General features: G+C 39.9%; 13 protein-coding genes and 12 long non-coding RNA genes across 41 annotated transcripts; 8 read left to right on the top strand and 17 right to left on the bottom strand.

Moving 5' to 3' along the window:
- Window positions 1-2,887: 2,887 nt before the first annotated feature.
- Window positions 2,888-3,934, bottom strand: LOC26527597. The gene is made up of 3 exons (XM_032733463.2): window positions 3,689-3,934; window positions 3,399-3,550; window positions 2,888-3,337 (listed from the first exon to the last, which is right to left on the bottom strand). The coding sequence occupies exons 2-3, from the start codon at window positions 3,533-3,535 to the stop codon at window positions 3,160-3,162; spliced, it is 315 nt and encodes a 104-aa protein (XP_032589354.1). The 5' UTR covers window positions 3,536-3,550; window positions 3,689-3,934; the 3' UTR covers window positions 2,888-3,159.
- A 5,350-nt stretch (window positions 3,935-9,284) lies between these two features.
- LOC122757076 lies at window positions 9,285-10,211 on the bottom strand. Of its 2 annotated transcripts, none has more exons than XR_006356986.1 (3): window positions 10,024-10,133; window positions 9,483-9,961; window positions 9,285-9,333 (listed from the first exon to the last, which is right to left on the bottom strand). XR_006356986.1 is itself a non-coding variant. In XM_044008445.1 (3 exons), the coding sequence occupies exons 2-3, from the start codon at window positions 10,045-10,047 to the stop codon at window positions 9,572-9,574; spliced, it is 414 nt and encodes a 137-aa protein (XP_043864380.1). In that variant the 5' UTR covers window positions 10,048-10,060; window positions 10,128-10,211; the 3' UTR covers window positions 9,291-9,571. The 2 variants fall into 2 exon arrangements, 1 of the variants encoding a protein (XP_043864380.1); XM_044008445.1 differs by having other exon boundaries at window positions 9,291-9,961; window positions 10,024-10,060; window positions 10,128-10,211.
- On the top strand, window positions 9,968-11,234 carry LOC122757089. The gene is made up of 2 exons (XR_006356998.1): window positions 9,968-10,059; window positions 10,127-11,234. It is a non-coding gene; the product is annotated as an uncharacterized LOC122757089 (long non-coding RNA).
- LOC122757077 lies at window positions 11,163-12,059 on the bottom strand. 2 transcript variants are annotated; one of them, XR_006356987.1, is made up of 3 exons: window positions 11,840-12,059; window positions 11,533-11,773; window positions 11,376-11,468 (listed from the first exon to the last, which is right to left on the bottom strand). XR_006356987.1 is itself a non-coding variant. In XM_044008446.1 (2 exons), exons 1-2 carry the CDS (start codon window positions 11,554-11,556, stop codon window positions 11,178-11,180), a joined length of 315 nt encoding a protein of 104 aa, XP_043864381.1. In that variant the 5' UTR covers window positions 11,557-11,642; the 3' UTR covers window positions 11,163-11,177. The 2 variants fall into 2 exon arrangements, 1 of the variants encoding a protein (XP_043864381.1); XM_044008446.1 differs by lacking the exon at window positions 11,840-12,059 and having other exon boundaries at window positions 11,163-11,468; window positions 11,533-11,642.
- Window positions 11,464-11,766, top strand: LOC116804725. The gene is made up of 2 exons (XR_004364730.2): window positions 11,464-11,568; window positions 11,636-11,766. It is a non-coding gene; the product is annotated as an uncharacterized LOC116804725 (long non-coding RNA).
- Window positions 12,060-12,661: 602 nt separating the features above from the next.
- LOC122757078 lies at window positions 12,662-13,074 on the bottom strand. Its single transcript, XM_044008447.1, has 2 exons — window positions 13,041-13,074; window positions 12,662-12,977 (listed from the first exon to the last, which is right to left on the bottom strand). Exons 1-2 carry the CDS (start codon window positions 13,062-13,064, stop codon window positions 12,687-12,689), a joined length of 315 nt encoding a protein of 104 aa, XP_043864382.1. The 5' UTR covers window positions 13,065-13,074; the 3' UTR covers window positions 12,662-12,686.
- A 35-nt stretch (window positions 13,075-13,109) lies between these two features.
- Window positions 13,110-13,623, bottom strand: LOC116804839. Its single transcript, XR_004364856.2, has 2 exons — window positions 13,351-13,623; window positions 13,110-13,283 (listed from the first exon to the last, which is right to left on the bottom strand). It is a non-coding gene; the product is annotated as an uncharacterized LOC116804839 (long non-coding RNA).
- Window positions 13,624-14,911: 1,288 nt separating this feature from the next.
- On the bottom strand, window positions 14,912-15,791 carry LOC116804730. The gene is made up of 3 exons (XM_044008444.1): window positions 15,708-15,791; window positions 15,604-15,640; window positions 14,912-15,541 (listed from the first exon to the last, which is right to left on the bottom strand). The coding sequence occupies exons 2-3, from the start codon at window positions 15,625-15,627 to the stop codon at window positions 15,152-15,154; spliced, it is 414 nt and encodes a 137-aa protein (XP_043864379.1). The 5' UTR covers window positions 15,628-15,640; window positions 15,708-15,791; the 3' UTR covers window positions 14,912-15,151.
- Window positions 15,548-15,904, top strand: LOC122757087. The gene is made up of 2 exons (XR_006356996.1): window positions 15,548-15,639; window positions 15,707-15,904. It is a non-coding gene; the product is annotated as an uncharacterized LOC122757087 (long non-coding RNA).
- Window positions 15,905-16,188: 284 nt separating this feature from the next.
- LOC26528104 lies at window positions 16,189-17,304 on the bottom strand. Its single transcript, XM_032733503.2, has 2 exons — window positions 17,195-17,304; window positions 16,189-17,130 (listed from the first exon to the last, which is right to left on the bottom strand). Exons 1-2 carry the CDS (start codon window positions 17,216-17,218, stop codon window positions 16,705-16,707), a joined length of 450 nt encoding a protein of 149 aa, XP_032589394.2. The 5' UTR covers window positions 17,219-17,304; the 3' UTR covers window positions 16,189-16,704.
- LOC122757088 lies at window positions 17,139-17,495 on the top strand. The gene is made up of 2 exons (XR_006356997.1): window positions 17,139-17,230; window positions 17,298-17,495. It is a non-coding gene; the product is annotated as an uncharacterized LOC122757088 (long non-coding RNA).
- Window positions 17,496-17,779: 284 nt separating this feature from the next.
- LOC122757075 lies at window positions 17,780-18,818 on the bottom strand. The gene is made up of 2 exons (XM_044008433.1): window positions 18,785-18,818; window positions 17,780-18,721 (listed from the first exon to the last, which is right to left on the bottom strand). The coding sequence occupies exons 1-2, from the start codon at window positions 18,806-18,808 to the stop codon at window positions 18,296-18,298; spliced, it is 450 nt and encodes a 149-aa protein (XP_043864368.1). The 5' UTR covers window positions 18,809-18,818; the 3' UTR covers window positions 17,780-18,295.
- Window positions 18,819-18,853: 35 nt separating this feature from the next.
- On the bottom strand, window positions 18,854-19,346 carry LOC122757080. Its single transcript, XR_006356989.1, has 2 exons — window positions 19,094-19,346; window positions 18,854-19,027 (listed from the first exon to the last, which is right to left on the bottom strand). It is a non-coding gene; the product is annotated as an uncharacterized LOC122757080 (long non-coding RNA).
- Window positions 19,347-23,202: 3,856 nt separating this feature from the next.
- Window positions 23,203-24,422, bottom strand: LOC116804612. 2 transcript variants are annotated; one of them, XM_044008442.1, is made up of 3 exons: window positions 24,202-24,422; window positions 23,895-24,135; window positions 23,203-23,832 (listed from the first exon to the last, which is right to left on the bottom strand). In XM_044008442.1, the coding sequence occupies exons 2-3, from the start codon at window positions 23,916-23,918 to the stop codon at window positions 23,443-23,445; spliced, it is 414 nt and encodes a 137-aa protein (XP_043864377.1). In that variant the 5' UTR covers window positions 23,919-24,135; window positions 24,202-24,422; the 3' UTR covers window positions 23,203-23,442. The 2 variants fall into 2 exon arrangements, with proteins under 2 accessions (XP_043864377.1, XP_043864376.1); XM_044008441.1 differs by having other exon boundaries at window positions 23,895-23,931; window positions 23,999-24,419.
- Window positions 24,423-24,473: 51 nt separating this feature from the next.
- LOC122757074 lies at window positions 24,474-25,518 on the bottom strand. Its single transcript, XM_044008432.1, has 2 exons — window positions 25,485-25,518; window positions 24,474-25,421 (listed from the first exon to the last, which is right to left on the bottom strand). The coding sequence occupies exons 1-2, from the start codon at window positions 25,506-25,508 to the stop codon at window positions 24,996-24,998; spliced, it is 450 nt and encodes a 149-aa protein (XP_043864367.1). The 5' UTR covers window positions 25,509-25,518; the 3' UTR covers window positions 24,474-24,995.
- Window positions 25,519-25,552: 34 nt separating this feature from the next.
- LOC122757082 lies at window positions 25,553-26,046 on the bottom strand. Its single transcript, XR_006356991.1, has 2 exons — window positions 25,794-26,046; window positions 25,553-25,726 (listed from the first exon to the last, which is right to left on the bottom strand). It is a non-coding gene; the product is annotated as an uncharacterized LOC122757082 (long non-coding RNA).
- Window positions 26,047-26,065: 19 nt separating this feature from the next.
- Window positions 26,066-27,185, bottom strand: LOC122757072. The gene is made up of 2 exons (XM_044008429.1): window positions 27,076-27,185; window positions 26,066-27,013 (listed from the first exon to the last, which is right to left on the bottom strand). Exons 1-2 carry the CDS (start codon window positions 27,097-27,099, stop codon window positions 26,588-26,590), a joined length of 450 nt encoding a protein of 149 aa, XP_043864364.1. The 5' UTR covers window positions 27,100-27,185; the 3' UTR covers window positions 26,066-26,587.
- On the top strand, window positions 27,020-27,376 carry LOC122757086. The gene is made up of 2 exons (XR_006356995.1): window positions 27,020-27,111; window positions 27,179-27,376. It is a non-coding gene; the product is annotated as an uncharacterized LOC122757086 (long non-coding RNA).
- Window positions 27,377-31,730: 4,354 nt separating this feature from the next.
- On the bottom strand, window positions 31,731-32,371 carry LOC116804837. The gene is made up of 3 exons (XM_044008443.1): window positions 32,288-32,371; window positions 32,184-32,220; window positions 31,731-32,120 (listed from the first exon to the last, which is right to left on the bottom strand). Exons 2-3 carry the CDS (start codon window positions 32,205-32,207, stop codon window positions 31,731-31,733), a joined length of 414 nt encoding a protein of 137 aa, XP_043864378.1. The 5' UTR covers window positions 32,208-32,220; window positions 32,288-32,371.
- On the top strand, window positions 32,114-32,484 carry LOC122757085. Its single transcript, XR_006356994.1, has 2 exons — window positions 32,114-32,219; window positions 32,287-32,484. It is a non-coding gene; the product is annotated as an uncharacterized LOC122757085 (long non-coding RNA).
- Window positions 32,485-32,722: 238 nt separating this feature from the next.
- Window positions 32,723-33,883, bottom strand: LOC122757073. Its single transcript, XM_044008431.1, has 2 exons — window positions 33,774-33,883; window positions 32,723-33,711 (listed from the first exon to the last, which is right to left on the bottom strand). The coding sequence occupies exons 1-2, from the start codon at window positions 33,795-33,797 to the stop codon at window positions 33,286-33,288; spliced, it is 450 nt and encodes a 149-aa protein (XP_043864366.1). The 5' UTR covers window positions 33,798-33,883; the 3' UTR covers window positions 32,723-33,285.
- LOC122757081 lies at window positions 33,718-35,434 on the top strand. Its single transcript, XR_006356990.1, has 2 exons — window positions 33,718-33,809; window positions 33,877-35,434. It is a non-coding gene; the product is annotated as an uncharacterized LOC122757081 (long non-coding RNA).
- Window positions 35,435-36,642: 1,208 nt separating this feature from the next.
- On the top strand, window positions 36,643-38,347 carry LOC122757084. Its single transcript, XR_006356993.1, has 2 exons — window positions 36,643-37,376; window positions 37,504-38,347. It is a non-coding gene; the product is annotated as an uncharacterized LOC122757084 (long non-coding RNA).
- Window positions 38,348-38,372: 25 nt separating this feature from the next.
- On the bottom strand, window positions 38,373-52,423 carry LOC116804613. Of its 14 annotated transcripts, none has more exons than XR_006356981.1 (6): window positions 52,166-52,423; window positions 51,317-52,099; window positions 51,033-51,167; window positions 50,780-50,926; window positions 38,859-39,239; window positions 38,373-38,796 (listed from the first exon to the last, which is right to left on the bottom strand). XR_006356981.1 is itself a non-coding variant. In XM_044008434.1 (4 exons), exons 3-4 carry the CDS (start codon window positions 38,880-38,882, stop codon window positions 38,407-38,409), a joined length of 414 nt encoding a protein of 137 aa, XP_043864369.1. In that variant the 5' UTR covers window positions 38,883-39,239; window positions 50,780-50,926; window positions 51,033-51,160. The 14 variants fall into 14 exon arrangements, 7 of the variants coding, with proteins under 7 accessions (XP_043864369.1, XP_043864373.1, XP_043864372.1 ...); XR_006356979.1 differs by having other exon boundaries at window positions 38,374-38,796; window positions 51,317-51,795; window positions 51,859-52,423; XR_006356984.1 differs by having other exon boundaries at window positions 38,704-38,796; window positions 38,859-39,099; window positions 39,166-39,239; window positions 51,317-52,423.
- LOC122757083 lies at window positions 49,683-50,318 on the bottom strand. Its single transcript, XR_006356992.1, has 2 exons — window positions 50,027-50,318; window positions 49,683-49,945 (listed from the first exon to the last, which is right to left on the bottom strand). It is a non-coding gene; the product is annotated as an uncharacterized LOC122757083 (long non-coding RNA).
- Window positions 52,424-67,336: the final 14,913 nt, after the last annotated feature.

Consider the following 67,336-nt stretch of genomic DNA (forward strand, 5'->3'; position numbering starts at 1 on the left):
GCCAACTTCGGCAATAGCTTTCAGCTACTATCGGAAGCTGATTGCTCCAACAAGCTCCACAACAACAGCAACAACAGCGTCAATAGCAACGACATCACCACCATCGATGATGACGAGCTGCTGAAAGTTCTGCAGAGATGCGAACAATTGTCGAGTGATGGCGTTGGTGGCAATCCAACGTCATCTACTCGAGCAACTTTGTCAACTGCAAAAGCCACTTCAAATTCTGCTACAATTTCCACTGCAATTGTAGCCGATTCTTCAACCAAAAGCAAATCTAATTCCAAGTCTCAATCCAAGTCTCAATCCAAATCCAAGTTCAATTTGAAATTGAATATGGATTGCAATTCAGCTTCACAACAATCAGCAGCAGCAGCAGCTGCAGCTGATCATGATGAGATAGTCAGTCACTTATTCGCTGATGGATCCGATGAGTTTCCCTCTGCTGATGTAAATGAAATGCTGAATCATTTATTTAGCGGCAGCGAGGCTAATAAATGTATCAAGCCGCCACCTCCACTGTCTGCCTCGGCAGTGGCAACGTGCCGTAAAATGGCTGCCAGCAATGCACCAGCTAACCGAAAGCTGTCTGCAATGATTTTCAAAAAGCAACTGATTGTTGCATCCGATATTGTTGATGAAGATGCCCCGACCACATCTAAGAAAGCTGCCGCCATGGCAGCTGCGCGCAAATTGGTTGCTGCAAATCCTAACAAAGCTGCAACTGATCAGCGGCCAACAGATGGAGCCAATAATACAAACATCAACAGCAAGAGCAACAACAAGTGTCAATTGTCAATTGATGATGATGATGTTGATGCAAATGCTGTTAATGATATTGAAATGGATGAAGATCTCAATGACGATGACGATGACGATGAGGTGGATGAGGATGAGGTCATCGATGACAATGACAATGCCAATACGAATGCCAATGGCAATGTGAATGTGAATGGTGGTCGCAAGAATCGGCCAACACCATTGTACTTGCCGTTTGTGCCAGACATAATGCCAGTACTGGAGGGGGATTAAGAAGGCGATCGGTACGGCAAATTTCTACACCAAACCGACAGCTGGGCAAGGTCTGCGCATTCAATGCGCCAATATTGCGGCATATCGCAAACTTGTGCATCACTTCGCTCAGGAGAGAATTGTATCGCACACCTATCAATTGGCAGCGGATCGAGGATTTAGATTTTGCATACGCTATCTGCATCGCTCGACGCCAACAGATTGGATTCGTCAACAACTGACAGATCTGGGCCATACGGTCAGATTTGTCAGTGTAATCAAGAAGCGATTCACTCGCCAGCCTCTTGACCTGTTCGAGGTTGAAGTGGTGGCCGCTCCAAACAGCACAAATGTTCTGAACATTGAGTGCTTGGGTGGCCAGAGAGTCAAAATCGAGAGGATATTGCGCAACGCCGATGCGGTGCAATGCCATCGATGTCAAAAATTCGGCCACACGAAGAACTATTGCCGCCGGCCATTCGTGTGCGTCAAGTGCAGCGGCAGCCATGCATCCACTGATTGCGGACGAGCAAAGGGCGATGTTAGCCAGCCGGCTAAATGCGCCAATTGTTTGGGAGAGCATGCGGCAAGCTATCGCGGCTGCATTGCTTTCAAAGAGGCCTGCAAGCAAAAGATGGCCAATCAACAAGGCTTCCAGCAAGCCTCAAAACTAGTCGCCGAATTGGCGCGTCAAACAAAAGCGACAGCGAATCCTCAGTCGTCAAATCGCAATAATAATAATGCTGCAACAGCGGCTATTATTAAAAGACACCTGAACAAGGCCGCAAATGCTAGCAAACAGCAACAACAGCTGCATATACTACAGCAGCAGCAGCAGCAGCAGCAACTACTACAGCAGCAGCAGCAGCAGCAGCAGCAACTACAGCAGCAGCAGCAGCAGCAGCAGCAGCAGCAGCAGCAGCAGCAGCAGCAGCAGCAGCAGCAGCAGCAGCAGCAGCAGCAGCAGCAGCAGCAGCAGCCAATCAAGACAAAGAAGAGGGCGAAGAAGAAGACTACACAACAACAGGTCAATCAGCTACAGTTCAATCAGCAGCCCAAGCAGCCACTAAATCTGAGCAACGCTATGGTTGGCAGCTATGCCGACGCACTTAAACTTGGACTAAATGTGAAACAGCCAAGTGTTTGGCCGCAGCAGCGAATGCAGCAAAAGCAGCAAAAGCAGCAGCATCAGCAAATTCAACGCATTCAGCCTCAAAATATGCAGCAACTACAGCTGCAACTACTACTTCAACAGCAGCAAGTGCAGCAGCAACAAGTGCAGCAACAAGTGCAGCAGCAACAAGTGCAGCAGCAGCAGCAGCAGCAGCAGCAGCAGCAGCAGCAGCAGCAGCAGCAGGTGCAGCAGCAGAGGCAGCAAGTGCAGCAACTCCTCCCGACTCATCAATATCTAGGTGCCAGGGATAATACGAGCAGTATTGAAAAGAAGCTAGATCAATTGATTGGCCTAATGCTGCTCGAACGCAAGCATCCAAATGCAAATGCAAATTCAAATTCAATTGAGAATGCTAATTCAGCCATCAACAAGGCTATCGTCAACAAGCTGGATCGTCTAATAGATATGATGTCCGCGCTAACAACCTGCTTGTCTGCCAGCATTAGCAGTAGCAGGCAACAAATCGCAAATAAGACCCCAAATATATAATGACTACCTGTTCTTATAGCCTATACAAACCTAATTCAACTACTATAATTTTCTACACTCACCCACTTCACTTAACAATAATAATAATAATATCAATACTCACCCAGTAGCAATCCACTCCTCCTTATTATCTAACGCACTCTTGTCGCAATTGCGCATGGTGAAAATGAGAAGAAGAAGACAGTACAAACACAATTGTTCATTAGCTTTAAATCGACGTGATTACTCGATACTTGTCGTCTTATTGTGGGCGACAATTGGCCATTCAATGTGTATGGGCTTGCAGCTAGATGACAGGCTGCATGCATTTGCCCATGACACGACATTTTGCATTCGCTCGCACCAGAGCTAATGATGCTGAAGCCACTTGATGTCTGCGCCATTTCCACTGATGTTGATGACGCCGATGATCCTGTTGCCGATGCTGGTGTTGGTGGTGCATATTGCACTGCTGGCGCCTCATACCAGTCTCCGGGCTGGCAACTTCACTCTGGACGCCGCCTCCGCCTCCGCTGATGAAGATGTCGATGTCCATATCCATTGCAGTTGTGGATGCAACTGCAGTCAATGCAGCAGCTGGTGCTGGCCACCCAAGTGCCAGTTCTGTTGCTGATTACATGGCTGGTTCCACTGCCAGTCTCACTTGTAAAATTCCAGTTGATGCTGCAAGTAAACAACAGAATTAGAGTTGTACACACAATTGCTACTCTAAATATATACTCACCTGATGAATCCACTCCTACTACTTACCTGTACTCCTTGGATGTCCCGCTGGATGTCGCCACTGATCTGCTGCATCACTCCTTGATTGCCAGCCTCTGATGTTCGTGTTCGTCCCCCCTCCACCGGTCGAGCAGCCATCACATGAAAAACAACCTGTAAATATAGTACAACACACACACACACACTCAATATTAGTAGTATTATAAGTCAGTTTCTTTTCATTAGTAGTATTTTAGTATAGTTAGTATTTAGTTTAATTTAATTAATCACTATTAATGTTAATTCGCTCACTTTTTGATTGTAGCTATTAGTTTTTGATTTTTCGCGCAACGCAATTTCTTGTAGATTTACATATTCATTCACTCACTCATACACACACACACACACACTTGTACATACACACTTTACATTCGCATTTATGTTAAGTAGTTTAATAAGATATGGCAGCCCTGCGCGGCTGTTAATATCATTGTTTAGCCAGTTGAGCCCTGTTAGATAACATTCCCTTAATTTAATTTGGGCGCCAATTCATTCCAGTTTAAACATACTAGGTATAATAATGGGATAGATATGGATTCTAGCGACTGTCTAGCGCCTACCCATTCGGCCATCTACCGGCCATCACAGTCGGTGGACAATCGATTTGCTCAGGGCTTTTCCCGTCTCCGGTTCCATTTCCATTTCCATTTCCAATTGGAATTGGAATTGGGATCGGGGATTGGAACTGCTTTGAGTAAATCGGCCGAATCGGTACTCAAAAATCTGGTGGAGGCGCTGGGCAGTCCAGTTTCCCTGGAGTCGTCCGAGTGAGCGGCAGCGAGTGCGCACCGAGCCGAGTGTCGAGTGTCGATCCGACTTAGAGTTTCGTGCGTGTGCGGCAGTGGAGCCCCCGGCAGACGCCGCCATCCGGGCCGTCTAGAGATCAATCTAGACATACGGAGCCAGCCGTGCGCAACCGAGTGCAAAGCCAGCGCCGCTATTTATCGCCAACGTGACGGATATTATGCCTCTGCTAATACGCCTGGATGACGCTATTGGCCAGGACAATTACTCCACCAAGCCTGCTGCTAACCACGGCATTCGTGTCCAGTGCAAGGACGTCGCCACGCACCGCAAGCTGGTAAGATATCTCGACGCAAATTCAATTGAAAATTACACATTTCAATTGAAATGCGAGCGCGGCTATAGAGCTGTTATTCGGCATCTGCACTTCTCCACTCCGGATCACTATATCCGTGAGCAATTGGCCAAATTAGGGCACGAAGTCCGCTTCTTAAGAGGCATTAAGTCTCGCTTTTCTAAAGAGCCCCTCGATCTCTTTGAGGTTGAGCTGGCCGTCAGCGATAATAACGCAGAATTGCTGCAAATTACGGCCATTGGCAACCAGCGTGTCAAGATTGAGCGGCCGTATAAAACGAATGAAATTGCTCAATGCCATAGGTGCCAAAAGTTTGGGCATACAAAAAATTACTGCCGTCGCCCCTTTGCCTGCGTCAAGTGCGGCGCCAATCATGCTTCCACGGACTGTGGCAAGCAAAAAGACGACCAAACTCCAGCGAAGTGTGCCAATTGCTCCGGCCCGCATGCCGCGAGCTACAAAGGCTGCCCTGCGTATAAAGAAGCGTGCAAGAAGCGTGAAAATGAGAGTGCTACGCAGCTAGCAAAGATAATTAACACTCTAGCTAAGGCTGCTCCGACTGTAACTGCTCAGAGCAGTCGAGTAAACATGCCAAATATGTCTAATATGCCAAATCTTTTGCAGCAAGCCCCCCCTCAGTCACGACCGCAAACTGTTAGTGCAGGGCCCAGTTATTCGGCTGCCCTTCGGGCGGGCCTACAATTTGCTCAGCCTGTCGGACCGGCAGCTATTAGCAGCAAACAGCGTCAGTCGAGGCAAAAAGCCACCAAAGTTAGCCAGCAACAACAACAGCAGCAGCAACAAGTCCGTTTGCCTAGGCAGGCAAGCGCACAGCGGCCGCCGCAGCCAAAACGTAGCCGTAGTCTGAGTACGCGCCGTAGGCATCCGCAACCAATAGATGGGGGTGCGCATCCTGTTAGTGGGGGTGTTCATTTTCAACGTTTCGAGCAGCCAATGAATGCGAATGTGCCAAGTATGCCAGTGCAAGTTAGCTTTAGATTAGAGGCTAAAATAGACAAACTCATTGAGATGATGACCACCCTCACGGCCTGCCTGTTGGCTGGATTTGGTCCCAATGAGCGCTCAAATGTCTAACAATGTATCCACTTCCCCAAATGCCAGTAGACGCAGCGCTGCACTGCAACCTGCTGTATCTCAACGTGTCAACAACATGAACATATCTTTCTGGAATGCCGCCGGTGTCAAGAACAAACTGAATGAGCTCAACCTGTATCTCGTTAAACATGATATAGACATAATGCTAGTGTCCGAAACGCATCTGACTGATAGCGATAGTATTGCTATCAATGGTTACATTGTTTATTTAGCAAATCACCCCTCAAACAGGCGCAGAGGAGGTGCAGCCTTTATAATTAAACAACAGATATGCCATTATGCTATGCGCTTTACATCTAACGACTCGCATCAATCTGTCGAAGTCTCAGTCAGCCTGCAAAATGGCCGTCACATTAATATTGCCTCAATCTACTGCCCGCCGCAAGTTATCTGGTCTGGGCAAGATTTCAACAACCTGCTATCTTCTCTGGGTGACACTTTTATAGTCGGTGGTGACTGGAATGCGAAAAGTCAGTGGTGGGGCAACGCCAGATCTTGTCTCCGTGGCCGAACGCTAGTCAATAGTATTCTACAAGTGAATTGCAACATTCTGGCAACTGGGTCGCCCACCCATTTTCCGTTTAATTCACGCCAAACTCCGTCTGCCATTGACTTTGCGCTTTTTAAAGGCATCAGGCGAGATTTGCTGGCCATCACTGACTCTTTCGAGCTTAGCTCTGATCATCTCCCGTTGCAAGTCCAGCTGGTTGAGAAGCCTGTCACCAGCAGAGCAAAAGGCCACTTGCTAGATTTGAATGCTAACATCAACAAATTTCAGAGCTATCTAAATGACAAAATTTTGCTCAACACTGAGATCAACAGTTTAGACGATATTGATGATGCGGTCAATATTTTTGTCCGAAACATTGAAGATGCTGCAAACTATGCGAATGCACAGCACCCACGCAAGATTATGAGGACTAGATATCGCGTAAATAGACAGACTCTGCATCTCATCGAGGCCCATAAGCAAGTCAAGCGCTATCTGACTCGAAGTCGCAATCCGATGCTTAAGATGCTCTGCAACAGGCTATCGAATCGCATACGCAAAGAGCTCATATATGCTAGGCAGAAGTATGAGGAAGAGCTATTCAGATCTATCGATCCAACCGATAGATATAGTATGCAAAAACTCTGGCGCCTGACCAACGAAATCAAGCGACAGCCTGCTCCAAATCTACCCCTGTTGAAGTCCTCTAGTGACAATGGCTCCAATGCGCAAAATGTCTGGTGCAAGACAACTGCCGAGAAGGCCGAAACATTTGCTGCAAGTCTCGAGCAGCGTTTTCAACCAATCGTGACTACGCCACCCAGTGTTCTGGCTGAAATCGAGGCTCAAGTTAGCCAGCCATCTTTGACTGCTTCAGTCTCATTTCGGCCAGTCACTGCGGCTGAAGTCATCAGTCACATCAGCACACTAGAGAGCAAGAAAGCGGCTGGAATGGACCAAATCGATAATCACACCATCAAAGCGCTGCCATTGAAGGCTGTTTTGTATCTTGTTATGATATGCAATAACTCTCTTAGATTGAGTCATTTCCCCTCGAGCTGGAAGTTAGCAGTGGTGAAGATGGTGCATAAGCCTGGCAAGCCTACGCACCATGTTGCATCATACAGGCCCATAAGTCTGCTATCTGGCCTCTCAAAGATACTCGAGTATCTGATTTTGAGCCGTATGCTGGATGAAGACACTCTTGTAAATGCGATTCCAAACCATCAGTTTGGTTTCCGCAAGGCGCATTCAGCTGAACAGCAATTGGGTCGAGTCACCCAATACATTATTAAAGCGTTTGATGACCACAAATACTGCTCTGCTGTGTATATGGACATCAAAGAAGCCTTTGATCGAGTGTGGCATACAGGCTTGAAGTATAAGCTTAAGAAGTTACTGCCAGATGCTCTCTATCGCATCCTCTGCTGCTATCTAGCAGATCGCACTTTTATTGTTGAGTGTCACGGTGGCTGTCGCTCAGGAATCAAGCAAATTCACGCCGGTGTGCCACAAGGTAGCTTGCTCGGGCCAATCTTGTATAATATATACACCAGCGACATACCAAGGCCAACTCGTCTACGTGGGATTTTGATTGCTACTTATGCTGATGACGTCATTGTTCTATCGGCAGACTCTCGCCAAGCAGATGCGCTCAGTCAGCAGCAAGCTTATATGGATAGTTTGGCCGAATGGGCGAGCAAGTGGTGCATTACAATTAATGCAAATAAAACTATGCATGTCATGCATGCATACAGAGTTATAGCGCCATATCAGGCTATTCGCATTGGCAACGAAACTATTGAAAATGGCACTTCACATCCGTATTTGGGCGTTACTCTAGATTCTAAACTGCGCTTCTCACAACATGTCACTACGGTCGTTACTAGGGTCAGGGCTAGACTTAAAAAGATAGATTGGCTCATCAACAAGGACAGTAAATTGTCGCTTAGAACTAAAGTCATCATATACAAGCAGCTAGTTGCCCCATTATGGCAATACTCGCTACCTGTATGGGGTGCTCTACTATCTGAGACCCAATTCAGCCGCATTAGAGTGGTTCACAATAAAGCTCTGAGAGCCATTTCTGGTGCTCAGTACTTTATCTCGAACACTCGCATCAGAACTGAACTGGACGTCTTGTCTGCAGATGAGATACTCAATAATCTCTGCGCAAAATACTACGACAGACTTCGCGCTCATAGCAACAATCTGGCCAAAAACATTGCCTATGACCCGTTCATCCCACAGCGGATAACATTGGCAAGATACACGAGTCTCGTAAACACGCATTTGGCCAATGACATTGCTCTACGCACCCAGCGACTACTACAACGGGAGGCCGATGAAATAGCTGAAAGTAGGGAGCGATTCCTTCGCCGACGGGAGGCTCAGCAACACAACGAAGCTGCACAAGCAGCAGCCCAACAGCCGCAACGACTACCTGTCTTCGAGGGTATTGCGCCAATGCCGCTGCCACTACCACCACCATCACCACTTGCTGCCTATAGGGTCCTATTTAGATCACATATGGATCAGTCATAAAATTTGCATTTAATGCAATCTCCAATCAGCTGTTTTAACTTTTTGTAATTTAAGCTAATTTTAGCTCAAGCCCATACTTGAGAAAATGACCAGACTTTGTCTCGACTTTTCTCTTTTATTCCAATTGGCCACTTTGGGCTACTTTTCTCTGTGCATCTTGTAGATGCTTATTAATGAAATAATTGAATTATATTAATTAATGCCATCTATTACTATTGTTAAACTTAAATCTTACTTATCTATTTAGTCGTTAATCAGTTACTCAAGCACCTTATTGTTAATTTCTATTATCTTTAAATTGCTCTATTATAAGTATTTTGTAAAATTAAGCTGCACTGTTATTTTTGTGCACTTATGGCCATTTAAATTTAATCATTTAATGATAAGTTTCGACAAATATAGTCCTTTTTTAGATTTTAATTATCTCATAGGCGCTATTTATATTCATAAGAAATGCTATTGTGAAGTATTAATTGAATAAAAAGTATCTCCGTACTATCTTCCCCTCGCCATGCAGCTGCTGGTCAGCTGATCATGTATGAGATGCGAAGAAGCGGAGATCATCAATGTGTGTTCTCTTGTAACATACGAACAGAAAACAATATTTTGTTTCAAATGCTCGCATCAGATCTGAACTTGGTGTCTTATCTGTGGATGAGCAATTTAATAATATCTGCTCAAAGTACTACGAGCGACTACGAGTACATAGCAACAATGAGGCTAGAAGCATAGCCCATGATCCGTTTGTCCCACAGCGACTAACAATGCCCAGATACTCTAGCCTCGTAAATACTCACCTGGCTAACGAAATTGAAATGCGCTCTCAGCGACAACAGCGAAGACAAGCTGAAGAAGATGCGGAATTCCGTGCTAGTTATCTTCGCCGTCATCCTCCGGTGTATGGCCCGATTACTTTCCGTGAGCACAGTCGCAATATTGTGAGTGCAAGGCTCACTAGATCGTATCCAGCTTCAACACGCAACACAAGCGAAAACCTTCGCAGAATAGCAGCCCGACGCAGATAAGAGGCTCTTCGCAACGATGCAGCTCGTCGCAACGACGCTCCACCAAATGACGCTGCCACACACTCATCCTCTTCAGAGGTGGCCCTCAACATAGGCAACGCAGCTGCCTCACAGTCGCGCCTGCCAATCTTCCAGCAACTGGCGCCGTTGCCACCCACTACAGGCACTTTGCGCACACACAACACAAATCCAGACAACCCTCCGGCTGAGCAAAGCGGGTCGTCTCCAAGCAACTGATTGCAGCATATACACTAAAAAGAATATGCAATTCAATTAGAATTCCAATTGGCCATCAGTATATGCAACAACTCACCTGTAAATTGGATCGACTGCACATATCCTATAAAGGGTATTCTAGCAAATAAAACTCAAATTGGATATTTATATTCAATTAAAGTTTTATTTTGCATGTATAGGCATACATGCAGTAAACAAATACTACAGTGCACTGACTAATATCAACACAAACGCACTTAACTAAACTAGCGGCACTACTCGATGTTTGGGACGCGGAGTCTTCTCAGCTACTTCTTCTTGTACCACTGGATGATATACTGCAAAGAAAAACAAAAAATATTAAGTATCAACACTCTTATTTACATTTGCATAATTAACATAACCTTGCAGTTAGCTTGCTTTCACACACATCTCTGCCTTGTAGTGCACATACTCTCTAGTACTTGGTAGTAAGCTGCTGCAATTTGTAAAAACAATGAATTAATTAATATTCAATTATTAATGCTTTTATTAGTATTCTTATTAGAAACTATACTTTCCAGTTGCAATTTTGCAATTAATGCACTTCACTTTTCGCACCATATGCTTATACAACATATGTTTTGTCTTTGCATATCGATAGACATATAAACGCAGTGATGCACTATCACTTTCACGATCGCACTTGCGATGTATCTAATAAATTTTAACTAAATTAAATATGCTAAAATGAAAAGAAAAACCCATTGAAAATCAAATATTGAAAGGAAAACAACTATTACTATTAATTATATTACTCTTATACTACTAATACTATATTTAGCTTAAACAACCTATGGGGAAAATGACTAGACTTTGTCTTGAATTTTCTCTTTGAATTGAATGGCGGCATTATGGCAGCTAATTGATCTGCGCATCTCATAGATGCAGCTGAAAATGAATTTAATTATATTAACTCATTAGTTTACAACTAGCAATTTAAGCATATCAATGTCATCTACTTCTGATCTGCTCTTTTATACGTACACATATATCACAATGGTGCACTGCTATCTTTTGTTGCGCTTGTGGCCATTTAAACTAATCATAGTTTCGCAAAATATCGACCGAATGTATATTCTTTAAAGATATCTTTTAGGCGCAATTTTAATTCTAAGAAAATACTATTGTCAAAGTATTGTATGAATAAAGAGCATCTCTATTTTCTCTCTTCCTCTTCATCTAGCTGATTGACAGCTAATATGAATGAGACTAAAGGGAATATGAGATCATTAATGTGTGTTCTGTCAAGGCATACAAACAGAAAAATGCAGCTCGTCGCAACGACGCTCCACCAAATGACGCTGCCACACACTCATCCTCTTCAGAGGTGGCCCTCAACATAGGCAACGCAGCTGCCTCACAGTCGCGCCTGCCAATCTTCCAGCAACTGGCGCCGTTGCCACCCACTACAGGCACTTTGCGCACACACAACACAAATCCAGACAACCCTCCGGCTGAGCAAAGCGGGTCGTCTCCAAGCAACTGATTGCAGCATATACACTAAAAAAAGAATATGCAATTCAATTAGAATTCCAATTGGCCATCAGTATATGCAACAACTCACCTGTAAATTGGATCGACTGCACATATCCTATAAAGGGTATTCTAGCAAATAAAACTCAAATTGGATATTTATATTCAATTAAAGTTTTATTTTGCATGTATAGGCATACATGCAGTAAACAAATACTACAGTGCACTGACTAATATCAACACAAACGCACTTAACTAAACTAGCGGCACTACTCGATGTTTGGGACGCGGAGTCTTCTCAGCTACTTCTTCTTGTACCACTGGATGATATACTGCAAAGAAAAACAAAAAATATTAAGTATCAACACTCTTATTTACATTTGCATAATTAACATAACCTTGCAGTTAGCTTGCTTTCACACACATCTCTGCCTTGTAGTGCACATACTCTCTAGTACTTGGTAGTAAGCTGCTGCAATTTGTAAAAACAATGAATTAATTAATATTCAATTATTAATGCTTTTATTAGTATTCTTATTAGAAACTATACTTTCCAGTTGCAATTTTGCAATTAATGCACTTCACTTTTCGCACCATATGCTTATACAACATATGTTTTGTCTTTGCATATCGATAGACATATAAACGCAGTGATGCACTATCACTTTCACGATCGCACTTGCGATGTATCTAATAAATTTTAACTAAATTAAATATGCTAAAATGAAAAGAAAAACCCATTGAAAATCAAATATTGAAAGGAAAACAACTATTACTATTAATTATATTACTCTTATACTACTAATACTATATTTAGCTTAAACAACCTATGGGGAAAATGACTAGACTTTGTCTTGAATTTTCTCTTTGAATTGAATGGCGGCATTATGGCAGCTAATTGATCTGCGCATCTCATAGATGCAGCTGAAAATGAATTTAATTATATTAACTCATTAGTTTACAACTAGCAATTTAAGCATATCAATGTCATCTACTTCTGATCTGCTCTTTTATACGTACACATATATCACAATGGTGCACTGCTATCTTTTGTTGCGCTTGTGGCCATTTAAACTAATCATAGTTTCGCAAAATATCGACCGAATGTATATTCTTTAAAGATATCTTTTAGGCGCAATTTTAATTCTAAGAAAATACTATTGTCAAAGTATTGTATGAATAAAGAGCATCTCTATTTTCTCTCTTCATCTTCATCTAGCTGATTGACAGCTAATATGAATGAGACTAAAGGGAATATGAGATCATTAATGTGTGTTCTGTCAAGGCATACAAACAGAAAAATGCAGCTCGTCGCAACGACGCTCCACCAAATGACGCTGCCACACACTCATCCTCTTCAGAGGTGGCCCTCAACATAGGCAACGCAGCTGCCTCACAGTCGCGCCTGCCAATCTTCCAGCAACTGGCGCCGTTGCCACCCACTACAGGCACTTTGCGCACACACAACACAAATCCAGACAACCCTCCGGCTGAGCAAAGCGGGTCGTCTCCAAGCAACTGATTGCAGCATATACACTAAAAAAGAATATGCAATTCAATTAGAATTCCAATTGGCCATCAGTATATGCAACAACTCACCTGTAAATTGGATCGACTGCACATATCCTATAAAAGGGTATTCCTAGCAAATAAAACTCAAATTGGATATTTATATTCAATTAAAGTTTTATTTTGCATGTATAGGCATACATGCAGTAAACAAATACTACAGTGCACTGACTAATATCAACACAAACGCACTTAACTAAACTAGCGGCACTACTCGATGTTTGGGACGCGGAGTCTTCTCAGCTACTTCTTCTTGTACCACTGGATGATATACTGCAAAGAAAAACAAAAAAATATTAAGTATCAACACTTTTATTTACATTTGCATAATTAACATAACCTTGCAGTTAGCTTGCTTTCACACACATCTCTGCCTTGTAGTGCACATACTCTCTAGTACTTGGTAGTAAGCTGCTGCAATTTGTAAAAACAATGAATTAATTAATATTCAATTATTAATGCTTTTATTAGTATTCTTATTAGAAACTATACTTTCCAGTTGCAATTTTGCAATTAATGCACTTCACTTTTCGCACCATATGCTTTTACAACATATGTTTTGTCTTTGCATATCGATAGACATATAAACGCAGTGATGCACTATCACTTTCACGATCGCACCTGCGATGTATCTAATAAATTTTAACTAAATTAAATATGCTAAAATGAAAAGAAAAACCCATTGAAAATCAAATATTGAAAGGAAAACAACTATTACTATTAATTATATTACTCTTATACTACTAATACTATATTTAGCTTAAACAACCTATGGGGAAAATGACTAGACTTTGTCTTGAATTTTCTCCTTGAATTGAATGGCGGCATTATGGCAGCTAATTAATCTGCGCATCTCATAGATGCAGCTGTAAATGAATTTAATTATATTAACTCATTAGTTTACAACTAGCAATTTAAGCATATCAATGTCATCTACTTCTGATCTGCTCTTTTATACGTACACATATATCACAATGGTGCACTGCTATCTTTTGTTGCGCTTGTGGCCATTTAAACTAATCATAGTTTCGCAAAATATCGACCGAATGTATATTTTTTAAAGATATCTTTTAGGCGCAATTTTAATTCTAAGAAAATACTATTGTCAAAGTATTGTATGAATAAAGAGCATCTCTATTTTCTCTCTTCCTCTTCATCTAGCTGATTGACAGCTAATATGAATGAGACGAAAGGGAATATGAGATCATTAATGTGTGTTCTGTCAAGGCATACAAACAGAAAGGTTAAACACAGAATGGAGAAAATGACCAGACTTTGTCTCGATTTTTCTTTATAATTCAAATTGGCCACATTACTTTGGGCAAATTTTTCTGCGCATCTTGTGGATGCATAATAATGAAAAAATTGAATTAAATTAAATAATGCCACCTCTTACTTTGTAAATCATATATCTTATCTAACTAATTTAGTCTATAATCAGCCATTTAAGCACTTTATTGTTATCTATTACTATCTTTAAATTGCTCTTATATATATATATTGTAACACTACGCTGCTCTATTATTGTTAGATGCACCAGTGGCCATTTAAAATGAATCATATTATGAAAGTTTCGCCAATTATCGTCCTAATGTATATTTCTAAGTATCAAATAGGCGCCACTTATATTCATAAGAAATGCTAATGTAAAGTATTATTTGAATAAAAAGTATCTCCACCCCTTTCTTCCCCTCGTCATGCAGCTGCTAGACAGCTGATCATGAATGAGATGTGAAGAGTGGAGATCATTATTGTGTGTTCTCTGCAACATACCAACAGAAAAAAATGTCTGAAACTCAGTTTGATCGCATCAGAGTCATACAAAACAAAGCACTGAGAACTGTATCTGGCGCTCAATATTTTGTTTCAAATGCTCGCATCAGATCTGAATTTGGTGTCTTATCTGTGGATGAGCAATTTAATAATATCTGCTCAAAGTACTACGAGCGACTACGAGTACATAGCAACAATGAGGCTAGAAGCATAGCCCATGATCCGTTTGTCCCACAGCGACTAACAATGCCCAGATACTCTAGCCTCGTAAATACTCACCTGGCTAACGAAATTGAAATGCGCTCCCAGCGACAACAGCGAAGACAAGCTGAAGAAGATGCGGAATTCCGTGCTAGTTATCTTCGCCGTCATCCTCCGGTGTATGGCCCGATTACTTTCCGTGAGCACAGTCGCAATATTGTGAGTGCAAGGCTCACTAGATCGTATCCAGCTTCAACACGCAACACAAGCGAAAACCTTCGCAGAATAGCAGCCCGACGCAGATAAGAGGCTCTTCGCAACGATGCAGCTCGTCGCAACGACGCTCCACCAAATGACGCTGCCACACACTCATCCTCTTCAGAGGTGGCCCTCAACATAGGCAACGCAGCTGCCTCACAGTCGCGCCTGCCAATCTTCCAGCAACTGGCGCCGTTGCCACCCACTACAGGCACTTTGCGCACACACAACACAAATCCAGACAACCCTCCGGCTGAGCAAAGCGGGTCGTCTCCAAGCAACTGATTGCAGCATATACACTAAAAAGAATATGCAATTCAATTAGAATTCCAATTGGCCATCAGTATATGCAACAACTCACCTGTAAATTGGATCGACTGCACATATCCTATAAAGGGTATTCTAGCAAATAAAACTCAAATTGGATATTTATATTCAATTAAAGTTTTATTTTGCATGTATAGGCATACATGCAGTAAACAAATACTACAGTGCACTGACTAATATCAACACAAACGCACTTAACTAAACTAGCGGCACTACTCGATGTTTGGGACGCGGAGTCTTCTCAGCTACTTCTTCTTGTACCACTGGATGATATACTGCAAAGAAAAACAAAAAATATTAAGTATCAACACTTTTATTTACATTTGCATAATTAACATAACCTTGCAGTTAGCTTGCTTTCACACACATCTCTGCCTTGTAGTGCACATACTCTCTAGTACTTGGTAGTAAGCTGCTGCAATTTGTAAAAACAATGAATTAATTAATATTCAATTATTAATGCTTTTATTAGTATTCTTATTAGAAACTATACTTTCCAGTTGCAATTTTGCAATTAATGCACTTCACTTTTCGCACCATATGCTTATACAACATATGTTTTGTCTTTGCATATCGATAGACATATAAACGCAGTGATGCACTATCACTTTCACGATCGCACTTGCGATGTATCTAATAAATTTGAACTAAATTAAATATGCTAAAATGAAAAGAAAAACCCATTGAAAATCAAATATTGAAAGGAAAACAACTATTACTATTAATTATATTACTCTTATACTACTAATACTATATTTAGCTTAAACAACCTATGGGGAAAATGACTAGACTTTGTCTTGAATTTTCTCTTTGAATTGAATGGCGGCATTATGGCAGCTAATTGATCTGCGCATCTCATAGATGCAGCTGAAAATGAATTTAATTATATTAACTCATTAGTTTACAACTAGCAATTTAAGCATATCAATGTCATCTACTTCTGATCTGCTCTTTTATACGTACACATATATCACAATGGTGCACTGCTATCTTTTGTTGCGCTTGTGGCCATTTAAACTAATCATAGTTTCGCAAAATATCGACCGAATGTATATTCTTTAAAGATATCTTTTAGGCGCAATTTTAATTCTAAGAAAATACTATTGTCAAAGTATTGTATGAATAAAGAGCATCTCTATTTTCTCTCTTCCTCTTCATCTAGCTGATTGACAGCTAATATGAATGAGACTAAAGGGAATATGAGATCATTAATGTGTGTTCTGTCAAGGCATACAAACAGAAAAAAATATCCAGCTTCAACACGCAACACAAGCGAAAACCTTCGCAGAATAGCAGCCCGACGCAGATACGAGGCTCTTCGCAACGATGCAGCTCGTCGCAACGACGCTCCACCAAATGACGCTGCCACACACTCATCCTCTTCAGAGGTGGCCCTCAACATAGGCAACGCAGCTGCCTCACAGTCGCGCCTGCCAATCTTCCAGCAACTGGCGCCGTTGCCACCCACTACAGGCACTTTGCGCACACACAACACAAATCCAGACAACCCTCCGGCTGAGCAAAGCGGGTCGTCTCCAAGCAACTGATTGCAGCATATACACTACTAAAAGAATATGCAATTCAATTAGAATTCCAATTGGCCATCAGTATATGCAACAACTCACCTGTAAATTGGATCGACTGCACATATCCTATAAAGGGTATTCTAGCAAATAAAACTCAAATTGGATATTTATATTCAATTAAAGTTTTATTTTGCATGTATAGGCATACATGCAGTAAACAAATACTACAGTGCACTGACTAATATCAACACAAACGCACTTAACTAAACTAGCGGCACTACTCGATGTTTGGGACGCGGAGTCTTCTCAGCTACTTCTTCTTGTACCACTGGATGATATACTGCAAAGAAAAACAAAAAATATTAAGTATCAACACTTTTATTTACATTTGCATAATTAACATAACCTTGCAGTTAGCTTGCTTTCACACACATCTCTGCCTTGTAGTGCACATACTCTCTAGTACTTGGTAGTAAGCTGCTGCAATTTGTAAAAACAATGAATTAATTAATATTCAATTATTAATGCTTTTATTAGTATTCTTATTAGAAACTATACTTTCCAGTTGCAATTTTGCAATTAATGCACTTCACTTTTCGCACCATATGCTTATACAACATATGTTTTGTCTTTGCATATCGATAGACATATAAACGCAGTGATGCACTATCACTTTCACGATCGCACTTGCGATGTATCTAATAAATTTGAACTAAATTAAATATGCTAAAATGAAAAGAAAAACCCATTGAAAATCAAATATTGAAAGGAAAACAACTATTACTATTAATTATATTACTCTTATACTACTAATACTATATTTAGCTTAAACAACCTATGGGGAAAATGACTAGACTTTGTCTTGAATTTTCTCTTTGAATTGAATGGCGGCATTATGGCAGCTAATTGATCTGCGCATCTCATAGATGCAGCTGAAAATGAATTTAATTATATTAACTCATTAGTTTACAACTAGCAATTTAAGCATATCAATGTCATCTACTTCTGATCTGCTCTTTTATACGTACACATATATCACAATGGTGCACTGCTATCTTTTGTTGCGCTTGTGGCCATTTAAACTAATCATAGTTTCGCAAAATATCGACCGAATGTATATTCTTTAAAGATATCTTTTAGGCGCAATTTTAATTCTAAGAAAATACTATTGTCAAAGTATTGTATGAATAAAGAGCATCTCTATTTTCTCTCTTCCTCTTCATCTAGCTGATTGACAGCTAATATGAATGAGACTAAAGGGAATATGAGATCATTAATGTGTGTTCTGTCAAGGCATACAAACAGAAAAAAATATCCAGCTTCAACACGCAACACAAGCGAAAACCTTCGCAGAATAGCAGCCCGACGCAGATACGAGGCTCTTCGCAACGATGCAGCTCGTCGCAACGACGCTCCACCAAATGACGCTGCCACACACTCATCCTCTTCAGAGGTGGCCCTCAACATAGGCAACGCAGCTGCCTCACAGTCGCGCCTGCCAATCTTCCAGCAACTGGCGCCGTTGCCACCCACTACAGGCACTTTGCGCACACACAACACAAATCCAGACAACCCTCCGGCTGAGCAAAGCGGGTCGTCTCCAAGCAACTGATTGCAGCATATACACTAAAAAAGAATATGCAATTCAATTAGAATTCCAATTGGCCATCAGTATATGCAACAACTCACCTGTAAATTGGATCGACTGCACATATCCTATAAAAAGGGTATTCTAGCAAATAAAACTCAAATTGGATATTTATATTCAATTAAAGTTTTATTTTGCATGTATAGGCATACATGCAGTAAACAAATACTACAGTGCACTGACTAATATCAACACAAACGCACTTAACTAAACTAGCGGCACTACTCGATGTTTGGGACGCGGAGTCTTCTCAGCTACTTCTTCTTGTACCACTGGATGATATACTGCAAAGAAAAACAAAAAATATTAAGTATCAACACTTTTATTTACATTTGCATAATTAACATAACCTTGCAGTTAGCTTGCTTTCACACACATCTCTGCCTTGTAGTGCACATACTCTCTAGTACTTGGTAGTAAGCTGCTGCAATTTGTAAAAACAATGAATTAATTAATATTCAATTATTAATGCTTTTATTAGTATTCTTATTAGAAACTATACTTTCCAGTTGCAATTTTGCAATTAATGCACTTCACTTTTCGCACCATATGCTTATACAACATATGTTTTGTCTTTGCATATCGATAGACATATAAACGCAGTGATGCACTATCACTTTCACGATCGCACTTGCGATGTATCTAATAAATTTTAACTAAATTAAATATGCTAAAATGAAAAGAAAAACCCATTGAAAATCAAATATTGAAAGGAAAACAACTATTACTATTAATTATATTACTCTTATACTACTAATACTATATTTAGCTTAAACAACCTATGGGGAAAATGACTAGACTTTGTCTTGAATTTTCTCTTTGAATTGAATGGCGGCATTATGGCAGCTAATTGATCTGCGCATCTCATAGATGCAGCTGAAAATGAATTTAATTATATTAACTCATTAGTTTACAACTAGCAATTTAAGCATATCAATGTCATCTACTTCTGATCTGCTCTTTTATACGTACACATATATCACAATGGTGCACTGCTATCTTTTGTTGCGCTTGTGGCCATTTAAACTAATCATAGTTTCGCAAAATATCGACCGAATGTATATTCTTTAAAGATATCTTTTAGGCGCAATTTTAATTCTAAGAAAATACTATTGTCAAAGTATTGTATGAATAAAGAGCATCTCTATTTTCTCTCTTCCTCTTCATCTAGCTGATTGACAGCTAATATGAATGAGACTAAAGGGAATATGAGATCATTAATGTGTGTCAAGGCATACAAACAGAAAGGTTAAGCACAGAATGGAGAAAATGACCAGACTTTGTCTCGATTTTTCTTTATAATTCAAATTGGCCACATTACTTTGGGCAAATTTTTCTGCGCATCTTGTGGATGCATAATAATGAAAAAATTGAATTAAATTAAATAATGCCACCTCTTACTTTGTAAATCATATATCTTATCTAACTAATTTAGTCTATAATCAGCCATTTAAGCACTTTATTGTTATCTATTACTATCTTTAAATTGCTCTTATATATATATATTGTAACACTACGCTGCTCTATTATTGTTAGATGCACCAGTGGCCATTTAAAATGAATCATATTATGAAAGTTTCGCCAATTATCGTCCTAATGTATATTTCTAAGTATCAAATAGGCGCCACTTATATTCTTAAGAAATGCTAATGTAAAGTATTATTTGAATAAAAAGTATCTCCACCCTTTCTTCCCCTCGTCATGCAGCTGCTAGACAGCTGATCATGAATGAGATGTGAAGAGTGGAGATCATTATTGTGTGTTCTTTGCAACATACCAACAGAAAAAATGTCTGAAACTCAGTTTGATCGCATCAGAGTCATACAAAACAAAGCACTGAGAACTGTATCTGGCGCTCAATATTTTGTTTCAAATGCTCGCATCAGATCTGAATTTGGTGTCTTATCTGTGGATGAGCAATTTAATAATATCTGCTCAAAGTACTACGAGCGACTACGAGTACATAGCAACAATGAGGCTAGAAGCATAGCCCATGATCCGTTTGTCCCACAGCGACTAACAATGCCCAGATACTCTAGCCTCGTAAATACTCACCTGGCTAACGAAATTGAAATGCGCTCTCAGCGACAACAGCGAAGACAAGCTGAAGAAGATGCGGAATTCCGTGCTAGTTATCTTCGCCGTCATCCTCCGGTGTATGGCCCGATTACTTTCCGTGAGCACAGTCGCAATATTGTGAGTGCAAGGCTCACTAGATCGTATCCAGCTTCAACACGCAACACAAGCGAAAACCTTCGCAGAATAGCAGCCCGACGCAGATACGAGGCTCTTCGCAACGATGCAGCTCGTCGCAACGACGCTCCACCAAATGACGCTGCCACACACTCATCCTCTTCAGAGGTGGCCCTCAACATAGGCAACGCAGCTGTCTCACAGTCGCGCCTGCCAATCTTCCAGCAACTGGCGCCGTTGCCACCCACTACAGGCACTTTGCGCACACACAACACAAATCCAGACAACCCTCCGGCTGAGCAAAGCGGGTCGTCTCCAAGCAACTGATTGCAGCATATACACTAAAAAAGAATATGCAATTCAATTAGAATTCCAATTGGCCATCAGTATATGCAACAACTCACCTGTAAATTGGATCGACTGCACATATCCTATAAAGGGTATTCTAGCAAATAAAACTCAAATTGGATATTTATATTCAATTAAAGTTTTATTTTGCATGTATAGGCATACATGCAGTAAACAAATACTACAGTGCACTGACTAATATCAACACAAACGCACTTAACTAAACTAGCGGCACTACTCGATGTTTGGGACGCGGAGTCTTCTCAGCTACTTCTTCTTGTACCACTGGATGATATACTGCAAAGAAAAACAAAAAATATTAAGTATCAACACTTTTATTTACATTTGCATAATTAACATAACCTTGCAGTTAGCTTGCTTTCACACACATCTCTGCCTTGTAGTGCACATACTCTCTAGTACTTGGTAGTAAGCTGCTGCAATTTGTAAAAACAATGAATTAATTAATATTCAATTATTAATGCTTTTATTAGTATTCTTATTAGAAACTATACTTTCCAGTTGCAATTTTGCAATTAATGCACTTCACTTTTCGCACCATATGCTTATACAACATATGTTTTGTCTTTGCATATCGATAGACATATAAACGCAGTGATGCACTATCACTTTCACGATCGCACTTGCGATGTATCTAATAAATTTTAACTAAATTAAATATGCTAAAATGAAAAGAAAAACCCATTGAAAATCAAATATTGAAAGGAAAACAACTATTACTATTAATTATATTACTCTTATACTACTAATACTATATTTAGCTTAAACAACCTATGGGGAAAATGACTAGACTTTGTCTTGAATTTTCTCTTTGAATTGAATGGCGGCATTATGGCAGCTAATTGATCTGCGCATCTCATAGATGCAGCTGAAAATGAATTTAATTATATTAACTCATTAGTTTACAACTAGCAATTTAAGCATATCAATGTCATCTACTTCTGATCTGCTCTTTTATACGTACACATATATCACAATGGTGCACTGCTATCTTTTGTTGCGCTTGTGGCCATTTAAACTAATCATAGTTTCGCAAAATATCGACCGAATGTATATTCTTTAAAGATATCTTTTAGGCGCAATTTTAATTCTAAGAAAATACTATTGTCAAAGTATTGTATGAATAAAGAGCATCTCTATTTTCTCTCTTCCTCTTCATCTAGCTGATTGACAGCTAATATGAATGAGACTAAAGGGAATATGAGATCATTAATGTGTGTCAAGGCATACAAACAGAAAGGTTAAGCACAGAATGGAGAAAATGACCAGACTTTGTCTCGATTTTTCTTTATAATTCAAATTGGCCACATTACTTTGGGCAAATTTTTCTGCGCATCTTGTGGATGCATAATAATGAAAAATTGAATTAAATTAAATAATGCCACCTCTTACTTTGTAAATCATATATCTTATCTAACTAATTTAGTCTATAATCAGCCATTTAAGCACTTTATTGTTATCTATTACTATCTTTAAATTGCTCTTATATATATATATTGTAACACTACGCTGCTCTATTATTGTTAGATGCACCAGTGGCCATTTAAAATGAATCATATTATGAAAGTTTTCGCCAATTATCGTCCTAATGTATATTTCTAAGTATCAAATAGGCGCCACTTATATTCTTAAGAAATGCTAATGTAAAGTATTATTTGAATAAAAAGTATCTCCACCCTTTCTTCCCCTCGTCATGCAGCTGCTAGACAGCTGATCATGAATGAGATGTGAAGAGTGGAGATCATTATTGTGTGTTCTTTGCAACATACCAACAGAAAAAAATGTCTGAAACTCAGTTTGATCGCATCAGAGTCATACAAAACAAAGCACTGAGAACTGTATCTGGCGCTCAATATTTTGTTTCAAATGCTCGCATCAGATCTGAATTTGGTGTCTTATCTGTGGATGAGCAATTTAATAATATCTGCTCAAAGTACTACGAGCGACTACGAGTACATAGCAACAATGAGGCTAGAAGCATAGCCCATGATCCGTTTGTCCCACAGCGACTAACAATGCCCAGATACTCTAGCCTCGTAAATACTCACCTGGCTAACGAAATTGAAATGCGCTCTCAGCGACAACAGCGAAGACAAGCTGAAGAAGATGCGGAATTCCGTGCTAGTTATCTTCGCCGTCATCCTCCGGTGTATGGCCCGATTACTTTCCGTGAGCACAGTCGCAATATTGTGAGTGCAAGGCTCACTAGATCGTATCCAGCTTCAACACGCAACACAAGCGAAAACCTTCGCAGAATAGCAGCCCGACGCAGATACGAGGCTCTTCGCAACGATGCAGCTCGTCGCAACGACGCTCCACCAAATGACGCTGCCACACACTCATCCTCTTCAGAGGTGGCCCTCAACATAGGCAACGCAGCTGCCTCACAGTCGCGCCTGCCAATCTTCCAGCAACTGGCGCCGTTGCCACCCACTACAGGCACTTTGCGCACACACAACACAAATCCAGACAACCCTCCGGCTGAGCAAAGCGGGTCGTCTCCAAGCAACTGATTGCAGCATATACACTAAAAAGAATATGCAATTCAATTAGAATTCCAATTGGCCATCAGTATATGCAACAACTCACCTGTAAATTGGATCGACTGCACATATCCTATAAAGGGTATTCTAGCAAATAAAACTCAAATTGGATATTTATATTCAATTAAAGTTTTATTTTGCATGTATAGGCATACATGCAGTAAACAAATACTACAGTGCACTGACTAATATCAACACAAACGCACTTAACTAAACTAGCGGCACTACTCGATGTTTGGGACGCGGAGTCTTCTCAGCTACTTCTTCTTGTACCACTGGATGATATACTGCAAAGAAAAACAAAAAATATTAAGTATCAACACTTTTATTTACATTTGCATAATTAACATAACCTTGCAGTTAGCTTGCTTTCACACACATCTCTGCCTTGTAGTGCACATACTCTCTAGTACTTGGTAGTAAGCTGCTGCAATTTGTAAAAACAATGAATTAATTAATATTCAATTATTAATGCTTTTATTAGTATTCTTATTAGAAACTATACTTTCCAGTTGCAATTTTGCAATTAATGCACTTCACTTTTCGCACCATATGCTTATACAACATATGTTTTGTCTTTGCATATCGATAGACATATAAACGCAGTGATGCACTATCACTTTCACGATCGCACTTGCGATGTATCTAATAAATTTTAACTAAATTAAATATGCTAAAATGAAAAGAAAAACCCATTGAAAATCAAATATTGAAAGGAAAACAACTATTACTATTAATTATATTACTCTTATACTACTAATACTATATTTAGCTTAAACAACCTATGGGGAAAATGACTAGACTTTGTCTTGAATTTTCTCTTTGAATTGAATGGCGGCATTATGGCAGCTAATTGATCTGCGCATCTCATAGATGCAGCTGAAAATGAATTTAATTATATTAACTCATTAGTTTACAACTAGCAATTTAAGCATATCAATGTCATCTACTTCTGATCTGCTCTTTTATACGTACACATATATCACAATGGTGCACTGCTATCTTTTGTTGCGCTTGTGGCCATTTAAACTAATCATAGTTTCGCAAAATATCGACCGAATGTATATTCTTTAAAGATATCTTTTAGGCGCAATTTTAATTCTAAGAAAATACTATTGTCAAAGTATTGTATGAATAAAGAGCATCTCTATTTTCTCTCTTCCTCTTCATCTAGCTGATTGACAGCTAATATGAATGAGACTAAAGGGAATATGAGATCATTAATGTGTGTTCTGTCAAGGCATACAAACAGAAAAAAATATCCAGCTTCAACACGCAACACAAGCGAAAACCTTCGCAGAATAGCAGCCCGACGCAGATACGAGGCTCTTCGCAACGATGCAGCTCGTCGCAACGACGCTCCACCAAATGACGCTGCCACACACTCATCCTCTTCAGAGGTGGCCCTCAACATAGGCAACGCAGCTGCCTCACAGTCGCGCCTGCCAATCTTCCAGCAACTGGCGCCGTTGCCACCCACTACAGGCACTTTGCGCACACACAACACAAATCCAGACAACCCTCCGGCTGAGCAAAGCGGGTCGTCTCCAAGCAACTGATTGCAGCATATACACTAAAAAAGAATATGCAATTCAATTAGAATTCCAATTGGCCATCAGTATATGCAACAACTCACCTGTAAATTGGATCGACTGCACATATCCTATAAAAGGGTATTCTAGCAAATAAAACTCAAATTGGATATTTATATTCAATTAAAGTTTTATTTTGCATGTATAGGCATACATGCAGTAAACAAATACTACAGTGCACTGACTAATATCAACACAAACGCACTTAACTAAACTAGCGGCACTACTCGATGTTTGGGACGCGGAGTCTTCTCAGCTACTTCTTCTTGTACCACTGGATGATATACTGCAAAGAAAAACAAAAAAATATTAAGTATCAACACTTTTATTTACATTTGCATAATTAACATAACCTTGCAGTTAGCTTGCTTTCACACACATCTCTGCCTTGTAGTGCACATACTCTCTAGTACTTGGTAGTAAGCTGCTGCAATTTGTAAAAACAATGAATTAATTAATATTCAATTTTTAATGCTTTTATTAGTATTCTTATTAGAAACTATACTTTCCAGTTGCAATTTTGCAATTAATGCACTTCACTTTTCGCACCATATGCTTATACAACATATGTTTTGTCTTTGCATATCGATAGACATATAAACGCAGTGATGCACTATCACTTTCACGATCGCACTTGCGATGTATCTAATAAATTTTAACTAAATTAAATATGCTAAAATGAAAAGAAAAACCCATTGAAAATCAAATATTGAAAGGAAAACAACTATTACTATTAATTATATTACTCTTATACTACTAATACTATATTTAGCTTAAACAACCTATGGGGAAAATGACTAGACTTTGTCTTGAATTTTCTCTTTGAATTGAATGGCGGCATTATGGCAGCTAATTGATCTGCGCATCTCATAGATGCAGCTGAAAATGAATTTAATTATATTAACTCATTAGTTTACAACTAGCAATTTAAGCATATCAATGTCATCTACTTCTGATCTGCTCTTTTATACGTACACATATATCACAATGGTGCACTGCTATCTTTTGTTGCGCTTGTGGCCATTTAAACTAATCATAGTTTCGCAAAATATCGACCGAATGTATATTCTTTAAAGATATCTTTTAGGCGCAATTTTAATTCTAAGAAAATACTATTGTCAAAGTATTGTATGAATAAAGAGCATCTCTATTTTCTCTCTTCCTCTTCATCTAGCTGATTGACAGCTAATATGAATGAGACTAAAGGGAATATGAGATCATTAATGTGTGTTCTGTCAAGGCATACAAACAGAAAAAAATATCCAGCTTCAACACGCAACACAAGCGAAAACCTTCGCAGAATAGCAGCCCGACGCAGATACGAGGCTCTTCGCAACGATGCAGCTCGTCGCAACGACGCTCCACCAAATGACGCTGCCACACACTCATCCTCTTCAGAGGTGGCCCTCAACATAGGCAACGCAGCTGCCTCACAGTCGCGCCTGCCAATCTTCCAGCAACTGGCGCCGTTGCCACCCACTACAGGCACTTTGCGCACACACAACACAAATCCAGACAACCCTCCGGCTGAGCAAAGCGGGTCGTCTCCAAGCAACTGATTGCAGCATATACACTAAAAAGAATATGCAATTCAATTAGAATTCCAATTGGCCATCAGTATATGCAACAACTCACCTGTAAATTGGATCGACTGCACATATCCTATAAAGGGTATTCTAGCAAATAAAACTCAAATTGGATATTTATATTCAATTAAAGTTTTATTTTGCATGTATAGGCATACATGCAGTAAACAAATACTACAGTGCACTGACTAATATCAACACAAACGCACTTAACTAAACTAGCGGCACTACTCGATGTTTGGGACGCGGAGTCTTCTCAGCTACTTCTTCTTGTACCACTGGATGATATACTGCAAAGAAAAACAAAAAATATTAAGTATCAACACTTTTATTTACATTTGCATAATTAACATAACCTTGCAGTTAGCTTGCTTTCACACACATCTCTGCCTTGTAGTGCACATACTCTCTAGTACTTGGTAGTAAGCTGCTGCAATTTGTAAAAACAATGAATTAATTAATATTCAATTATTAATGCTTTTATTAGTATTCTTATTAGAAACTATACTTTCCAGTTGCAATTTTGCAATTAATGCACTTCACTTTTCGCACCATATGCTTATACAACATATGTTTTGTCTTTGCATATCGATAGACATATAAACGCAGTGATGCACTATCACTTTCACGATCGCACTTGCGATGTATCTAATAAATTTTAACTAAATTAAATATGCTAAAATGAAAAGAAAAACCCATTGAAAATCAAATATTGAAAGGAAAACAACTATTACTATTAATTATATTACTCTTATACTACTAATACTATATTTAGCTTAAACAACCTATGGGGAAAATGACTAGACTTTGTCTTGAATTTTCTCTTTGAATTGAATGGCGGCATTATGGCAGCTAATTGATCTGCGCATCTCATAGATGCAGCTGAAAATGAATTTAATTATATTAACTCATTAGTTTACAACTAGCAATTTAAGCATATCAATGTCATCTACTTCTGATCTGCTCTTTTATACGTACACATATATCACAATGGTGCACTGCTATCTTTTGTTGCGCTTGTGGCCATTTAAACTAATCATAGTTTCGCAAAATATCGACCGAATGTATATTCTTTAAAGATATCTTTTAGGCGCAATTTTAATTCTAAGAAAATACTATTGTCAAAGTATTGTATGAATAAAGAGCATCTCTATTTTCTCTCTTCCTCTTCATCTAGCTGATTGACAGCTAATATGAATGAGACTAAAGGGAATATGAGATCATTAATGTGTGTCAAGGCATACAAACAGAAAGGTTAAGCACAGAATGGAGAAAATGACCAGACTTTGTCTCGATTTTTCTTTATAATTCAAATTGGCCACATTACTTTGGGCAAATTTTTCTGCGCATCTTGTGGATGCATAATAATGAAAAAATTGAATTAAATTAAATAATGCCACCTCTTACTTTGTAAATCATATATCTTATCTAACTAATTTAGTCTATAATCAGCCATTTAAGCACTTTATTGTTATCTATTACTATCTTTAAATTGCTCTTATATATATATATTGTAACACTACGCTGCTCTATTATTGTTAGATGCACCAGTGGCCATTTAAAATGAATCATATTATGAAAGTTTCGCCAATTATCGTCCTAATGTATATTTCTAAGTATCAAATAGGCGCCACTTATATTCATAAGAAATGCTAATGTAAAGTATTATTTGAATAAAAGTATCTCCACCCTTTCTTCCCCTCGTCATGCAGCTGCTAGACAGCTGATCATGAATGAGATGTGAAGAGTGGAGATCATTATTGTGTGTTCTTTGCAACATACCAACAGAAAAAATGTCTGAAACTCAGTTTGATCGCATCAGAGTCATACAAAACAAAGCACTGAGAACTGTATCTGGCGCTCAATATTTTGTTTCAAATGCTCGCATCAGATCTGAATTTGGTGTCTTATCTGTGGATGAGCAATTTAATAATATCTGCTCAAAGTACTACGAGCGACTACGAGTACATAGCAACAATGAGGCTAGAAGCATAGCCCATGATCCGTTTGTCCCACAGCGACTAACAATGCCCAGATACTCTAGCCTCGTAAATACTCACCTGGCTAACGAAATTGAAATGCGCTCTCAGCGACAACAGCGAAGACAAGCTGAAGAAGATGCGGAATTCCGTGCTAGTTATCTTCGCCGTCATCCTCCGGTGTATGGCCCGATTACTTTCCGTGAGCACAGTCGCAATATTGTGAGTGCAAGGCTCACTAGATCGTATCCAGCTTCAACACGCAACACAAGCGAAAACCTTCGCAGAATAGCAGCCCGACGCAGATACGAGGCTCTTCGCAACGATGCAGCTCGTCGCAACGACGCTCCACCAAATGACGCTGCCACACACTCATCCTCTTCAGAGGTGGCCCCTCAACATAGGCAACGCAGCTGCCTCACAGTCGCGCCTGCCAATCTTCCAGCAACTGGCGCCGTTGCCACCCACTACAGGCACTTTGCGCACACACAACACAAATCCAGACAACCCTCCGGCTGAGCAAAGCGGGTCGTCTCCAAGCAACTGATTGCAGCATATACACTAAAAAAGAATATGCAATTCAATTAGAATTCCAATTGGCCATCAGTATATGCAACAACTCACCTGTAAATTGGATCGACTGCACATATCCTATAAAGGGTATTCTAGCAAATAAAACTCAAATTGGATATTTATATTCAATTAAAGTTTTATTTTGCATGTATAGGCATACATGCAGTAAACAAATACTACAGTGCACTGACTAATATCAACACAAACGCACTTAACTAAACTAGCGGCACTACTCGATGTTTGGGACGCGGAGTCTTCTCAGCTACTTCTTCTTGTACCACTGGATGATATACTGCAAAGAAAAACAAAAAATATTAAGTATCAACACTTTTATTTACATTTGCATAATTAACATAACCTTGCAGTTAGCTTGCTTTCACACACATCTCTGCCTTGTAGTGCACATACTCTCTAGTACTTGGTAGTAAGCTGCTGCAATTTGTAAAAACAATGAATTAATTAATATTCAATTATTAATGCTTTTATTAGTATTCTTATTAGAAACTATACTTTCCAGTTGCAATTTTGCAATTAATGCACTTCACTTTTCGCACCATATGCTTATACAACATATGTTTTGTCTTTGCATATCGATAGACATATAAACGCAGTGATGCACTATCACTTTCACGATCGCACTTGCGATGTATCTAATAAATTTTAACTAAATTAAATATGCTAAAATGAAAAGAAAAACCCATTGAAAATCAAATATTGAAAGGAAAACAACTATTACTATTAATTATATTACTCTTATACTACTAATACTATATTTAGCTTAAACAACCTATGGGGAAAATGACTAGACTTTGTCTTGAATTTTCTCTTTGAATTGAATGGCGGCATTATGGCAGCTAATTGATCTGCGCATCTCATAGATGCAGCTGAAAATGAATTTAATTATATTAACTCATTAGTTTACAACTAGCAATTTAAGCATATCAATGTCATCTACTTCTGATCTGCTCTTTTATACGTACACATATATCACAATGGTGCACTGCTATCTTTTGTTGCGCTTGTGGCCATTTAAACTAATCATAGTTTCGCAAAATATCGACCGAATGTATATTCTTTAAAGATATCTTTTAGGCGCAATTTTAATTCTAAGAAAATACTATTGTCAAAGTATTGTATGAATAAAGAGCATCTCTATTTTCTCTCTTCCTCTTCATCTAGCTGATTGACAGCTAATATGAATGAGACTAAAGGGAATATGAGATCATTAATGTGTGTCAAGGCATACAAACAGAAAGGTTAAGCACAGAATGGAGAAAATGACCAGACTTTGTCTCGATTTTTCTTTATAATTCAAATTGGCCACATTACTTTGGGCAAATTTTTCTGCGCATCTTGTGGATGCATAATAATGAAAAAATTGAATTAAATTAAATAATGCCACCTCTTACTTTGTAAATCATATATCTTATCTAACTAATTTAGTCTATAATCAGCCATTTAAGCACTTTATTGTTATCTATTACTATCTTTAAATTGCTCTTATATATATATATTGTAACACTACGCTGCTCTATTATTGTTAGATGCACCAGTGGCCATTTAAAATGAATCATATTATGAAAGTTTCGCCAATTATCGTCCTAATGTATATTTCTAAGTATCAAATAGGCGCCACTTATATTCTTAAGAAATGCTAATGTAAAGTATTATTTGAATAAAAAGTATCTCCACCCTTTCTTCCCCTCGTCCATGCAGCTGCTAGACAGCTGATCATGAATGAGATGTGAAGAGTGGAGATCATTATTGTGTGTTCTTTGCAACATACCAACAGAAAAATGTCTGAAACTCAGTTTGATCGCATCAGAGTCATACAAAACAAAGCACTGAGAACTGTATCTGGCGCTCAATATTTTGTTTCAAATGCTCGCATCAGATCTGAATTTGGTGTCTTATCTGTGGATGAGCAATTTAATAATATCTGCTCAAAGTACTACGAGCGACTACGAGTACATAGCAACAATGAGGCTAGAAGCATAGCCCATGATCCGTTTGTCCCACAGCGACTAACAATGCCCAGATACTCTAGCCTCGTAAATACTCACCTGGCTAACGAAATTGAAATGCGCTCTCAGCGACAACAGCGAAGACAAGCTGAAGAAGATGCGGAATTCCGTGCTAGTTATCTTCGCCGTCATCCTCCGGTGTATGGCCCGATTACTTTCCGTGAGCACAGTCGCAATATTGTGAGTGCAAGGCTCACTAGATCGTATCCAGCTTCAACACGCAACACAAGCGAAAACCTTCGCAGAATAGCAGCCCGACGCAGATACGAGGCTCTTCGCAACGATGCAGCTCGTCGCAACGACGCTCCACCAAATGACGCTGCCACACACTCATCCTCTTCAGAGGTGGCCCTCAACATAGGCAACGCAGCTGCCTCACAGTCGCGCCTGCCAATCTTCCAGCAACTGGCGCCGTTGCCACCCACTACAGGCACTTTGCGCACACACAACACAAATCCAGACAACCCTCCGGCTGAGCAAAGCGGGTCGTCTCCAAGCAACTGATTGCAGCATATACACTAAAAAAGAATATGCAATTCAATTAGAATTCCAATTGGCCATCAGTATATGCAACAACTCACCTGTAAATTGGATCGACTGCACATATCCTATAAAGGGTATTCTAGCAAATAAAACTCAAATTGGATATTTATATTCAATTAAAGTTTTATTTTGCATGTATAGGCATACATGCAGTAAACAAATACTACAGTGCACTGACTAATATCAACACAAACGCACTTAACTAAACTAGCGGCACTACTCGATGTTTGGGACGCGGAGTCTTCTCAGCTACTTCTTCTTGTACCACTGGATGATATACTGCAAAGAAAAACAAAAAATATTAAGTATCAACACTTTTATTTACATTTGCATAATTAACATAACCTTGCAGTTAGCTTGCTTTCACACACATCTCTGCCTTGTAGTGCACATACTCTCTAGTACTTGGTAGTAAGCTGCTGCAATTTGTAAAAACAATGAATTAATTAATATTCAATTATTAATGCTTTTATTAGTATTCTTATTAGAAACTATACTTTCCAGTTGCAATTTTGCAATTAATGCACTTCACTTTTCGCACCATATGCTTATACAACATATGTTTTGTCTTTTGCATATCGATAGACATATAAACGCAGTGATGCACTATCACTTTCACGATCGCACTTGCGATGTATCTAATAAATTTTAACTAAATTAAATATGCTAAAATGAAAAGAAAAACCCATTGAAAATCAAATATTGAAAGGAAAACAACTATTACTATTAATTATATTACTCTTATACTACTAATACTATATTTAGCTTAAACAACCTATGGGGAAAATGACTAGACTTTGTCTTGAATTTTCTCTTTGAATTGAATGGCGGCATTATGGCAGCTAATTGATCTGCGCATCTCATAGATGCAGCTGAAAATGAATTTAATTATATTAACTCATTAGTTTACAACTAGCAATTTAAGCATATCAATGTCATCTACTTCTGATCTGCTCTTTTATACGTACACATATATCACAATGGTGCACTGCTATCTTTTGTTGCGCTTGTGGCCATTTAAACTAATCATAGTTTCGCAAAATATCGACCGAATGTATATTCTTTAAAGATATCTTTTAGGCGCAATTTTAATTCTAAGAAAATACTATTGTCAAAGTATTGTATGAATAAAGAGCATCTCTATTTTCTCTCTTCCTCTTCATCTAGCTGATTGACAGCTAATATGAATGAGACTAAAGGGAATATGAGATCATTAATGTGTGTTCTGTCAAGGCATACAAACAGAAAAAAATATCCAGCTTCAACACGCAACACAAGCGAAAACCTTCGCAGAATAGCAGCCCGACGCAGATACGAGGCTCTTCGCAACGATGCAGCTCGTCGCAACGACGCTCCACCAAATGACGCTGCCACACACTCATCCTCTTCAGAGGTGGCCCTCAACATAGGCAACGCAGCTGCCTCACAGTCGCGCCTGCCAATCTTCCAGCAACGGGCGCCGTTGCCACCCACTACAGGCACTTTGCGCACACACAACACAAATCCAGACAACCCTCCGGCTGAGCAAAGCGGGTCGTCTCCAAGCAACTGATTGCAGCATATACACTAAAAAGAATATGCAATTCAATTAGAATTCCAATTGGCCATCAGTATATGCAACAACTCACCTGTAAATTGGATCGACTGCACATATCCTATAAAGGGTATTCTAGCAAATAAAACTCAAATTGGATATTTATATTCAATTAAAGTTTTATTTTGCATGTATAGGCATACATGCAGTAAACAAATACTACAGTGCACTGACTAATATCAACACAAACGCACTTAACTAAACTAGCGGCACTACTCGATGTTTGGGACGCGGAGTCTTCTCAGCTACTTCTTCTTGTACCACTGGATGATATACTGCAAAGAAAAACAAAAAATATTAAGTATCAACACTTTTATTTACATTTGCATAATTAACATAACCTTGCAGTTAGCTTGCTTTCACACACATCTCTGCCTTGTAGTGCACATACTCTCTAGTACTTGGTAGTAAGCTGCTGCAATTTGTAAAAACAATGAATTAATTAATATTCAATTTTTAATGCTTTTATTAGTATTCTTATTTGAAACTATACTTTCCAGTTGCAATTTTGCAATTAATGCACTTCACTTTTCGCACCATATGCTTATACAACATATGTTTTGTCTTTGCATATCGATAGACATATAAACGCAGTGATGCACTATCACTTTCACGATCGCACTTGCGATGTATCTAATAAATTTTAACTAAATTAAATATGCTAAAATGAAAAGAAAAACCCATTGAAAATCAAATATTGAAAGGAAAACAACTATTACTATTAATTATATTACTCTTATACTACTAATACTATATTTAGCTTAAACAACCTATGGGGAAAATGACTAGACTTTGTCTTGAATTTTCTCTTTGAATTGAATGGCGGCATTATGGCAGCTAATTGATCTGCGCATCTCATAGATGCAGCTGAAAATGAATTTAATTATATTAACTCATTAGTTTACAACTAGCAATTTAAGCATATCAATGTCATCTACTTCTGATCTGCTCTTTTATACGTACACATATATCACAATGGTGCACTGCTATCTTTTGTTGCGCTTGTGGCCATTTAAACTAATCATAGTTTCGCAAAATATCGACCGAATGTATATTCTTTAAAGATATCTTTTAGGCGCAATTTTAATTCTAAGAAAATACTATTGTCAAAGTATTGTATGAATAAAGAGCATCTCTATTTTCTCTCTTCCTCTTCATCTAGCTGATTGACAGCTAATATGAATGAGACTAAAGGGAATATGAGATCATTAATGTGTGTTCTGTCAAGGCATACAAACAGAAAAAAATATCCAGCTTCAACACGCAACACAAGCGAAAACCTTCGCAGAATAGCAGCCCGACGCAGATACGAGGCTCTTCGCAACGATGCAGCTCGTCGCAACGACGCTCCACCAAATGACGCTGCCACACACTCATCCTCTTCAGAGGTGGCCCTCAACATAGGCAACGCAGCTGCCTCACAGTCGCGCCTGCCAATCTTCCAGCAACTGGCGCCGTTGCCACCCACTACAGGCACTTTGCGCACACACAACACAAATCCAGACAACCCTCCGGCTGAGCAAAGCGGGTCGTCTCCAAGCAACTGATTGCAGCATATACACTAAAAAAGAATATGCAATTCAATTAGAATTCCAATTGGCCATCAGTATATGCAACAACTCACCTGTAAATTGGATCGACTGCACATATCCTATAAAGGGTATTCTAGCAAATAAAACTCAAATTGGATATTTATATTCAATTAAAGTTTTATTTTGCATGTATAGGCATACATGCAGTAAACAAATACTACAGTGCACTGACTAATATCAACACAAACGCACTTAACTAAACTAGCGGCACTACTCGATGTTTGGGACGCGGAGTCTTCTCAGCTACTTCTTCTTGTACCACTGGATGATATACTGCAAAGAAAAACAAAAAATATTAAGTATCAACACTTTTATTTACATTTGCATAATTAACATAACCTTGCAGTTAGCTTGCTTTCACACACATCTCTGCCTTGTAGTGCACATACTCTCTAGTACTTGGTAGTAAGCTGCTGCAATTTGTAAAAACAATGAATTAATTAATATTCAATTATTAATGCTTTTATTAGTATTCTTATTAGAAACTATACTTTCCAGTTGCAATTTTGCAATTAATGCACATCACTTTTCGCACCATATGCTTTTGCAACATATGTTTTGTCTTTGCATATCGATAGACATATAAACGCAGTGATGCACTATCACTTTCACGATCGCCCTTGCGATGTATCTAATAAATTTTAACTAAATTAAATATGCTAAAATGAAAAGAAAAACCCATTGAAAATCAAATATTGAAAGGAAAACAACTATTACTCTTATACTACTAATACTATATTTAGCTTAAACAACCTATGGGGAAAATGACTAGACTTTGTCTTGAATTTTCTCTTTGAATTGAATGGCGGCATTATGGCAGCTAATTGATCTGCGCATCTCATAGATGCAGCTGAAAATGAATTTAATTATATTAACTCATTAGTTTACAACTAGCAATTTAAGCATATCAATGTCATCTACTTCTGATCTGCTCTTTTATACGTACACATATATCACAATGGTGCACTGCTATCTTTTGTTGCGCTTGTGGCCATTTAAACTAATCATAGTTTCGCAAAATATCGACCGAATGTATATTATTTAAAGATATCTTTTACGCGCAATTTTAATTCTAAGAAAATACTATTGTCAAAGTATTGTATGAATAAAGAGCATCTCTATTTTCTCTCTTCCTCTTCATCTAGCTGATTGACAGCTAATATGAATGAGACTAAAGGGAATATGAGATCATTAATGTGTGTTCTGTCAAGGCATACAAACAGAAAAAAAAAGCTAAAATGAATTGAAAAACTATTTTAAATACAAATTATTAAATTTTTTATGAATTTTAAACTATATTAAATTAATTCAAAAATAATTATTATATAGTTGCAATCAAAATCAAACATATGTTTACACATACGATATATTGCAGCAAATATCGCTATGCATAAACATTGTAAATATGTAAACTTAACTTAATAATAATTAATACTAGTATATAATTAATTAATAACATGAACTTTAGAACTTTAATATCAATAATTTTTATCAATTGTTAATTCTTATTGTTCATAGTCTTTGACTTGCCATATATGTAGTTACTCTCGATAACTCACCGATAACTATGTAACAACTTACTACTGCACAAACGTTGTATGGTGACAGTTGTTCATATTCTTTTAGCTATTGCAACTCAAATGTAAAATGAAAAAAAAAATAATTATCTATATTAATTATCATTAATTTTCTGTAATTTAAACTATTTTTAGCTTATGCCCATATTGGAGAAAATGACCAGACTTTGTCTCGATTTTTCTCCATAATTCCAATTAGCTACTCTGGGCTAATTTCTCAGTGCATCTTGCAGATGCTTATTAATGGAAAAAGAAAATTGAATTATATTAATTAATGCTATCTATTACTATTGTAAAACTTATATCTTAGTTATCATATTAGTCTATTATCAGCTACTCAAGCACTTTATTGTCATTTTGTATTATCTTTAAATTGCTCTTTTTATCTGTATTTTGTAACATTAAGCTGCACTGTTATTCTTGTGCACTTATGGCCATTTAAATTGAATCATTTTATGAAAAGTTTTGGTAAATATAGACCTTCTGTATATTTCTAAGTATCTTATAGGCGCTACTCATATTCTTAAGAAATGCTATTGTAAAGTATTGTTTGAATAAAAATGTATCTCCGTACTATCTTCCCCTCGTCATGCAGCTGCTGGTCAGCTGATCATGTATGAGTAGGGAAGAAGCGGAGATCACTAATGTGTGTTCTGCCTAGACATACAAACAGAAAAACGAACAGAAATTGCTGAATCTGTAATTGAACAGAGTTCAGTAAATTGCCAATAATGATGACCACTTACCTGCTCTCCCGATGGATGCAGTTGATTTACTGAATCTGTAATTGAACAGATCTCAGTAAACTGTCAATAATGATGTCCACATACCTGCTTTCTGCCATTTGAGGATCTGATGGTGCTGGTGCTAGCTACCAGCCAGTTCGAGATGCCTAATATTTACCATGTGTCGCTGGTCCAAATTGCGGTGCCAGCAGCCATTCATCTTGTCCTGCATAATTTCCACCGATTGTGCTGCCACTGACGGAGGCCGTCTGTCCCTGATGGTCCTGATGGTTTCCTCGCCTAGATGTCTCCTCACCTGTAAATAAATAGAAAATAATTAGTATTATTAGCTAAGTTAATTTAAGTTTTCCTATTGTTATTTGTAAATATAGTTCTAAGTCACAATAGCTCCAAGTTGCCATTCAAAATGATCGCATATCGATAACATTTATTAACTACGATAGTAATGCCAATAATCTACTCAGCCCTGGCTGAGCAGTTCCCCAGCAACTCGAGCCCTGACTGCTCTGCGTAGCATGTTTTCAGGCGCCACTTAATTTCTAAACAAATGATACTAGGTATCGATTGAGATATTTACAGCCCACGCCCTGCCATGCCTGGTGGAGGTGAATGGCAGGAGTGGGCAGCCCAGCCAATTGCTCGTTGGATGGCAGCGAGATCGGTCGATCGGTCGAGAGCGCAGCCGCCAGCAGGCACCTCACCTAGAAACAAGCTGAAGAAGATGCGGAATTCCGTGCTAGTTATCTTCGCCGTCATCCTCCGGTGTATGGCCCGATTACTTTCCGTGAGCACAGTCGCAATATTGTGAGTGCAAGGCTCACTAGATCGTATCCAGCTTCAACACGCAACACAAGCGAAAACCTTCGCAGAATAGCAGCCCGACGCAGATACGAGGCTCTTCGCAACGATGCAGCTCGTCGCAACGACGCTCCACCAAATGACGCTGCCACACACTCATCCTCTTCAGAGGTGGCCCTCAACATAGGCAACGCAGCTGCCTCACAGTCGCGCCTGCCAATCTTCCAGCAACTGGCGCCGTTGCCACCCACTACAGGCACTTTGCGCACACACAACACAAATCCAGACAACCCTCCGGCTGAGCAAAGCGGGTCGTCTCCAAGCAACTGATTGCAGCATATACACTAAAAAGAATATGCAATTCAATTAGAATTCCAATTGGCCATCAGTATATGCAACAACTCACCTGTAAATTGGATCGACTGCACATATCCTATAAAGGGTATTCTAGCAAATAAAACTCAAATTGGATATTTATATTCAATTAAAGTTTTATTTTGCATGTATAGGCATACATGCAGTAAACAAATACTACAGTGCACTGACTAATATCAACACAAACGCACTTAACTAAACTAGCGGCACTACTCGATGTTTGGGACGCGGAGTCTTCTCAGCTACTTCTTCTTGTACCACTGGATGATATACTGCAAAGAAAAACAAAAAATATTAAGTATCAACACTTTTATTTACATTTGCATAATTAACATAACCTTGCAGTTAGCTTGCTTTCACACACATCTCTGCCTTGTAGTGCACATACTCTCTTGTACTTGGTAGTAAGCTGCTGCAATTTGTAAAAACAATGAATTAATTAATATTCAATTATTAATGCTTTTATTAGTATTCTTATTAGAAACTATACTTTCCAGTTGCAATTTTGCAATTAATGCACTTCACTTTTCGCACCATATGCTTTTACAACATATGTTTTGTCTTTGCATATCGATAGACATATAAACGCAGTGATGCACTATCACTTTCACGATCGCACTTGCGATGTATCTAATAAATTTTAACTAAATTAAATATGCTAAAATGAAAAGAAAAACCCATTGAAAATCAAATATTGAAAGGAAAACAACTATTACTATTAATTATATTACTCTTATACTACTAATACTATATTTAGCTTAAACAACCTATGGGGAAAATGACTAGACTTTGTCTTGAATTTTCTCTTTGAATTGAATGGCGGCATTATGGCAGCTAATTGATCTGCGCATCTCATAGATGCAGCTGAAAATGAATTTAATTATATTAACTCATTAGTTTACAACTAGCAATTTAAGCATATCAATGTCATCTACTTCTGATCTGCTCTTTTATATGTACACATATATCACAATGGTGCACTGCTATCTTTTGTTGCGCTTGTGGCCATTTAAACTAATCATAGTTTCGCAAAATATCGACCGAATGTATATTTTTTAAAGATATCTTTTAGGCGCAATTTTAATTCTAAGAAAATACTATTGTCAAAGTATTGTATGAATAAAGAGTATCTCTATTTTCTCTCTTCCTCTTCATCTAGCTGATTGACAGCTAATATGAATGAGACTAAAGGGAATATGAGATCATTAATGTGTGTTCTGTCAAGGCATACAAACAGAAAAAAATTAATCTCATTTAATCGGTGCAAAAACGAATAAATTTTGCAAATTAAATTGCAACAATGCCTAGGGGCTATGTTGCAGCTGACGGCGAAGAGGACATGGACGTGGAAGTCGAATCTCTTCTCGGCTCGCCGACACTCTTGTCTGCGCCCACGCCATCGAGCGCGCCAGTAAAGAAAAGTGAGGTTTCGGCGAAACCATCAACTTCTCGAGCTGTGGCTCAGCTACTTAAAGTGAATGCGGCTGGTGTTAGCGGCAGCAGCAAGGCTGATAAAGTAATTGCCAACTATCAAATAGCCAAGGCGGCTTACAAAAGTGGCCAGATTACAATTGAGGAGGCGCTTAAATTGAGTGTGCAACCAATTGCAACTGCAGTTAAACGCACTGCTGAAAAGGGCAACAGCCCAAAGAAGAAGAGTGCTCAACTGGATTCTATTGATCTGGGTGACAGTGATGTAGAGATCCCGCCATCTGACGACCACGAACCAACTGCAAGGACTGAGGACACACAGAAGGAGCCAGCCAGCCTCGCCAATAAGGTTTGCATTACCAGCGATGTGCAAATTGCTCCACCTTCCACTTCTACTAGCGTACGCGACGCTCCCCTCAACGTGAAGCCTGCGCCACTATTCCTGGCAAATGTCACTGACATCTTGTCGCTACTAATCCGCCTGGATGAAGCCATCGGTCAGGACAATTATGGCACCACGCGCACGGCCAACCATGGTATTAGAGTGCAGTGCAAGGATGTCGCTACTTATCGCAAGCTGGTAAAGTACCTTGAAGTAAATAAAGTGGAAAACTATACCTTCCAGTTGAAAAGCGAGCGCGGCTTTAGAGCCATTATTAGAAATTTGCACTACTCCACTCCGGACCACTGGATCCGTGAGAAATTAGCCAAGTTAGGGTATCAAGTCCGCTTTTTGAGAGGTATGAAATCTCGCTTCTCTAAGGAGCCGCTTGATCTCTTCGAAGTTGAGTTAGTTCCCAGTGCCAATAACGCTGAGTTCTTAAAAGTCACTGCTATTGGCAATCAACGGGTGAAAGTTGAGAGGCCGTACAAAACGAGCGAAATAGCTCAGTGCCATAGGTGCCAAAAATTTGGGCACACAAAAAATTATTGCCGTCGCCCCTTTGTCTGCGTTAAGTGCGGCGAAAATCACGCCTCCACTGACTGCGGCAAACAGAAAGGTGACCAGACTCCGGCTAAATGCGCTAACTGCTCGGGCCCCCATGCTGCGAGCTACAAAGGCTGCCCTTCTTTTAAAGAGGCAAGCAAGAAAAGAGTTAATGAAAGCGCTATGCAGATTACAAAGATCGTTAGCAATTTAACTAAGCCTGCTCCCACTTCATCTGCTCAGAGCAGTAGAATGAATTTGCCAAATCTTTTCCAGCAAGTCCCTCCTCAGCCTCGACCTCAGACTGCTAGTGCTGGGCCCAGCTATTCAGCTGCCCTCCGGGCGGGTCTTCAATTTGATCAGCCTGTTACTTTTGCTCCTAATAATGGCCAACAGCGCCAGTCTAGGCAAAAAGCTAAAAATCTCGCCCAACAACGACTTCAACAACAGCAGCAGCAACAACAACAACAACAGCAACTGCTTCAACTAGACCATGTGCGTTCTCAGGCTAGTGCCCAACGGCCTCCGCAGCCAAAAAGAAGCCGTAGCCTAAGCGCGCGCCGTAAGCACCCTCAACAAGCAGCTGAGGTGACTTACCTTAATAATGGGGTTGGCTATCCTCAAAATCCTGAGCAGCAAGCAAACTCTAATATGCTGTCTAATCTGATTGTGCAAGGCTTCTCAAGATTAGAGGCTAAAATTGATAAGCTCATTGAGTCGGTGACCTCCCTCACGGCCTGCCTGATGGCCCAATTTGGTCCTAATGAGCGCTTCAATGTCTAATAATACACCTATCGCACATATCGCTAGTAGTATTAACAACATTAATATTGGTATTTGGGATGCTGCTGGTATTACAAATAAGCTCTCTGAACTAAAACAGTATCTAATTAAGCATCAGATAGATATAATGCTTGTATCTGAAACTCATCTTACTGACAACGACAGCACTGCAATTGACGGATACATAATGTACTTAGCAAACCACCCTACAAATAGGCGCAGAGGTGGCGCGGCAATTATAATCAAGCAAAATATTTGCCATTATGCTATGTGCTGCTCATCCTTGGACACGTACCAAAGCGTTGAGGTATCAGTCAGCTTACAAAACGGCAAGCACGTAAATATTGTGGCCATTTACTGCCCTCCGCAAGTTAGCTGGTCGGATCAAGACTTTAAAAATCTGCTTAAATCCCTGGGCGACATCTTTATAATAGGCGGGGACTGGAATGCGAAGAGCCAATGGTGGGGCAACGCCAGATCCTGTAATAGAGGCAGAACATTAGTCAATTGTATATTACAAGAAAATTGCAATATCTTGGCAACTGGGTCACCAACACATTTCCCATTCAACTCGCGTCAAACTCCATCGGCCATCGACTTTGCGCTCTTCAAAGGCATCAGACGGGATTTGCTAGCCATCTCTGATTCGTTTGAGCTCAACTCCGATCATCTACCTTTGCTAGTTCAGCTGGTCGAGAAGCCAATCATCAGTAAAGCAAAAGGCCACCTACTGAATATGAATGCAAATGTTAGTAAATTTCAAAACTACTTGAATGACAGAATCCTGCTAAACACTGATATCAACAATGCTGATGATGTTGACGATGCCGTTGATATATTTGTCAATAATATCAAAGATGCTGCAAACTTTGCTAATGCTCAATGTCCACGCAAGATATCTATGTCTAGATTCCGAGTAAGAAAGCAGACTCTCCAACTGATTGAGGCCAAGAAGCATATCAAACGCTTTCTTCTTCAAAGCCGAAGTCCGCTCGCGAAGCAGCTCTGCAACAGACTTTCAAATCGCATCCACAAAGATATTGTTGGGCTCAGCAATCATCGCTTCATTGTAATTAAGAGCGGCAGTTCATAGAATATGTTATCATGTAAGAGAATTTGTAACGGAGATCACGCTCTCCCTTTTGCGTTGTCTCTTTCACCCACGCACCGGCTCAGCTTAATCCGCCGGCTCGCGTACATTGTAGTTAGTATGCAATTAACTCTTGTTTAGAGCAGATGCAGTGTTAGATTGACTATTACAAACATAGTAGCGGACAGCACGACAGACTAGTCGCTTGCTCGCGTCTATCACATAAACTCTGTAAACTCTAATAATCGCTAATAAACTAATCACTAAGTAAATTCAATCGTTTAATAATTTAAAGCTATTCGAAAAATCTCGATAGCTCAACATTTGGTGACCCCGACGTGATTCTCTTTTCGTTTCTTTACATATTTGCATATATATATTGACAGCATCACATACATACATACACCCGTGAACATAAGCAGTGTATATAGCGATTAGTTGCGTGCCGTTACTTTGCCAATTCGCCAGACACTCTTTCGTTCGGTCTGCAATACACTGGCGCCCGTAAAAGTAGTACACATGCGAAAACTTCTGCAATTGACAATCTAATAAAGAATCAACTAATTTCTGAACTATGTCTATGGTTAGTGACTGCGTGTTCTATAGCTTCAATCTATAAGTGATTAAGTTTACATAAGCACAGTGTAATTACATGCTTGCCGTTATTCTTCGTTGACATTGCACTCTTTCACCACGGCTGCGATACGAGCGCGTCCATAATAATCGTACCGGTGTGCAACAATTCATACGTGTATATTATTTGAGTACCATAATATAATTCTTTGCCAGTTTATTAAAGTTGCAAGTACTCTGCTCGACAAATACGACTTATTCCAAGTTTGTGTCTGCGCTATATATACATTTACTTACTCTTGCAATCGCGCTCGCACCAACGACTTTGAACTCTATCGTGTTGCTCTTGCTGTACTCGTCATGGCGAATTTAGATGCTAGTGCAGTTGCTCCCGAAGATCGCGTGCGGTTTTATAAGCTCAAGGTACAGTCGGTGTTTGAACGCGTAAAAAAGCTACAATCCAAGGTCGATTCAGATGCTCTTGCCGATCACAGTGACAGCACTCTAAATGTTCTACTGGAGCATATCGACAAGCTAAGCCACTCCTTTAGCAAGGCCCATGAAAGTCTAGAGGAGCTCGACTTTACTGAGATGTCCAGCAATTTGCGCACTGACTTTGATGATTTAATAATGGTCATGCAGTCAACAATAATGTCCGAAGTGCAAAGTCGTACTGCTCAAGTGCATCATAGTTCCACGTTTAGTCGTCCAAGTGACCCTCCTCGCGCATCCGCTCCCAGATTGCAGGCTGCACCTGCGTTGCCGCCATTAAAGTTACCTACGTTCAGCGGTGGATATGCTAATTGGGCTGATTTCTACTCAATGTTTTCTACAATCATTGAAAGTCGGCCAGAAATCAGCAATATGGAAAGACTTCAGCACCTCCGGTCCTGCCTCGATGGCGCAGCGTTGGATACGGTTCGCTCTTTGGAAATTTCTAATGATAATTATACAATTGCCATAAATTTATTAAAGCAGAGATATGATAACCGACGTTTAATCTTCCAGGCCCACATCGTAAAGATCTTAGGTCTCAAAAGAGTAGAAAACGGATCCATAATCAAGCTGCGTGAGCTATCTGACAGCTTCAATGTCCATATGCGTGCGCTCAGTAGTCTGGGCACAACAGAGCAGATAGCCAGTGCCATGATTGCTCAGATACTGCTACAGAAGCTTGATGAGGCCTCACAAGCTAAATGGGAAGAGAAATTGGACAACTCAGAGACGGCTCTTCAGATACCCAGATATGAAGAAGTCTCCTCATTTCTTGAGCTTCGTTGCCGTACTTTGGAATCGATGAAATTTGCTCTTACAAACTATTCGTCAAGTAAGCCGATGAATTCTTGCAGTAAGGTTGCTACCAGTAGATCAGCATTTCTCGTAACCGGCCACAGTACTCACAGTTGCAATTTTTGTAATGATCTTGAGCACACAATCTACAAATGCCCAAGATTCGCAAACTTGTCTCCCTAGTCTTCGCCTGAATGAGGTCCGAAAGGCTGGCTTATGTTTGAATTGTCTCAAGGGAGGTCATCAGTCGCGACAATGTGGCTCGCGCAGTTGTCGGGTCTGTGGAGTCAAGCATCATACGCTTCTTCATCTCGGCCACTCCAGCACATCGCAGGCAGCAATTCCGCCCCATCAACAATCTTCAACATCAAGAGTACAGACCATCCCTCAGCCCTCAGCACCAGCCACTACTCTCTTATCCAAGGATCGGCACAGCGATGTTGTGCTCCTGGCTACCGCAGTGGTTCTGGCAAGGAATCGGTTTGGCGAGCTTGTTCCTTGTCGTGCGCTTTTAGATTCAGGCTCTCAACTACATCTCATTACAGCCAGATTTGCGAATCTCCTGCAACTTAAGAGAACAAAATCGGTGGCATCTGTATGCGGCGTAGGCGACTCCAATGTTGCCATGGATGGCAGCAGCATTTGCCTCACTCTTCAAGCTCATGCATCTGAATATACAACTAGCATAACGGCTATGGTAGCTACAAATATAACTGGCAGGCAGCCCAGTTCTAATGTGAATACGAGCAATTGGAGCATACCGCAAAATATAGTGCTGGCAGATCCAGCTTTCCATAGGCCGCAACGAGTAGATCTGCTTATCGGAGCTAGCCTGTTTTATGATTTGCTCTGTGTGGGACAAATCAAGTTGATGCCTGGACTTCCATTGTTACAGAAGACTCGTCTTGGTTGGGTTGTATCAGGTGGCGAGGCTCGCAACCACAACTCCGTGCTAATAGCTTCAAAGACGCCTTTGGATCCGATTACAGACTCCTGTGCTGATATCAAGTTGGACAGTCTCGTTCGTCGCTTTTGGGAAGTTGAGCGCTGCAGCGATTCCATTGTAAAGTTCAGCAAGGAAGACTCAGACTGCGAAGCGCATTTTGCGAGGCATTACAATCGATTGGCTAGTGGCCAATATACAGTACGCCTGCCTGTTAAGCTTAGTTGCGAGCTTCTTGGAGATTCTTATGAGCAAGCGCGACATCGGTTTCTCAATTTGGAGAAGAAATTGAGTCGTTTGCCGCATATAAAGTCTCAATACTCAGCATTTCTGAAAGAGTATTTTGAACTTGGTCACATGTCACGCGTTCCTCTAAATTCATTCCATCTATGCAGATATTTTCTTCCTCATCACTGCGTTCTGAAGGATGATAGCACAACTACCAAGCTTCGCGTCGTCTTTGATGGATCTGCATCTACAACAACTGGGCATTCGTTGAATGACATTCTAATGTCAGGTCCCGTCATTCAGCCAAAATTAGTCGACATATTATTGCGCTTCCGATCTTATCCAGTTGCACTCACCGGCGATATTTGCAAAATGTATCGTTGCGTGAAAGTACCTGAGCCGGACAGCTATCTACAATGCATTTTATGGAGGAATTCGCCAGATGATGAGTTGGAAGTTTTCAGGCTTGATACGGTAACATATGGAACAAAACCAGCGTCATTTTTGTCTGTGCGCGCCATGCATCAGCTTGCCGTAGATGAAAGGAACGCATTCCCAGTCGGGTCCGACGTACTGCTTCGCGATTTCTATGTTGATGATTTGATTAGTGGAGGAAATTCAGTCGAAGAAGCAAGACTTGTTATGCAAGAGACAGCTGGAATCTTGGCATGTGGGAAGTTTAAATTGAGGAAGTGGTGTTCAAGCCATCCCATGGTGCTGGACGGCGTAACAGACTGCGACAAGGAATCGCTCATTAGGTTCAATGATGGCAGCGACATTACAAAGACACTTGGCCTTGCATGGGATCCGGCATCTGATCAACTTCTTTTCTCATATCTAGCCCTGAATTCAGCCTCTAAGCCCTCCAGGCGCTCTGTTCTCTCGTCTATTGCTAGGTTTTATGATCCCCTCGGCCTGGTCGGCCCAGTAATAACGAAAGCTAAAATCTTCTTGCAACAACTCTGGAGGCATAAACTTGATTGGGATGAGAGTCTCCCGTCTGCATGTCACACTGCATGGCTAGACATTTGCAGCAACTTTGGCAATGGTCTTAGTAGTGCATTTCCCAGGCTATCATTAATACCAGGATCGAAGGTTGAGGTCCATGGATTCTGCGATGCCAGCATCGAGGCATACGGAGCTTGCATTTATATTGTATCCAGAGGTCAGCATACCATCAGCAGGTTGCTTTGCTCTAAGTCTCGAGTTGCGCCTCTAAAAACGCTCACGGTTCCCAAGCTGGAACTATGCGGGGCAGAGTTGCTTGCGCGTCTAATGAATGAAGTGGCTCGCTTAGGCATTTTCGCAGGCGAGTTTCATTGTTGGTCTGACTCTACTGTTGCGCTTTCTTGGATCAATGACGATCGCATCGCCACGATACAAGATCTCACATCAGCAATGGAATGGCACTATATACCTACAACACTGAATCCCGCGGATATATTATCTCGGGGTGCATTGCCCTCGGATTTAAATGCATCATTACATTGGTTCAACGGTCCAGGTTTCCTCTGTAAGCCCAGATCTCAGTGGCCAGTCTCAGCACTTCCAGAAAGAACTTCAATTGAGCGTCGAAGAACTGTGCTTCTTGTAAAGGACGCAGTCCATGATGTCTCTATGGACTGCAAGTTTGTGAATTCTTTCGGCCGCTTGCAGCGTACGTTTGCATACGTATCAAAGTTTATTAAAAAAAAGTCATGGTCCAGGAATAACCCTAGCAGACATCCGGAACGGCACTCATATACTGTTAAGAATGATTCAACGAACACATCTCTCAGACGACATAAATGCTCTTCGAAATAAAGGAATGGTTCCGTCATCCAGCAGTCTAGCCTCGCTGTCACCGTTCCTTGATGAGATTGGGCTGCTACGTGTCGATGGTCGTCTCAAAAAACTCAACTTTAAATTTCGATAGTCGCCATCCAATTATTTTGCCCAAAGTTCATCCAGTAACTAGAGCCATCATAATGCATTTCCATCAGCGAAACTTGCACGCTGGTCCCCGAGCAGTGCTAGCGTTGGTTCGTTCCCAATATTGGCCAATTGGAGGTAGAAAAACTGTAGCCAGTGTAATTCAGAGATGCGTAATTTGCTTTCGTGCAAGGCCCCGACTCGTTGAACACATAATGGCAGATCTACCCAAGGATCGAGTCGACGGCTATCGGGTCTTTGGAGTGACTGGAGTCGACTTTTGCGGACCCTTCTTTTACAAGCCTGAGTCACGAAACAAGGCGCCTGTGAAATGCTACGTTTGTGTGTTTATTTGTTTTGCTACGAAGGCTATTTGGTTGGAGTTAGTCAAGGATTTAACTACCGCGGCATTTTTGCATGCACTTCAACGTTTCATATGCACCAGAGGAAAGCCAAGTCAAATCTGGTCGGATAACGCCACAAACTTTCTTGGTGCCCGCAATCAGCTTCAGGAGTTGAAGCGTCTATTTCTGTCAGACACCCACCAGAAGGCTGTGAAGGATTTCTGTTTGGCAGACTCAATCGAATGGCATTTCATCCCTCCACGATCACCTCACTTTGGTGGCTTGTGGGAGGCTGCAGTGAAGACAGCGAAGCATCATTTTTACCGATGTGTTGGGTCCTCCGTCCTAACTTACGATGAGCTTCGCACACTGGTTTGCAACATCGCTGCTGTCGTTAATTCACGCCCTTTAGTTTCGATTTCAGAGCACCCATCAGACATAGACGTGTTGACTCCTGCGCATTTTATCAACGGTGGCCCTCCTTCGTCCTTCAGTGAGCCAAACCTGACAGGGCTCAATTTTAATCGTTTGGATGCTTGGCAGCGCGTAAGCTATCTCCAGCAGGTGTTCTGGACTCGTTGGCGGGACGAATATCTCAACTTGTTACAACAGCGAGCGAAATGGAGAACCTCTAAACCTGGCTTGGCTGTTGGCAACATAGTTCTTGTGAAGGATGAGAATCTACCTTCACTTAAGTGGCCACTAGCCAGAATAATCGAACTTATCCCTGGAAGTGATGGCGTTGCACGGGTAGCCCTACTAAAAACTGAAGTTGGCGAGATAAGAAGAGCTACAAATAAGCTGTGCTTGCTGCCCCTTAAGGATTCTGTTGAAGACTAAGTCTTCAACGGGGGGAGGATGTTGGGCTCAGCAATCATCGCTTCATTGTAATTAAGAGCGGCAGTTCATAGAATATGTTATCATGTAAGAGAATTTGTAACGGAGATCACGCTCTCCCTTTTGCGTTGTCTCTTTCACCCACGCACCGGCTCAGCTTAATCCGCCGGCTCGCGTACATTGTAGTTAGTATGCAATTAACTCTTGTTTAGAGCAGATGCAGTGTTAGATTGACTATTACAAACATAGTAGCGGACAGCACGACAGACTAGTCGCTTGCTCGCGTCTATCACATAAACTCTGTAAACTCTAATAATCGCTAATAAACTAATCACTAAGTAAATTCAATCGTTTAATAATTTAAAGCTATTCGAAAAATCTCGATAGCTCAACAGATATCCAAGCTGCAAAACGAAAGTACGAAGAGGAGTTATTCAGTTCTATCGACCCCACAGATAGATATAGCATGCAGAAACTATGGCGACTCACAAATGAGATTAAACGGCAGCCTGCTCCAAATCTGCCTCTGCTGAAGTCCTGCAGTGGCAATGGCTCAAATGCTCGCAATGTATGGTGCAAGACAACAGCAGAAAAAGCTGAATTCTTCGCTGATAGCCTTGAACGGCGATTTAAACCTCTCATCTCCACGTCGCCTAGTGACTTGGCTGAAATTGAGGCGCAAATAAGCCAATCATCCTCGTCTTCTTCGCTCTCATTTCGGCCAGTCACAGCAACAGAGGTCATCAATCATATTAGCACTCTGGAAAAGATGAAAGCAGCTGGTTTAGATAATGTCGACAACCACACTATAAAAGCGCTGCCAATGAAGGCTATACTATACCTTGTTTTGATCTGCAACAACTCGTTTAGATTTGGTCATTTCCCCTCTTGCTGGAAGCTAGCAATGGTGAAGATGGTGCATAAGCCTGGCAAGCCTACGCAACACGCCTCATCATACAGGCCAATAAGTCTATTGTCTGGCCTCTCTAAGATTCTAGAGTACCTTATTCTGAGTCGAATGCTTGAACAAGATGCCCTTATCAACGCTATTCCTAGCCATCAATTTGGATTTCGCAAGGGTCACTCAGCTGAGCAACAGCTGGGGCGTGTCTCACAGTTTATACTGAGATCGTTTGAGGATCAATCGTATTGCTCTGCTGTCTACATGGACATTAAAGAAGCATTTGATAGAGTATGGCACACAGGCCTGAAATTCAAGCTCAAGATGCTCTTGCCAGATGCCCTATATCGAATGATGTGCTGTTATTTGTCAAATCGCTCGTTTGTTGTTGAGGGTCATGGAGGATGTCGCTCAGCGATTAAGCAGATACACGCTGGAGTGCCGCAAGGCAGCCTGCTTGGGCCAGTACTGTATAATATATACACTAGCGACATCCCTAGACCTACATATGAGTCTGGAAACAAAATACTTATTGCCACTTATGCTGATGACGTCATTGTCCTCTCAGCAAACCGTGTGCAGGCAAACGCTCTAGCTCAGCAACAGGCCTACATGGACAAACTGGCTCAATGGGCAAAAAAGTGGTGCATTACAATTAATGCTAGTAAAACTAAGCATGTCTTGCACACTTACAGGAACACACTGCCGTATCAGGCTATTTGTATTGGAAATGAGGCGATTGAAAATGACACTTCTCATCCGTATTTGGGTGTCATGATGGATTCAAAGCTGAACTTCACTAGTCACGTCACTATGGTTGTCACGAGGGTTAGGGCTAGGCTGAAAAAGATAGATTGGCTTATTAACAAAGATAGTAAATTGTCTCTTAAAACTAAAACTATAATTTACAAGCAGTTAGTTGCCCCACTGTGGCAATATACTATACCTGTCTGGGGTGCACTCCTGTCTGAAACTCAGTTTGATCGCATCAGAGTCATACAAAACAAAGCACTGAGAACTGTATCTGGCGCTCAATATTTTGTTTCAAATGCTCGCATCAGATCTGAACTTGGTGTCTTATCTGTGGATGAGCAATTTAATAATATCTGCTCAAAGTACTACGAGCGACTACGAGTACATAGCAACAATGAGGCTAGAAGCATAGCCCATGATCCGTTTGTCCCACAGCGACTAACAATGCCCAGATACTCTAGCCTCGTAAATACTCACCTGGCTAACGAAATTGAAATGCGCTCTCAGCGACAACAGCGAAGACAAGCTGAAGAAGATGCGGAATTCCGTGCTAGTTATCTTCGCCGTCATCCTCCGGTGTATGGCCCGATTACTTTCCGTGAGCACAGTCGCAATATTGTGAGTGCAAGGCTCACTAGATCGTATCCAGCTTCAACACGCAACACAAGCGAAAACCTTCGCAGAATAGCAGCCCGACGCAGATACGAGGCTCTTCGCAACGATGCAGCTCGTCGCAACGACGCTCCACCAAATGACGCTGCCACACACTCATCCTCTTCAGAGGTGGCCCTCAACATAGGCAACGCAGCTGCCTCACAGTCGCGCCTGCCAATCTTCCAGCAACTGGCGCCGTTGCCACCCACTACAGGCACTTTGCGCACACACAACACAAATCCAGACAACCCTCCGGCTGAGCAAAGCGGGTCGTCTCCAAGCAACTGATTGCAGCATATACACTAAAAAAGAATATGCAATTCAATTAGAATTCCAATTGGCCATCAGTATATGCAACAACTCACCTGTAAATTGGATCGACTGCACATATCCTATAAAGGGTATTCTAGCAAATAAAACTCAAATTGGATATTTATATTCAATTAAAGTTTTATTTTGCATGTATAGGCATACATGCAGTAAACAAATACTACAGTGCACTGACTAATATCAACACAAACGCACTTAACTAAACTAGCGGCACTACTCGATGTTTGGGACGCGGAGTCTTCTCAGCTACTTCTTCTTGTACCACTGGATGATATACTGCAAAGAAAAACAAAAAATATTAAGTATCAACACTTTTATTTACATTTGCATAATTAACATAACCTTGCAGTTAGCTTGCTTTCACACACATCTCTGCCTTGTAGTGCACATACTCTCTAGTACTTGGTAGTAAGCTGCTGCAATTTGTAAAAACAATGAATTAATTAATATTCAATTATTAATGCTTTTATTAGTATTCTTATTAGAAACTATACTTTCCAGTTGCAATTTTGCAATTAATGCACTTCACTTTTCGCACCATATGCTTTTACAACATATGTTTTGTCTTTGCATATCGATAGACATATAAACGCAGTGATGCACTATCACTTTCACGATCGCACTTGCGATGTATCTAATAAATTTTAACTAAATTAAATATGCTAAAATGAAAAGAAAAACCCATTGAAAATCAAATATTGAAAGGAAAACAACTATTACTATTAATTATATTACTCTTATACTACTAATACTATATTTAGCTTAAACAACCTATGGGGAAAATGACTAGACTTTGTCTTGAATTTTCTCTTTGAATTGAATGGCGGCATTATGGCAGCTAATTGATCTGCGCATCTCATAGATGCAGCTGAAAATGAATTTAATTATATTAACTCATTAGTTTACAACTAGCAATTTAAGCATATCAATGTCATCTACTTCTGATCTGCTCTTTTATACGTACACATATATCACAATGGTGCACTGCTATCTTTTGTTGCGCTTGTGGCCATTTAAACTAATCATAGTTTCGCAAAATATCGACCGAATGTATATTTTTTAAAGATATCTTTTAGGCGCAATTTTAATTCTAAGAAAATACTATTGTCAAAGTATTGTATGAATAAAGAGTATCTCTATTTTCTCTCTTCCTCTTCATCTAGCTGATTGACAGCTAATATGAATGAGACTAAAGGGAATATGAGATCATTAATGTGTGTTCTGTCAAGGCATACAAACAGAAAAATCACACACATCTCTGCCTTGTAGTGCACATACTCTCTTGTACTTGATAGTAAGCTGCTGAAATTTGTAAAAACAATGAATTAATTAATATTCAATTATTAATGCTTTTATTAGTATTCTTATTAGAAACTATACTTTCCAGTTGCAATTTTGCAATTAATGCACTTCACTTTTCGCACCATATGCTTTTACTACATATGTTTTGTCTTTGCATATCGATAGACATATAAACGCAGTGATGCACTATCACTTTCACGATCGCACTTGCGATGTATCTAATAAATTTTAACTAAATTAAATATGCTAAAATGAAAAGAAAAACCCATTGAAAATCAAATATTGAAAGGAAAACAACTATTACTCTTATACTACTAATACTATATTTAGCTTAAACAACCTATGGGGAAAATGACTAGACTTTGTCTTGAATTTTCTCTTTGAATTGAATGGCGGCATTATGGCAGCTAATTGATCTGCGCATCTCATAGATGCAGCTGTAAATGAATTTAATTATATTAACTCATTAGTTTACAACTAGCAATTTAAGCATATCAATGTCATCTACTTCTGATCTGCTCTTTTATACGTACACATATATCACAATGGTGCACTGCTATCTTTTGTTGCGCTTGTGGCCATTTAAACTAATCATAGTTTCGCAAAATATCGACCGAATGTTTATTTTTTAAAGATATCTTTTAGGCGCAATTTTAATTCTAAGAAAATACTATTGTCAAAGTATTGTATGAATAAAGAGCATCTCTATTTTCTCTCTTCCTCTTCATCTAGCTGATTGACAGCTAATATGAATGAGACGAAAGGGAATATGAGATCATTAATGTGTGTTCTGTCAAGGCATACAAACAGAAAAAAGAAAAAGTATAGGCATACATGCAGTAAACAAATACTACAGTGCACTGACTAATATCAACACAAACGCACTTAACTAAACTAGCGGCACTACTCGATGTTTGGGACGCGGAGTCTTCTCAGCTACTTCTTCTTGTACCACTGGATGATATACTGCAAAGAAAAACAAAAAATATTAAGTATCAACACTTTTATTTACATTTGCATAATTAACATAACCTTGCAGTTAGCTTGCTTTCACACACATCTCTGCCTTGTAGTGCACATACTCTCTTGTACTTGGTAGTAAGCTGCTGCAATTTGTAAAAACAATGAATTAATTAATATTCAATTATTAATGCTTTTATTAGTATTCTTATTAGAAACTATACTTTCCAGTTGCAATTTTGCAATTAATGCACTTCACTTTTCGCACCATATGCTTTTACAACATATGTTTTGTCTTTGCATATCGATAGACATATAAACGCAGTGATGCACTATCGCTTTCACGATCGCACTTGCGATGTATCTAATAAATTTTAACTAAATTAAATATGCTAAAATGAAAAGAAAAACCCATTGAAAATCAAATATTGAAAGGAAAACAACTATTACTATTAATTATATTACTCTTATACTACTAATACTATATTTAGCTTAAACAACCTATGGGGAAAATGACTAGACTTTGTCTTGAATTTTCTCTTTGAATTGAATGGCGGCATTATGGCAGCTAATTGATCTGCGCATCTCATAGATGCAGCTGTAAATGAATTTAATTATATTAACTTAAGCAATTTAAGCATATCAATGTCATCTACTTCTGATCTGCTCTTTTATATGTACACATATATCACAATGGTGCACTGCTATCTTTTGTTGCGCTTGTGGCCATTTAAACTAATCATAGTTTCGCAAAATATCGACCGAATGTATATTTCTTAAAGATATCTTTTAGGCGCAATTTTAATTCTAAGAAAATACTATTGTCAAAGTATTGTATGAATAAAGAGTTTCTCTATTTTCTCTCTTCCTCTTCATCTAGCTGATTGACAGCTAATATGAATGAGACGAAAGGGAATATGAGATCATTAATGTGTGTTCTGTCAAGGCATACAAACAGAAAAATAGACATATAAACGCAGTGATGCACTATCGCTTTCACGATCGCACTTGCGATGTATCTAATAAATTTTAACTAAATTAAATATGCTAAAATGAAAAGAAAAACCCATTGAAAATCAAATATTGAAAGGAAAACAACTATTACTATTAATTATATTACTCTTATACTACTAATACTATATTTAGCTTAAACAACCTATGGGGAAAATGACTAGACTTTGTCTTGAATTTTCTCTTTGAATTGAATGGCGGCATTATGGCAGCTAATTGATCTGCGCATCTCATAGATGCAGCTGTAAATGAATTTAATTATATTAACTTAAGCAATTTAAGCATATCAATGTCATCTACTTCTGATCTGCTCTTTATGTTTTAAATATGCTATCTTTTGTTGCGCTTGTGGCCATTTAAACTAATCATAGTTTCGCAAAATATCGACCGAATGTATATTTCTTAAAGATATCTTTTAGGCGCAATTTTAATTCTAAGAAAATACTATTGTCAAAGTATTGTATGAATAAAGAGTTTCTCTATTTTCTCTCTTCCTCTTCATCTAGCTGATTGACAGCTAATATGAATGAGACGAAAGGGAATATGAGATCATTAATGTGTGTTCTGTCAAGGCATACAAACAGAAAAAAAAAAAACTGTGAAATTAATCTCATTTAATCGGTGCAAAAACGATTAAATTTTGCAAATTAAATTGCAACAATGCCTAGGGGCTATGTTGCAGCTGACGGCGAAGAGGATATGGACGTGGAAGTCGAATCTCTTCTCGGCTCGCCGACACTCTTGTCTGCGCCCACGCCATCGAGCGCGCCAGTAAAGAAAAGTGAGGTTTCGGCGAAACCATCAACTTCTCGAGCTGTGGCTCAGCTACTTAAAGTGAATGCGGCTGGTGTTAGCGGCAGCAGCAAGGCTGATAAAGTAATTGCCAACTATCAAATAGCCAAGGCGGCTTACAAAAGTGGCCAGATTACAATTGAGGAGGCGCTTAAATTGAGTGTGCAACCAATTGCAACTGCAGTTAAACGCACTGCTGAAAAGGGCAACAGCCCAAAGAAGAAGAGTGCTCAACTGGATTCTATTGATCTGAGTGACAGTGATGTAGAGATCCCGCCATCTGACGACCACGAACCAACTGCAAGGACTGAGGACACACAGAAGGAGGCAGCCAGCCTCGCCAATAAGGTTTGCATTACCAGCGATGTGCAAATTACTCCACCTTCCACTTCTACTGGCGTACGCGACGCTCCCCTCAACGTGAAGCCTGCGCCACTATTCCTGGCAAATGTCACTGACATCTTGTCGCTACTAATCCGCCTGGACGAAGCCATCGGTCAGGACAATTATGGCACCATGCGCACGGCCAACCATGGTATTAGAGTGCAGTGCAAGGATGTCGCTACTTATCGCAAGCTGGTAAAGTACCTTGAAGTAAATAAAGTTGAAAACTATACCTTCCAGTTGAAAAGTGAGCGCGGCTTCAGAGCCATTATTAGAAATTTGCACTACTCCACTCCGGACCACTGGATCCGTGAGAAATTAGCCAAGTTAGGGCATCAAGTCCGCTTTTTGAGAGGTATGAAATCTCGCTTCTCTAAGGAGCCGCTTGATCTCTTCGAAGTTGAGTTAGTTCCCAGTGCCAATAACGCTGAGTTCTTAAAAGTCACTGCTATTGGCAATCAACGGGTGAAAGTTGAGAGGCCGTACAAAACGAGCGAAATAGCTCAGTGCCATAGGTGCCAAAAATTTGGGCACACAAAAAATTATTGCCGTCGCCCCTTTGTCTGCGTTAAGTGCGGCGAAAATCACGCCTCCACTGACTGCGGCAAACAGAAAGGTGACCAGACTCCGGCTAAATGCGCTAACTGCTCGGGCCCCCATGCTGCGAGCTACAAAGGCTGCCCTTCTTTTAAAGAGGCAAGCAAGAAAAGAGTTAATGAAAGCGCTATGCAGATTACAAAGATCGTTAGCAATTTAACTAAGCCTGCTCCCACTTCATCTGCTCAGAGCAGTAGAATGAATTTGCCAAATCTTTTCCAGCAAGTCCCTCCTCAGCCTCGACCTCAGACTGCTAGTGCTGGGCCCAGCTATTCAGCTGCCCTCCGGGCGGGTCTTCAATTTGATCAGCCTGTTACTTTTGCTCCTAATAATGGCCAACAGCGCCAGTCTAGGCAAAAAGCTAAAAATCTCGCCCAACAACGACTTCAACAACAGCAGCAGCAACAACAACAACAACAGCAACTGCTTCAACTAGACCATGTGCGTTCTCAGGCTAGTGCCCAACGGCCTCCGCAGCCAAAAAGAAGCCGTAGCCTAAGCGCGCGCCGTAAGCACCCTCTACAAGCAGCTGAGGTGACTTACCTTAATAATGGGGTTGGCTATCCTCAAAATCCTGAGCAGCAAGCAAACTCTAATATGCTGTCTAATCTGATTGTGCAAGGCTTCTCAAGATTAGAGGCTAAAATTGATAAGCTCATTGAGTCGGTGACCTCCCTCACGGCCTGCCTGATGGCCCAATTTGGTCCTAATGAGCGCTTCAATGTCTAATAATACACCTATCGCACATATCGCTAATAGTATTAACAACATTAATATTGGTATTTGGAATGCTGCTGGTATTACAAATAAGCTCTCTGAACTAAAACAGTATCTAATTAAGCATCAGATAGATATAATGCTTGTATCTGAAACTCATCTTACTGACAACGACAGCACTGCAATTGACGGATACATAATGTACTTAGCAAACCACCCTACAAATAGGCGCAGAGGTGGCGCGGCAATTATAATCAAGCAAAATATTTGCCATTATGCTATGTGCTGCTCATCCTTGGACACGTACCAAAGCGTTGAGGTATCAGTCAGCTTACAAAACGGCAAGCACGTAAATATTGTGGCCATTTACTGCCCTCCGCAAGTTAGCTGGTCGGATCAAGACTTTAAAAATCTGCTTAAATCCCTGGGCGACATCTTTATAATAGGCGGGGACTGGAATGCGAAGAGCCAATGGTGGGGCAACGCCAGATCCTGTAATAGAGGCAGAACATTAGTCAATTGTATATTACAAGAAAATTGCAATATCTTGGCAACTGGGTCACCAACACATTTCCCATTCAACTCGCGTCAAACTCCATCGGCCATCGACTTTGCGCTCTTCAAAGGCATCAGACGAGATTTGCTAGCCATCTCTGATTCGTTTGAGCTCAACTCCGATCATCTACCTTTGCTAGTTCAGCTGGTCGAGAAGCCAATCATCAGTAAAGCAAAAGGCCACCTACTGAATATGAATGCAAATGTTAGTAAATTTCAAAACTACTTGAATGACAGAATCCTGCTAAACACTGATATCAACAATGCTGATGATGTTGACGATGCCGTTGATATATTTGTCAATAATATCAAAGATGCTGCAAACTTTGCTAATGCTCAATGTCCACGCAAGATATCTATGTCTAGATTCCGAGTAAGAAAGCAGACTCTCCAACTGATTGAGGCCAAGAAGCATATCAAACGCTTTCTTCTTCAAAGCCGAAGTCCGCTCGCGAAGCAGCTCTGCAACAGACTTTCAAATCGCATCCACAAAGATATCCAAGCTGCAAAACGAAAGTACGAAGAGGAGTTATTCAGTTCTATCGACCCCACAGATAGATATAGCATGCAGAAACTATGGCGACTCACAAATGAGATTAAACGGCAGCCTGCTCCAAATCTGCCTCTGCTGAAGTCCTGCAGTGGCAATGGCTCAAATGCTCGCAATGTATGGTGCAAGACAACAGCAGAAAAAGCTGAATTCTTCGCTGATAGCCTTGAACGGCGATTTAAACCTCTCATCTCCACGTCGCCTAGTGACTTGGCTGAAATTGAGGCGCAAATAAGCCAATCATCCTCGTCTTCTTCGCTCTCATTTCGGCCAGTCACAGCAACAGAGGTCATCAATCATATTAGCACTCTGGAAAAGATGAAAGCAGCTGGTTTAGATAATGTCGACAACCACACTATAAAAGCGCTGCCAATGAAGGCTATACTATACCTTGTTTTGATCTGCAACAACTCGTTTAGATTTGGTCATTTCCCCTCTTGCTGGAAGCTAGCAATGGTGAAGATGGTGCATAAGCCTGGCAAGCCTACGCAACACGCCTCATCATACAGGCCAATAAGTCTATTGTCTGGCCTCTCTAAGATTCTAGAGTACCTTATTCTGAATCGAATGCTTGAACAAGATGCCCTTATCAACGCTATTCCTAGCCATCAATTTGGATTTCGCAAGGGTCACTCAGCTGAGCAACAGCTGGGGCGTGTCTCACAGTTTATACTGAGATCATTTGAGGATCAATCGTATTGCTCTGCTGTCTACATGGATATTAAAGAAGCATTTGATAGAGTATGGCACACAGGCCTAAAATTCAAGCTTAAGATGCTCTTGCCTGATGCTCTATATCGAATGCTGTGCTGTTATTTGTCAAATCGCTCGTTTGTTGTTGAGTGTCATGGAGGATGTCGCTCAGCGATTAAGCAGATACACGCTGGAGTGCCGCAAGGCAGTCTGCTTGGGCCAGTACTGTATAATATATACACTAGCGACATCCCTAGACCTACATATGAGTCTGGAAACAAAATACTTATTGCCACTTATGCTGATGACGTCATTGTCCTCTCAGCAAACCGTGTGCAGGCAAACGCTCTAGCTCAGCAACAGGCCTACATGGACAAACTGGCTCAATGGGCAAAAAAGTGGTGCATTACAATTAATGCTAGTAAAACTAAGCATGTCTTGCACACTTACAGGAACACACTGCCGTATCAGGCTATTTGTATTGGAAATGAGGCGATTGAAAATGACACTTCTCATCCGTATTTGGGTGTCATGATGGATTCAAAGCTGAACTTCACTAGTCACGTCACTTTGGTTGTCACGAGGGTTAGGGCTAGGCTGAAAAAGATAGATTGGCTTATTAACAAAGATAGTAAATTGTCTCTTAAAACTAAAACTATAATTTACAAGCAGTTAGTTGCCCCACTGTGGCAATATACTATACCTGTCTGGGGTGCACTCCTGTCTGAAACTCAGTTTGATCGCATCAGAGTCATACAAAACAAAGCACTGAGAACTGTATCTGGCGCTCAATATTTTGTTTCAAATGCTCGCATCAGATCTGAACTTGGTGTCTTATCTGTGGATGAGCAATTTAATAATATCTGCTCAAAGTACTACGAGCGACTACGAGTACATAGCAACAATGAGGCTAGAAGCATAGCCCATGATCCGTTTGTCCCACAGCGACTAACAATGCCCAGATACTCTAGCCTCGTAAATACTCACCTGGCTAACGAAATTGAAATGCGCTCTCAGCGACAACAGCGAAGACAAGCTGAAGAAGATGCGGAATTCCGTGCTAGTTATCTTCGCCGTCATCCTCCGGTGTATGGCCCGATTACTTTCCGTGAGCACAGTCGCAATATTGTGAGTGCAAGGCTCACTAGATCGTATCCAGCTTCAACACGCAACACAAGCGAAAACCTTCGCAGAATAGCAGCCCGACGCAGATACGAGGCTCTTCGCAACGATGCAGCTCGTCGCAACGACGCTCCACCAAATGACGCTGCCACACACTCATCCTCTTCAGAGGTGGCCCTCAACATAGGCAACGCAGCTGCCTCACAGTCGCGCCTGCCAATCTTCCAGCAACTGGCGCCGTTGCCACCCACTACAGGCACTTTGCGCACACACAACACAAATCCAGACAACCCTCCGGCTGAGCAAAGCGGGTCGTCTCCAAGCAACTGATTGCAGCATATACACTAAAAAAGAATATGCAATTCAATTAGAATTCCAATTGGCCATCAGTATATGCAACAACTCACCTGTAAATTGGATCGACTGCACATATCCTATAAAGGGTATTCTAGCAAATAAAACTCAAATTGGATATTTATATTCAATTAAAGTTTTATTTTGCATGTATAGACATACATGCAGTAAACAAATACTACAGTGCACTGACTAATATCAACACAAACGCACTTAACTAAACTAGCGGCACTACTCGATGTTTGGGACGCGGAGTCTTCTCAGCTACTTCTTCTTGTACCACTGGATGATATACTGCAAAGAAAAACAAAAAATATTAAGTATCAACACTTTTATTTACATTTGCATAATTAACATAACCTTGCAGTTAGCTTGCTTTCACACACATCTCTGCCTTGTAGTGCACATACTCTCTTGTACTTGGTAGTAAGCTGCTGCAATTTGTAAAAACAATGAATTAATTAATATTCAATTATTAATGCTTTTATTAGTATTCTTATTAGAAACTATACTTTCCAGTTGCAATTTTGCAATTAATGCACTTCACTTTTCGCACCATATGCTTTTACAACATATGTTTTGTCTTTGCATATCGATAGACATATAAACGCAGTGATGCACTATCGCTTTCACGATCGCACTTGCGATGTATCTAATAAATTTTAACTAAATTAAATATGCTAAAATGAAAAGAAAAACCCATTGAAAATCAAATATTGAAAGGAAAACAACTATTACTATTAATTATATTACTCTTATACTACTAATACTATATTTAGCTTAAACAACCTATGGGGAAAATGACTAGACTTTGTCTTGAATTTTCTCTTTGAATTGAATGGCGGCATTATGGCAGCTAATTGATCTGCGCATCTCATAGATGCAGCTGTAAATGAATTTAATTATATTAACTTAAGCAATTTAAGCATATCAATGTCATCTACTTCTGATCTGCTCTTTTATATGTACACATATATCACAATGGTGCACTGCTATCTTTTGTTGCGCTTGTGGCCATTTAAACTAATCATAGTTTCGCAAAATATCGACCGAATGTATATTTCTTAAAGATATCTTTTAGGCGCAATTTTAATTCTAAGAAAATACTATTGTCAAAGTATTGTATGAATAAAGAGTTTCTCTATTTTCTCTCTTCCTCTTCATCTAGCTGATTGACAGCTAATATGAATGAGACGAAAGGGAATATGAGATCATTAATGTGTGTTCTGTCAAGGCATACAAACAGAAAAAATCATTATTGTGTGTTCTCTGCAACATACCAACAGAAAAAAAATGATATTAATATTATATTACTTTCAGAAACACGACTAAATAGTAATGACTTACTCAAGATAAATGGATATCATACTTACTTAGCAAATCATTTGTCAAATCGACGTAAAGGAGGAGCTGCCTTAATTATTAAACATGGTATTCGACACAACCCATCTGTGAAAGTCAATACTGAGCTTGTTCAATGCGTTACAGCCACTATCTTTCTGCCAAATAATTTTCAATTTAATTTGTCCTCTTTGTATTGTCCACCTCAACTATCCTGGCAATATGACGATTTCACTAACCTTTTACAAAGTAATGGCAACAGATTCCTTACAGCTGGTGATTGGAATGCAAAAAGTAGCTGGTGGGGTAATGCTAGATCATGTACTAGAGGAAGTACTTTGCTAAAAGTTATTCAAGAGAGTAAATATAATCTACTGGCTACAGGCTCGTCAACTCATTTCCCGTATGATATGCGATCATCACCATCTGCTATTGACTTTGCCATTTATGCAGGAATTAATTCTGATTTGTTAAGTATACAAGTTGCCGGCGCAGATGAATTAATATCTGATCATCTACCGCTCTTGATAAAATTAGCTCTGGACAAGACACAGATCGTAAACAGAAGAATGGGCAGCTATCTTCTTCCGAAGAATGCTAATATTCCAACGTTTCAAAAAAGATTAAATGATTGCATTCTGCTAAATACTGAAATCAAGAATAGTGAAGATGTTGAAGATGCTGCTGCAATATTTGAGCAAAATGTCATTGACGCTGCTATGCATGCAGCTAATATGATTCCCAATACTAGGCATGACCGTGGGCACATTAGCAACAACGGCACCAAATTAAGCTATTATGTCCTAGTTATGATTAAGGGAAGGAAACTTATAAAAAGATACCTGAAAAATCATCGTGATCGGGCTGCTAAACTGGTGCTCAACAGATTGACCAGAGCAATCAAAATTGCCATTAAGGAAGCTAAAAACAGAAATATAGATAGGTTAATCAATCATATTGATCCTAACGATAGATATTGCATGAAGAAGTTATGGCGAGTCACAAATTTGGTAAAAAAGCAACCGATTACTGACTTACCGCTTAAAAGATTTGTTGATGTAGATCACACAGCTGTGAACGAAAGACATGCCATTTGGTGTAAAACCTCTGAGGAGAAAGCAGAATCTTTTGCTCTTCATCTTGAAGGACGGTTCCGGCCTAACATAACCTGCAGTCAAGAGGATAAAGAGGACATTGAATCTCAATGCTTGCCAGATTTAGACAGTGGTAGCTTGCCTCCTGTGCAATTTCGACCTATACTTGTTCAGGAAGTTATGACCATAATCAATGATCTTCAAATTAAGAAGTCTCCTGGGTTAGACTTCATTGATAACTGGACACTCAAAGCACTTCCTCTAAAGGCACTGCTGTATTTAACTCTTATATTCAACAGTGCGCTCAGATTTGGACACTTTCCCAGCCGATGGAAATGCGCAAGAGTCAGAATGATAGTTAAACCTGGTAAGCCAGCCCATGAGCTGACTTCCTACAGGCCAATCAGCTTACTCTCAGGGCTATCCAAAATCCTTGAGAAGTTAATTATGAATAGGCTATTTGAGGTGGAGGCGTTTTGTAAGGCAATGCCTGATCATCAATTTGGCTTATGTAGTCGGCATTCCACAGAACAGCAACTTGGTCGTGTCACTCAATTCATTATGGAAGCTTTTGAAGATAATTATTTCTGCTCAGCCGTCTATCTGGACATTTCTGAAGCTTTTGATCGTGTCTGGCACCCAGGGCTTCTATACAAGCTAAAGAAGTTACTACCAAATGTACTATTTAACATCCTACATAGTTATCTCAAAAATCGTACATTTATAGTGGAGTGTTTCGATGGCACACGATCAAGTGTTAAACAAATCGCTGCTGGTGTTCCACAAGGAGGCGTTTTGAGCCCAATTCTGTATAATTTCTACACTGCGGACATGCCACTACCAGCCATATCCAGCGTTCGACGCCCAACTGCACGCATGATGCTAGGAACATATGCTGATGACACTGCAATTCTCTCGAGCAATATTAGTTTGACACATGCTGTACAACACCTTAATCATTATCTCAACACATTTCACGAATGGACCAAAAAATGGTGTATCAAACTCAACTATTCCAAAACAGTTCATGTGATACATTCAATTCGACAAGTACAATATGATCATCAATATGATCATCACAATTGCGGGTAATAATATTGACAACAAAACTAGCCATAGATATTTGGGCATACAGCTGGATAACAAACTGTTGTTAAAAACTCATATTAATAATATGATTGGCAAGCTTAGAACGAGAACTAAAGAGTTAAAGTGGATAATTGGAGCTAGAAGTAAGCTGCCACTAAAACTTAAAATATTACTATATAAGCTGCTTATTGCGCCGATTTGGCAATATGCTCTTCCTATATGGGGCGCGCTGATATGCGAGACCAGATTTAATAAGCTGCAAGTAGCACAAAATAAAATACTTAGAGAAATAACAGGTGCACCGTGGTATGTCAGTAATAACACACTTCATATAGATCTGCAAGTAGACACTGTTGAAAGCATCTATAATAAACTGTGTTATAAATATGTGAGCCGGCTTCTTGCTCATCCCAATCCTGAGGCAAGACGAATTGGTAACTACCCGTGCATTCCGCAACGGCTGAAGTGGAAGCGTTACTCCGTGATGCTCAACAATCACTTGCAATCAAACATATTTAAGCGGAAATGGGAACTATTACAGGCCAAGCAGAGACGGGCGCATGGTTGCATATATGTTGCTACTATCCCTTCTAAAAATGCAGTTTCTACTTTTAATCATCCTGTTAACTTAAATCGGAACTTCAACTCATATCAGAATATCAGTTTTAGGCGGGACGATAGTTTCAGGCAAGATACTGGCTCCAGTCAAAATAATGGTCTCAATCAGGTCGATGGCTCCAGACAAAATTCCATTCCCAGTCGAAATATTGGCTCTAGTCGAGATGTCAATCTTATTCAAATCGACGGTTCCAGACAGGATCCTGGCTCCAGTTAAAATACTGGTTCTTCCATACAGATTTTGAATCCCAAACAGGATGCCAGTCCCGGAAGAGATGACGTTTCCTGGCCGGATGCAATTCTTAATCAAGATATCTATACATTCACTAAAACATAATTAATCAAACTACTTTTGTATTTCACTTCACATTTAATGTAACACTCACATTTGAGATCTACACACAGTAGGCGTCAACAAATTCACACAAAATTAATCAAACCACTTTTGTATGTCACTTCACATCTAATGTAACACTCACATTTGAGATCTACACACAGTAGGCGTCAACAAATTTACACAAAATTAATCAAATTATAGTCAGTCAGTCAATATAGTCAGTCAGTCTACGGCACAGCCTCGAGCAGACGTGACTATTCAACAAAAAAAAAAAAAAAAAAAAAAAAACAACACAAACGCACTTAACTAAACTAGCGGCACTACTCGATGTTTGGGACGCGGAGTCTTCTCAGCTACTTCTTCTTGTACCACTGGATGATATACTGCAAAGAAAAACAAAAAATATTAAGTATCAACACTCTTATTTACATTTGCATAATTAACATAACCTTGCAGTTAGCTTGCTTTCACACACATCTCTGCCTTGTAGTGCACATACTCTCTTGTACTTGGTAGTAAGCTGCTGCAATTTGTAAAAACAATGAATTAATTAATATTCAATTATTAATGCTTTTATTAGTATTCTTATTAGAAACTATACTTTCCAGTTGCAATTTTGCAATTAATGCACTTCACTTTTCGCACCATATGCTTTTGCAACATATGTTTTGTCTTTGCATATCGATAGACATATAAACGCAGTGATGCACTACCACTTTCACGATCGCACTTGCGATGTATCTAATAAATTTTAACTAAATTAAATATGCTAAAATGAAAAGAAAAACCCATTGAAAATCAAATATTGAAAGGAAAACAACTATTACTATTAATTATATTACTCTTATACTACTAATACTATATTTAGCTTAAACAACCTATGGGGAAAATGACTAGACTTTGTCTTGAATTTTCTCTTTGAATTGAATGGCGGCATTATGGCAGCTAATTGATCTGCGCATCTCATAGATGCAGCTGTAAATGAATTTAATTATATTAACTCATTAGTTTACAACTAGCAATTTAAGCATATCAATGTCATCTACTTCTGATCTGCTCTTTTATACGTACACATATATCACAATGGTGCACTGCTATCTTTTGTTGCGCTTGTGGCCATTTAAACTAATCATAGTTTCGCAAAATATCGACCGAATGTATATTTTTTAAAGATATCTTTTAGGCGCAATTTTAATTCTAAGAAAATACTATTGTCAAAGTATTGTATGAATAAAGAGTATCTCTATTTTCTCTCTTCCTCTTCATCTAGCTGATTGACAGCTAATATGAATGAGACGAAAGGGAATATGAGATCATTAATGTGTGTTCTGTCAAGGCATACAAACAGAAAAATCATACCACTCCGGACCACTGGATCCGCGAGCACTTGGCCAAATTAGGGCACCAAGTTCGCTTCTTAAGATGCATCAAATCTCGCTTTTCAAAGGAGCCACTCGATCTCTTTGAGGTCGAGCTGGTCGCCAGTGACAATAACGCTGAGTTGCTGCAAGTTACTGCTATTGGCAATCAACGAGTTGTAGTTGAGAGGCCATATAAATCAAATGAAGTTGCTCAATGCCATAGATGCCAAAAGTTCGGGCATACAAAGAACTATTGTCGTCGCCCTTTTGCTTGCGTTAAATGTGGCCAAAATCACGCCTCCACTGACTGTGGCAAGCAAAAAGGCGACAAATCTGCAGCCAAGTGTGCCAACTGCTCGGGCCCACACGCTGCTAGCTATCGAGGCTGCCCTTCGTACAAAGAGGCCTGCAAGAAAAGAGAGATTGACAGCACGATGCAGTTTGCGAAGATTATACGCAGTATCACCAAGCCTGCCGCCACTACAACTGCTCGAGGCAGTGGAGCAAATGTGCCAAATCTCTTTCCCCAAGTCCCCCCTCAGCAACGACCACAAACGGCTAACGCTGGGCCCAGCTATGCAGCAGCCCTCCGGGCTGGTCTTCAATCACATCAGCCAGCTGCGCCTGCAGTCAATA

This window comes from Drosophila mojavensis, unplaced genomic scaffold, assembly GCF_018153725.1.
Source record: "Drosophila mojavensis isolate 15081-1352.22 unplaced genomic scaffold, ASM1815372v1 contig_28, whole genome shotgun sequence".
Taxonomy (NCBI): Eukaryota; Metazoa; Arthropoda; class Insecta; order Diptera; family Drosophilidae; genus Drosophila; species Drosophila mojavensis.

Coding starts and splice junctions, on each gene's coding strand:
- LOC26527597 (XM_032733463.2), bottom strand. CDS start 3,535: ATGGCTGCTCGACCGGTGGAGGGGGGACGAACACGAACATCAGAGGCT. Junction 3,338..3,398: donor AGTAGGAGTGGATTCATCAG/GTGAGTATATAT, acceptor GTTTACTTGCAG/CATCAACTGGAATTTTACAA.
- LOC122757077 (XM_044008446.1), bottom strand. CDS start 11,556: ATGTGCAGTCGATCCAATTTACAG. Junction 11,469..11,532: donor GCAGTCGATCCAATTTACAG/GTGAGTTGTTGC, acceptor TTCTTTTTTTAG/TGTATATGCTGCAATCAGTT.
- LOC122757074 (XM_044008432.1), bottom strand. CDS start 25,508: ATGTGCAGTCGATCCAATTTACAG. Junction 25,422..25,484: donor GCAGTCGATCCAATTTACAG/GTGAGTTGTTGC, acceptor ATTCTTTTTTAG/TGTATATGCTGCAATCAGTT.
- LOC122757072 (XM_044008429.1), bottom strand. CDS start 27,099: ATGTGCAGTCGATCCAATTTACAG. Junction 27,014..27,075: donor GCAGTCGATCCAATTTACAG/GTGAGTTGTTGC, acceptor TATTCTTTTTAG/TGTATATGCTGCAATCAGTT.
- LOC26528104 (XM_032733503.2), bottom strand. CDS start 17,218: ATGTGCAGTCGATCCAATTTACAG. Junction 17,131..17,194: donor GCAGTCGATCCAATTTACAG/GTGAGTTGTTGC, acceptor TTCTTTTAGTAG/TGTATATGCTGCAATCAGTT.
- LOC122757078 (XM_044008447.1), bottom strand. CDS start 13,064: ATGTGCAGTCGATCCAATTTACAG. Junction 12,978..13,040: donor GCAGTCGATCCAATTTACAG/GTGAGTTGTTGC, acceptor ATTCTTTTTTAG/TGTATATGCTGCAATCAGTT.
- LOC116804613 (XM_044008436.1), bottom strand. CDS start 38,882: ATGTGCAGTCGATCCAATTTACAG. Junction 38,797..38,858: donor GCAGTCGATCCAATTTACAG/GTGAGTTGTTGC, acceptor TATTCTTTTTAG/TGTATATGCTGCAATCAGTT.
- LOC116804612 (XM_044008442.1), bottom strand. CDS start 23,918: ATGTGCAGTCGATCCAATTTACAG. Junction 23,833..23,894: donor GCAGTCGATCCAATTTACAG/GTGAGTTGTTGC, acceptor TATTCTTTTTAG/TGTATATGCTGCAATCAGTT.
- LOC122757075 (XM_044008433.1), bottom strand. CDS start 18,808: ATGTGCAGTCGATCCAATTTACAG. Junction 18,722..18,784: donor GCAGTCGATCCAATTTACAG/GTGAGTTGTTGC, acceptor ATTCTTTTTTAG/TGTATATGCTGCAATCAGTT.
- LOC116804837 (XM_044008443.1), bottom strand. CDS start 32,207: ATGTGCAGTCGATCCAATTTACAG. Junction 32,121..32,183: donor GCAGTCGATCCAATTTACAG/GTGAGTTGTTGC, acceptor ATTCTTTTTTAG/TGTATATGCTGCAATCAGTT.
- LOC116804730 (XM_044008444.1), bottom strand. CDS start 15,627: ATGTGCAGTCGATCCAATTTACAG. Junction 15,542..15,603: donor GCAGTCGATCCAATTTACAG/GTGAGTTGTTGC, acceptor TATTCTTTTTAG/TGTATATGCTGCAATCAGTT.
- LOC122757073 (XM_044008431.1), bottom strand. CDS start 33,797: ATGTGCAGTCGATCCAATTTACAG. Junction 33,712..33,773: donor GCAGTCGATCCAATTTACAG/GTGAGTTGTTGC, acceptor TATTCTTTTTAG/TGTATATGCTGCAATCAGTT.
- LOC122757076 (XM_044008445.1), bottom strand. CDS start 10,047: ATGTGCAGTCGATCCAATTTACAG. Junction 9,962..10,023: donor GCAGTCGATCCAATTTACAG/GTGAGTTGTTGC, acceptor TATTCTTTTTAG/TGTATATGCTGCAATCAGTT.